Source organism: Prunus avium, chromosome 1 (genome assembly GCF_965620075.1).
Source record: "Prunus avium chromosome 1, drPruAviu1.hap1.1, whole genome shotgun sequence".
Classification (NCBI taxonomy): domain Eukaryota; kingdom Viridiplantae; phylum Streptophyta; class Magnoliopsida; order Rosales; family Rosaceae; genus Prunus; species Prunus avium.
The window spans coordinates 20,907,282-20,971,747 of record NC_142284.1 but is presented as its reverse complement, the minus strand read 5'-3'; the positions used below and the strand labels follow the sequence as shown (position 1 = coordinate 20,971,747).

Here is a 64,466-nt window from a genome sequence, read left to right as displayed (position 1 = left end):
CATGATTGGATCGGTTAATTAATTTGTTTATGAGAATTCAATTAATTCTAGTTAATTTCAAGGTTTTTTTTTGGCTCATGTAGATATTTATAATTGAAAATGAGAAAGTTATAAACATTTTTAGTCGTGAAGTTATGTTTAATATATTATAGAATTAAAGTAATTTTTTCTAGCATTTCATTTATATTTTACATTTACGTATATTAAAATGTATGATTAGATTAAATTTGACTAAAAATATTATATATTTTATTATTATCTTAATTCATTATCAAAATCGATCATCTAATTCAATCTGATCCAATTGATGGATTGGATTGAATTTAAACCTTTGATCCCACCTCACCACCACGCTACCACTAACAATCTCACCAGAAAAATGACCACACAAAAAAAAAAACAAAAAACAATCTCACCACAAATATCACATATGATGGCTTGACCACTACCACAAGATAATAAAAGTTAAAGTTTGTGTCTAAATTCATTAGTCAAACAAAAAACTTTACAAACACAAGAACATTAAGTTCTATCATTTATGAATTCCTTGGTACTTTAGGTCAAACACATACTAAGGAGCTTTGGGGTTCGAAAAAATACAAATGAATTAATCACAAATTATATGCGTATTGATGTATTTTTCACAAATAATACACATTTTCCCCAAAATTTGACAACAATACGCATCCTATCTGCATATTTTATTTGTATTTTTCATACATTATTGAAAAAAGAACTACAAATAACAGAATTTATTTTTTATTTTTTATAATGGCCTAATTTTTCGCCGTACATTTTAAAGAAAGTTACCGAATAATACACGTACGTATTTTATAAATATTACGCCCCTTCCGTATTTCAGGGGATTGAAACCCAAGGTAGTCACTATCGCACATTCTTCACTCTCTGGTCATCAGCACAGAATCACATACCGTTTCAATTATCTTATTTCAGTCACAATCCATGGAACTTTAAGATGCACCACTATCTCACTATTCATATGTGCACAAAAGCTCTAACTGAGGAAAGTGAAGATTCCCTACCTGGTCTACAAAGCTATGCCAGTGCCTTAAACCGATCAAGTCAGCAAAAACCCATAGGGTGGTTTCAAACCACTTCTCAAGAGTATATATAACTGAAATACTTCAGTCTCAATCCAACTACATAATGATGTCAACCTTATATCAATATACTTCCAGCTCGTTCCTAAATGCTTGGATAGGGAAACAGTAAGTAGTGATGTTCACATACATGGATAATAAGGTCAAGCGCTTACAATCCCACGACGAACGATTGCTCGTAATCGAAAGATATTACAAAGATACACATACTATCCACCATGCAAGGTTGAAATGAAAACAACCACATCCTTCTCCTCTAGTGTTGTGTCAAGTTGGCCACTCAGCTCCCAATCGCAATCGTTCACAAGGGCCAGAACACCAGGTCTGCTGCAAAACAGAACAAAATTCATGATCTAACAAGAAGATAATGGTCATGTTTCACAGAAGTACTTAAAATGATTTTGTAGCAAATTTGTTTCATTTGAAAGAGTCCTCTCTCCTTTTCGTGTAGTCTTACTATGTTTTACCTTTAATAAATGTTTTCCATCAAACCCATTAACCGCATACTTAATATAAAATTATCATTCCATGTCTGACTTGAAGCAGAATTTAGCTTACACGGTATCTCCTTTCATAAACATTTCAGGCCTCTCCTTGATCAAATTGGTACGAATCCAAGAGAGCAAATCCTTCATTGTTAACTGACAAGAACCAAATGAAAATCAGTTGACTTATAGAAATAAAAGCACCAAAAAGACAAAATCAGCTGCATATTTCATTATTCTTTTTGGCCTTAACAAAAGCTGGAACTTACCTTTTCTGCTCCGTTTTGCAGTTCTACATTGACATTATGAATCTTTACAGAGTTGCAAAGAAGCTCTAATCCTCCGCTACATAAAGAAAATATGATTTCAGGCCAAAAACAAAAATGCAAACATGATTTGACTCAAGCTCACAAGGCACAAAGTAGAAATGGATCACCATAAAAGCACAAAATAAAATGTCCAAAACTCAAACTATGAATACCTTATAAAAGCATCAAGAGTACCAAAAAAGAATAATATATGACCCTGAACCAACTTAGGCATACAAGAACTCATGTAATTTTAAAAGAGCTTTCCCATAGTAAAAAATAGAGAATAAAAAAAGAAACCACATCAACCAAGCATAATACAATGGCAATCTCAGTCAATTTTAAGAATAGCCCATAGAAGAGCCATATCTATAATGTTGCATATTGTCATACTGTCCTTTTTCTTTTTATCTTTTTATCTTTTTGTACTTTGCAAGAACAAAGAACCATTCGAAAATTTTGTGAAATAGTAGAGGGAAAAGAAATTAAGTACCCGAATTCGACGGTCAGCTTCATATCGGAAAATCTGCAGAGTTTCGAAACCTAAAGAAGAAAAGAATGGGAAAGGAATGAGAGCTCAATCAAACTAAAATATCAGTCTCATGTATTTTATTCCAGAAGAAACACAAAATTACTACATAAAGAAATATATGCAAACGCAACCCATTAAACAGATTACCAAGATTTCTAAGTATTACAATAAAAGGAATGCAATTTTGTTGTTTTCTCATTGTTCTATTATAAATCGTTAGGGTTAAAAATGATTCAAATTGGGAACAGTTCGATATCAAATAGATAAAAGCCTCATTTGGGTTTCCTTGTTTGATACATGAACAAACACGACCTTAATCTTTAAGTTCATTTAATAAAATTCACACCAGAAGAAACAGAAGCATGCTGTTTATAGATTGCTGCCAGGACCAGAAGCAAGAGCAGCAAATTTTCAGTGAGTTAAGCTAAAGCGTTAAAAAAATATATGTCTAAAACCTTGTTGTTGTTAAGCAGCAGATGCAGTAGATAGAAGACAGTGGGTACCTTCTTTATTCTTCCTCCTTCTTCTTTCTTTTTCCTTCTTTTCTTTCTTCTTCTTCCTTCTTCCTTCTGCTACCGCTGTTTCTTTTACAGAGGCAAAACCTAACCTCTGCGAGAAGAAGAGGCTGGGTGTGATTAAATCAACTTTTACAATTTACATTTTGACCTCAAGGTTTCTATAATTTTAAAATAACCCCTAGCCGTATCTTGACCGTAGTGGGACCGTATGCTTCGCGTATCGGAGCCGTACCCGGTGGTTGACAAAACAGAAAAGTCAACGATAGTCGTTTTCCCTTTTCGATATGTATCGGGCCATATTGAACCTGAATGGCACCCGTATCGATATTAAATCGAATCACCTAATTAGACTATAGGTGCAACATAGACAATAATGACATTTTTACACATTTCCATTTGGCAAATGTTCATGTGATATAACTCTTTTATATCACACATCCAATTGGCCACTCAATAAAATCTGAAACATAGCTCTACAAATAACCCTGATTGCTAGTAATGACCCCATTATCTCGCAGGTCTCATCCTTCATCGCCACCATTTAAATAGTTTGATTGCCGGATCATGTCGATTGCCGGAACATGTCGAGACCACAAACAAACTCGCTTTATCGGATTTGCTATAATTTCAACCTAAACCGGATAGGTTGAACCAGAGTGGAACATGTTTAGCATCTACTTTTTTATTTAAAAAAAATTTATTTAAGTAAAAGTAATATATTGTACATTAAAATTAAATAAAATGATGATATATTGATTTTTAAAGGGAAATAGCGGTATATGCCACCAATTTTATAATCTTAACTAAAAATACCACCCCCCCCCCCAAATTTTTTTTACAACACCTATAAATATAAAATTATTGTACACTTATTGCTCACCTAACACTTTTTCTGAAAATCACCTCTCGCGAATCAGCTCTCTTTTTGGCTCCGTCTCTCACAGTCTCCACTCTCTGGTCACTCAGCTCTCACTCTGTCGTCGCTCGTGGCTGAGTTCTCACGCTCTCAGTCTCTGGTCGCTCAGGTCTCACTCTCTCTTCTCTCTTCCTCTCCCAGCGGAATCCGTTAATTGAAGATCAATGCCATCGATTACATGAACCAGGTACTGTTCATCGACATTTTCTTACGGCTTAGGGTTTATGGGTTTGTTTGAAATTGGTTTAGGGTTTAGGGTTTAGGGCTTTCTCTGAAATTGGTTTAGTGAGTTCTCTGAAATGGGTATAGGGTTTAGGGGTTTTTCAGAAATTGGTTTAGGGGTTTCACTGAAATTGGTTTAGGTCTGAAATGTTGTGATTCCGATGATTCATTGTTTGAAACAGTGAATGGGTTTGTTGTTTGTGGAATGATGCTTGCACTGGTGTTGTTTTGCTGTTGGTATTGATGTTGTATTGCTCTTTTGTTGCCGGGTTTTGTTGATGTAGTGACGTTGTATATTCATTTTAGTGCTGTTGTATTGCTAGTTTGTTATGGTTGTAATGGTTTATTATGGTTTTATTCATGTTCCACAACAACAAATGTAGTTCAATGACACACCTTTATGACTTGTTTTAAATGTACGTCTTTGAAAGTAATTTGGGCTATACATTGTACGGCAGTGAAACAAACACGTCATTGATAAGTTTAGGGCTTGCATATTGGATATGGATAAGTTATCTTTGTTTTTCATATTCTGTTGTGATTATTTGGAATTTCAGTTTGGGGATGAATATTGAATGTGTAAACAAAGGGCAAAGAACCATATGCGGGGATGTATATTAGTTTTTGGTGCACAATGGGCTAGTTTAGAAGTTATAGTACCTGCAGATGTGTTGCTTGTGCTATCTTTTAAATGGATTTGAAGAGCCTATACTGAAATAGCTTCTCCCTCCCATTTCCCTTCTCATTCGGGAAGCATTTTCGTGTTAGGCCTTTGGTTTATCAGTCACTTATTTGTTCAAACAATATTGGATATAACTAGTGTTTCGTATCTAATTGTAGAAACTAATTTGCAGGTTTCTAGTGAGCAGAAGTCACCATAACTTTATCTTTTGGAGAATATTGTAAAGAATAGCGGACGGGACTACATAAAATATTTTGTTGTTAGACTCCCTGAGGCTAGATTTCTGTTTTTTGTGATGCCTCTCATTTCTCAGCATACTTTTTGTGGTTACGTAACGCAGCTTCTTGATTTCTTGACATGTAACAATGTCTGAATCAACCTGGAATACACAACATATTTAGTTTGAGGTTTAAATAATGGCAATTGGGATTAAATTATCTTTGATATCCACACTGTTCACTGCTTACGAATTACATTGTTTCTTTCAAATAAAATGATGTTTTTCTGCACAATGTGTCATTATTACCCCCTTGTGTCAAATCCGACAATAGGCTTCACTTCACTTTACTCCGTAGTTACTTTGTAGTCAAAAGTTTTTCCCATTTTTTGCACTTGTAGGTGTATGAAATGGGAAAAACTTTTGTAGGAAGCCTTTTGAAGATAAAATATAAGAGAAGGACGTGGGAAAATATAAGAGCACGGCTTGTGGACAGAAAATATAACATAAGGAAATTGGAAAATATAAGAGAAGGAAATGGGAAAATATAAGAGCAAGACTTGTGGAGAGAAAAGATAAGGGTTGAAGGTACAATGAATTTGTATTTTTTCTGTCATGGGCCATTGGTGAACAAACATGAAATGCATATAAAGTTCTATTGGGGCTGTATTGTAGGTTTATCACTGATATATCTTGTGCATATTGCCATGAGATGCATCTGTATTGTGTGTTTATTGCTTGTAATTTTGTATATTTAAAAGGCTTGAAATTATTTGTATAATGGTGGTGTGTAGGGAAATATGGTCTTGAAAGCAAAGTTGATGATTGCTGCGGATGAAAAAATCCAGGGAAAGGCGTTGACCCTTTCCCATACAAAAACAGCGATCTGTACAATTAAGGACAAATTTAGTGGGCAACAGTTACAAAGGTTCAAGGACAGTTGTTTTGGCCATTTGTTAGTAATTGAGGACCTGAAGTGGACAACACAAATTATCCATGGCTTGTTGTTGAGAAAGGCAGACCCGAGGACAGTTTCTCAAGTCAACGGGATCAAATTCATCGTTGGCAACAAGGTCATACAGTTCACAGCGCAGCAGTTTTGCGTCATCACAGGGCTGCAGTTTGGAAACCTTCCCTTCATTCCGACTGCGACTAATGACAACTGCTCATTGAAGAAGAAGTATTTCTGCAACAATAAAACCGTCAGCCTTTCCAAACTCGAACAAGCCTTCATCGACTGCAGTGATGAGGAGGACGTCTTCAAGTTTGGGCTTTTATATTTCGCTGTTTTTGTGCTGTTGGGCAGTGAAAAGCATGTCAACATTGACATGCGCTACTTGAAATTGGCCGAAGATGTTGAAGACTTCCAGAAGTATCCGTGGGGTGCTGTGTCATATGCCAAGACAAATTCGTCATTGTTGAGGGCACTGTGCGCAGAGTACCAGCGAGTCAAAGTGCCCCAGAAAGCCTTAAAAACCAAAAAATCAGCAAAGCAATCCAAGACAATGGCAAGTGGTAGACCAAGGGAGTACCACATTAAAGGATTTGGCTTTGCACTTCAGGTGAGGAAATATCCGTTTATGTATAAGTTCCATTTACTTTGTTTACAGTGATTGATATATTTTTCTTGAAAACAGATATGGGCTTTTGAGGTGTTTCCAGCATTCGCTGCATTGCATATCGTTGTGCGCGAACAGAATGCCCAAGTCCCTCGTATACTACAATGGAGAATCAATAGTTTGCCTCGTTTTCACGAAGTAATGAGCCAAGTCTTTGAAAATGCAGAGGTTAGTTCTATTTATAATACTAATGTTATGCTTCTGATTCAAATTATAGGTTTAATAATATGTTTTTTGTCTCTGTAAATTGCAGGTTGATGTGCAACCTCTCCGCCCATCTGTAATTGAGAAGCAGCAGCCGTATTGGAGTTGGGGTGACGATGTTGACGACACTGAAGAAGTTGTTGAGTTGTTTGGCGATGACGAAGAACCAAAAACCAGCACTTCTGCCTCTGTGCAAGAAAAAGATGAGGACATTGCTGAAACTGCTAGACTTCCATCGTCTTCTAAGGCAAGCATTACCTTTTTTCCAATATATACGTCATAATACCATAGGAAAAAAACTGATGTTGATGGGAAATATTTTCGAAATATTGTAACATTTGCATTATAACTTAATGCAGGGTAAAGTCGCGTCCACTCATTTACGCACTTTGAAGCGTGACTTTGAAAGGACAAAGGATGAATTGGCCAAAGTAGCCGCTTCGAATCGAGGACTTCGCAAGAGAGTGCATCAATTGGAAGAAATTGTACGGACGGAGTCCTTGAAACGTGAAACAGAGTCTGCAAAATATAAAAAGTCAGTGGAGAATTTTGCCAAGACCCTAGCTTCCATGGAACAGTATTTCAAGGAGGAGATAGAGCAGCTGAAAAAAATAAATAGTGGGTTGAATGAGGGTGGGGAAGGACATGAGGACCTCCGTAGTCCTCATATGAACGAAGGACCATTACATGACTATGGTAGTCCGCATATAGAACCGGCAGCAATGGAAACAAAAAGCCCCGGTGATGGAGCCGAACCATCCGCAGCCTTGGTAGTCGAAGAGGCAGAAATGGTCACTTCCATTCCTCACTTAGAAGTGCATGAAGCAGCTGAGCATGCACAAGTCGAGAAGCTGCCTACCCCGGAATATGTGGCCGGGTGTGACGAAATCTGCAAAAGACTGATGTTTTTGTTAGAAGATTGGAAAATAAGTGATAGTATGGCATCGGGAGGTCCGATCAATCCTCCAAGTATACCCAAAGTGAGTATGGCTGGTGATGGAGAAGGGTCTAAAAGTGTTGAAACAAAAGAAGAGAAAGGTAAAGGCTGTAGACAGAAGCGTCCGTCCCACACTTTGTGTAGTCCATTTACTGATCCGTTGAGGAAGAAGAGGACGATGAGTGTGTCGGATGCGACTGAAACCCCGCCATGTTTTGATCCATCAAAACCCCTTCCCATTGAAGATGTGAAGGCAGTAATGGAGTTTTGCATTGGCTGGAAAAACGAGATCAGGTTAGGATTCTTTACCTTCAAAATCCAATCTTCATGTTATGCTAGTATGTGCTGATATAGAAATGAGAGAATTACCAAGTTCGCTTTAATATACATGTGTATATTTGTGATGAACAAAATTCAGACTTTGTTAAAGCAAAAAAATATTGACTGCTGCTGTTAAATGTATTTTGTTAAATATAGGTACTAAGAAATTTTGAATTGTAGTTTATTATTATAACATTTAGACTCAAAAGAAGACAATAAAAGAGATTTAGAAGGGGTTGTAATAGTGGCTCCTTCCGCCCATGGCATCTGGTCTTCTCCTCCATATTATGTTCCTCATGTTCCTCGACTCTGCTAGTGTCTTTCCTCAGTGATATTAATGCAGTCAAGGATCTGGAACATTTGGATGGAGCGCAATCGAAGATTTTGTCAGGGTCAGTTAGGAGTAAGGGCTGAGGAGTTATGGGATAGAGTTAAATTCCGGGCTTCTCTTTGGGCATCGGGTTCTAGGCAGTTGAAGGATTATCATTACTCTATAATCTTGAGAGACATGGCTGCTGTCTTAAGATGATGTTACCTAAAGTCTTGTTTTCTTCCTATAGTTTTATCTTCAGTCATAGCTGCCTAGATTTTCTTTAGTTGTTCTGGAGTTTTCCTTTTCATTGTTTAATCGATGTTTTTTCCTCTTGATTATCAATAAAATGTTTCTATTCATAACAAAAAATATTAATGTAGTCGAGGATGTTTTTAAAGTGTATATGGCAGTTACCTCTTGGATTATGGTTATGTGTTCAAAGAGTTTCTTAATCTAAAACAAATTATTACTCGAACAAAGAATTGAACTTATGGTCACATTTGAAGTGAAGAAAAACAGAGTTGAAATAGAAGACAAATACAATTGCTTGGTTGTCGTTACAATTTCAAGTGGAGAAACAAATAGAGATAAGTAGTTTACCTAAGAATTCTCAATTATTGGTGCTCAAGGGGACAAAAATGGAGACAAATAAAGTCAAGATGATTGGCCACTAAAACATGGAGATAAAATCTAACAAGTTTTTTGTTTCCTGTTTTATCATGTTTCTTCATATTTATATATAGAATTTGAAAGTTTTGTTACAATTGAGGCAAAATTATTCCACTCCCCAGTGAAGTAGCTTCCTACTTAGCAAGAATTCTATATTTGTCTCACCTAATTGCTACATATAAGTCAATTCTATATTTGTCTGATGTAAGGGCCATATATAACTCCCTCATTGTAGCCGGACTGTAGCCGGATTTCAACTTATGCCCGTAGGGCCTCCGCATGACGGCCACGTTATTGATTGCTCACGGCCCAATGTGCTTATAGTATAATTTGACAGCATGTATACGACTATTATTTTACAATATAAACAATTTTAAATGGGAATTTACGTTTTTGCCTAAGTTCTGAAAACTGTTATTTTAAATGGGACAATATTATTTTATATATGTTGTGAAAACTGTTACCACCTAAGTTGTGATCGGGAATTTACGTTTTTGCCTCTTGTAGTGCAGAGGTGCAGCTGGAATCATGTTCGGTGGGCGCTGATTTTTTCTACAAACTGATCGATAATACGGAATGGATTAGCTTAAGGGTAAGAATACACAATTCTCTACTTTATTACGATACTTCAATTGTTTTCTAACCTTTATTAAGTGTACAGTTGTATGAAATTGTGCTGATATTATATACGTGAACTTTCAGCACTTGGACATGGCAACCTTTCTCATCCGGAAAAGGCAACTCGTGCATCCGTTGGTATTTGGAACTCAGTGGACAACGACAGATTGTTGCTTGCAGGTAAACATGTTACCTTTTAACATTCACTGCTTCATTTGCTTTTGGTTGTCATTATGTAATATGGCTTCATTTCAATGTGTGCAGCAATTTCTAGAGCCGGTCAAAGCGACTGGCAAGACACGTGGAGCGAAGAAGGCAGCTGCTTCAAACATCAGTGACCTTACACCCAGCAAGCTGAACAATATAAATCACTATGCGCGAGGTACGTGGGAACACGGGTATGGCCAAGCTTGGACAAAAGTTAGGAAGGTCTATTTTCCATATAATCTGAAATTGTCCCACTGGGTTGCAATCGAACTTGATTTCGTCAATCATACTACAACTATGTGTGACTCGTACTCTGATTTTACCGCCACAAAGAAGCCGGTTGGACTGCTTCGCCCTATTTTCGAGATGCTGGCACAAGTGCTGTACAATATGCACTTTTATGAAGCTTTTGAGCTTGAAGAGGTTAAGCAAAGGGGGCTGCAGATGTCAAGCTTTATAGCATTCTCAGTTTGCACCATTGGAGATGTGCCACAACAACGAGATGGGTAAGGTTTGTGAATTTAGTGGAGTTTAGAAACTATTTTACATAAATGCAGTTCTAATTTCCCAACTTATTGGCTTGACAGTGCGTCTTGCGGAATCACGACCGTAAAATTCTTGGAGCATCTCAGTGCTGGGATTTCGTTGCATACAATTGACCCTTTGAAGAGCAAATATTACAGACTGAAGCTTGCAATAGAGGGTTTAAGGGGGGAGGCATATGTATGAGGTATATGTCTTCATGTCTTCATGTATGTGGACTTAGGACTTGGGAATTCACTTTGCTCATTAATTATGTCAGGAACTCGTTTATATGAAGATGCAGACGTGGATGCTTTGCTGGAAATTCCTGCCTTTTTGCTAGAGCTACTAGGTTTAGTTATTATGTGTAGCAACCCGGGTCTTTGGCCCTGCTGTATATTGTGAGGTGTAATATTGTACAGTCTAGAAGCAGTGGCTAATTGCCTTACATGGCACACACTGTTTCGATTTTGAAGGTTACCTATTTTGTACACCTCCATATATAAATATTGTTGCTCTTTATGGATGCTTTTGTAGCCATTGTTCACATTTTCTGTCTGTGGTTTTGTTTGCAATTTATGTGATATAGGTAAATTTCATTTCCTGCACTGGGAATCTGTTAGTGGACTTACTGAAGCATACAGCTTTCTTAAGATCTCTCAATTTCGTTTTGACTTAGTTCGTTTTAAATAATGTCGGCCGCAATTCTACTTTTCTGCGTAGCATTATGTTGTTATTGGAATTTGGAACCGAGTACTGTGTTTGCTGATGTTAGCTGGAGCAGGATGAATGTCACAGGTGGTTTGGTATATTTGGGAATTGCTACAGTTTTACATTACATGCACTCTCTCAGTTTTTTACGTTCCCCTTATGTACTAATTTTCCTTTACATCACTCTCTGTGAGACAAATTTTGCTTTCAATTTGTAGAAACTTATGTTACTTTTCCCTTTGGCACGATTACAAGCTAGGTTCCATTTCAGAAAAGCAGGTAAAACAGCTTTATTTTTAGACTAGTTTAGACTCTCGCGTGTATCCAAAAATTCAATTTCAGTCCTGCCACTTTCTTGCAGGGTCTAAAAGAAATTGCAGAGTGTTTGTGTGGAACTTTGACGAAGTGAACTGATGCTATTGTGCAAGACGATATTGAAGGTCCAGCAATGAACCCAAGAAACCTGCTGAGGTTTGAATAAGAACTCTTTTATCTAGTATTTACATCAATCTTGAACATTGTAATGGAGCCAATCTGCTTCTATGCTTATGTGATGCTTTCTGCTGAGGTTCCCATTTATGCCATGCCTCTTTTTTCTTGTTTACTTTGCTTTTTTTCTTGGGATCTTTTGGCTTGGCACTATGAACTGACTCGGTGGCAGTTACAAATTGACATAGGTCTTAGTTATGGAACTACCATTCATAAACTCTATCTCTGTACTTAACCCAGTTGTTTTTGCAGGTCAGTCTCACCCAAGTGTTGATTGCAATATTCTAAAGAAGATGACCATACACTGTTATTTTCTGTAGGCATACGTATGAGATGCCTTAGCTTTAATTGGTTAGGTTGTTCCAAGTTTTATGTACACAATCTCACAGTCACGGCCGAGTTGTTTTTCATTTCAAGTATTTGTCCGTGCTTTTTTTTTCCCCCATTATTCTGATTATGGAGATGAAGTAAATACTACTGTGGAGCTTATAGCATGTTTACTTTATTTTGTGGGCTTTAATTGTGTGAGAGATGCCCTTATAATGTCAAACAAACAGTATTGACATCAATCTTTTGAAATAATTGAAATCACACCGTTTATTATTATGATTATTTTTGTTTCTTCCTCCGAGAACAAGCAAAGTGGTTACAAATATGAAAGATTTTGAATAAGTTTTCTTCTATCAAATTCCGCATGGACCTAGAGTTCTACGGTACCATCCTAGGATACTTCACACTGGTCTTGGAAGGACATCCTAGGATACTTCACACTGGTCTTGGAAGGACATGTAAAACGGTTATTGTGCGTTCCATTGTACAAGGTTGAATGGATTTTCTTTTGTGTTGTATTTGGCCCAAGCATGCCAAAAATCATCCTCGTTTTCAACCAAGTGGAGACTTATTACACCAAATGCCATTGACATACGATATAATAGCAATATCAGGCCAATATACATACACTATAGAGGCAATATTAGGACAATAGAAGGCTAATACGATAGCAATAGTATGACAATATACATCCAATAGGGTGGCAATATGCATACACTATCTATACAATACAAAGGCAATATTAAGCAATATACATGCAATCTAACAGCAATATTAAGTGAATCTACATACGATACACACACATCCATTACAGACTACATTTTACACATGCAAAACAAATCGCCACCGAAGCTTAATAATACTATCCCGCGAAGGGAAAACGAAGAAGCAGTAGAGCATTACATTAACAACAATAAATTTGGCTTACAAACGAAAAAAGCAAACCTTAATGGGAAATTGGAAATTGTGGATTTCAACCCAAAATAAGACTATGTAACTAAGCATTTATTGCGAATTTCAGACAAGAAAATTGGGAATTAGGAAAATAGGAAAATAGCAAAACTGCAAACTTGGAAAATGGGAAATAAGGAAACTTGGAAAATTCAAAAATTGGAAATATAGAAGAAAAGGAAAATTGGAAAATTGGTAAATTGGAAAATCGGAAATACGGAAAAATGGAAACTTGGAAAATTGGAAATAGGAAAAAAGGAAAATTGGAAAGAGGAAAGTAGGAAATAGGATAAAAGGACACTTGGAAAATTGGAAAATTGGAAAATAGGAAATTGGACAATTGGAAAATTGGGTAATTGGAAAATAAAGCAACTTCAAAAATTGGAAATTGAACAAAAGGAAACTTGGAAAATAGGAAACAGGAAAAAAAAGATACTCAGAAAACATGAAAATTGGAAAATTGGAAAATTGGAAATAGGAAATAGGAAAAAAGGACAGTTGGAAAATAGGCAAATTCGCAAATTGGAAAATTGAAAATTGGATAATTGGATAATTGGAAAATTGGACTATTGGACTATTGGACTATTGGATACCTGGATAATTGAAAAATAGCAAAATTGGAAATAGAACAAAAGGAAAGTTAGCAAATTGGAAAAAGGAAAAAAAGGAAACTTAGAAAATAGGGCAATTGGAAAAAAGAAAATTGGTTAATAGAACAATTGGATAATTGGACAAAAACTGAAAATTGGATAAATGGAAATAGGAAACAGGGACACATGGAAAATAGGAAAATTGGAAACGAATTGAAATTGTGGAAATGGGAAATAAGACAATTACCATATTGGACAATATTAGTTAATTTCTCAATTAGCCAAAGCAGGCAACTTTTTTTCATTACATAATGGGAAAATAGGAACATTGAAAAATTGGAAAACTGGAAATAGAACAAAAGGAAACTTGGGAAATATAAGGATGGATAACAATTGTCGTGTCCGTGATATTTGAAATCAAGATTACTTTTAACGAAGTGGACTGTTATTAGACCAAATGCCATTGACATACGATATAATAGCAATATCAGACCAATATACATTCACTATAGAGCCAATACTGGTACAATATATGGATGATACGATAGCAATAGTTTTACAATATACATCCGATAGGCTGGCAATATTCGTACACTATATATACAATACAAAGGCAATGTTAAGCAATATACATACAATAAAAGAGCAATAGTAAGTTTATCTACATACAATACACACACATCCATTACATAATACATTTCACAGATGCAAAACAAATCGCCCCCGAACCTTAACAATAGTATACCGCGAAGGGAAAACCAAGGCAACAAAAGATCCATGTACTCGGGTCAGATGAACTCAAGCAGCACTCACCCTTACTACAGGTCCATCAAAAGATCCATGTCTTTGTCCTTTGTCCTAGCTGCATGCACGAGACTATGATGAGCCATTCCCTCATCACCCATATTCAGCACCTCCCACACACCAACTACATCAATTTCACTCCAATTGTAGTTTGGTGAGATCACTGAAGCATAATCTCTGAACATTTCGAAGCCGTTGTTGAAACATTCAACCATTTCATGGTTATATTCTTCAGATTTTGTGAAATTTTCGACGGCATCTTTCTTTCGCTCTTCCAATTTCAACTTCAACGACTCTAACTTTTTGCTCCGACTTTTTGCTTTTAGAGTTTGCTTAACTTCTCCAGCAAATGCTTTGTTCAACTTGTTGGCCAAGTTTCCCATAACTTGGCCATGAATATCACATTTGCTCTCCCACCAATCTGTTGCCTTAGACAAATATTGGAGGTCGTGCTTGACGGCAGAGATTTTGTCAAGCGGATCAGTGCTCTCGGCCTCACTTCCAGATGAAGTGGGATCGTGATTGGGAGTTAGCGGTGGAGATGGGAATGGCACATGCCACGGCAGGTCCCCCGGGTAACTGACTTGGTCGTTTGGAGGCCGTACATCCGACATGTTGAAGTATTGAAGTATTGAAGTACTAGAATTCACAGCTGCCGACTGCAACAAAACAAATAAACGTAGATTCTGTGTCAAGTTGTAAACGACAATATGGTTAGCTTTAGTGGACAATGTTTGCCTGTGAGTAAGACAGATATGAAGTACTGATATGAATGTGGAGAATGTTTGCCTTTGAGTAAGACTGATATGAAGTACTGATATGAATGTTTGCCTTTGCCTTTGAGTAAGACTGATATGAATGTTTACCTTTCCCGTTAATTAAGCTGCCTATGTTGCAGTTATATATAGGAAGGTTCATATATTAGGTCTTTAGTTGGTGCATTAAATTGATGGGATTGCAAACTACACCATTAACTCCTTGGCTGTAATTTACAGCAGTAGAGCATTACATTAACAACAATAAAATTGGCTTACAAACGAAAAAAAGCAAACCTTAATGGGAAATTGGAAAATAGCAAAATAGCAAAATAGCAAAAGTGCAAACTTGGAAATTGGGAAATAAGGAAACTTGGAAAATTGGAAAATTGGAAATAGAACAAAAGGAAAATTGGAAAATTGGAAAATCAGAAATACGAAAAAATGGAAACTTGGAAAATTGGAAAATTGGAAATAGGAAAAAACGAAAATTGGAAAGAGGAAAGTAGGAAAGTAGGAAATAGGAGAAAAGGACACTTGGAAAATTGGAAAAAGGAAAAAAGGACACTTGGAAAATAGGAAAATTGGAAAATAAAGCAACTTCGAAAATTGGAAATTGAACAAAAGGAAACTTGGAAAATAGGAAACAGGAAAAAAAAGATACTCTAAAAACATGAAAATTGGAAAATTGGAAAATTGGAAATAGGAAATAGGAAAAAAGGACAGTTGGAAAATAGGCAAATTCGCAAATTGGAAAATTGAAAATTGGACTATTGGACTATTGGACTATTGGATACCTTGATAATTGAAAAATAGCAAATAAGGCAACTTGGAAAATAGCAAAATTGGAAATAGAACAAAAGGAAAGTTAGCAAATTGGAAAAAGGAAAAAAAGGAAACTTAGAAAACAGGGCAATTGGAAAAAAGAAAATTGGTTAATAGAACAATTGGATAATTGGACAAAAGCTGAAAATTGGATAAATGGAAATAGGAAACAGGGACACATGGAAAATAGGAAAATTGGAAACGAATTGAAATTGTGGAAATGGGAAATAAGACAATTACCATATTGGACAATTTCAATTACTTTCTCAATTACGCAAAGTAGGCAACTTTTTATAATTACATAATATGAAAATAGGAACATTGAAAAATTGGAAAACTGGAAATAGAACAAAAGGAAACTTGGGAAATTGCAAAATAGGATAAAATAGGCACAAAAAATGAAAAATTGGATAATTGGATAATTGCATAATTGGATGACAGATGGAAAATAGGAAAATATGAAAAATGGAAAAATGGAAACGAATTGAGATTGCTGAAATGAGAAATAAGACAATAACCATATTGGTCAATTTGAATGAGTTGATCAATTAGGCAAATAGGCAAATCCCTTTTTTGAATTACATAATGGGAAAATGACCAAGTTCGGAACATCCAAAATAGAAATATATGACAAAAAGGCATACAGTCAACTGGGTAATAACTCCCGCCCAATACTATCCCGCCTAAGACTCCCGCCACTAACTCTCTCTGTTACTCCAAGTCATTAAAACCTGCCTATATTAATCAACCCAGCTATTTGAAATGAAAGCTTCCATCACATTAACTCCTGCTTGCAGCCATTACCTTCCCCACTGATTTCACTCACATCGCATTTAGTCCCCCTTTTTTTCCAATGAAGTCATACACCAGCCTACATTAAATATCAAAGACCATGGACCATAACCTCACACCAAACCCAACGCTTTCAATTACTGAAGGAGGGGAGACTGAAATAGAAGCCAAGTCACCCAATTCACTCACTGCAGACTTGGTCCATGGCATGCAACAATGTTGAGGCAATACCATGTTTTGGAAAAATCTCCATGCAGACATAGTATCAAAAATTGTGGAGGGCCAAGCTAGATGGGATGTCATAAGAAAGCGTACAATTCGCTCTCGTTATCATGCCCGCATGCATCTCGTACATATAAAGGCAATCAAACGAAAAATTGAAATTGCCCATACCACTGCAATTATGGTATTCAAGGAATCATAAGAAATGGCCAAGTTGAAGCAACAACAAGTGGAAAGGGGATTTGAACTATTTCGTAAGTTTGCAAAAATAGTGGATCCGGCAGGAAACTGGGCCAACATCACTGTGGCCGGGGTCATGAATTTCATGGGTCGTGGTCGCCGCACTTGAAGAGTATGCAAACTTCGAATTTGTCAACAGCAGGGAAATGGAACTATGAGGTGGCCTCTTTTTGTATTATGTAACCATGGGGTGGCCTGTTGTTGTATTATGTAAGTTTGGAAATAGGATTTTATGCTATGAGGTGGCCTCTTTTTGTATTATGTAACCATGGGGTGGCGTGTTGTTGTATTATGTAAGTTTGGAAATAGGATTTTATGGAATGATCATGCCTCTTTTTGTATTTGTGCGTATACAGTTTATCGGTGTCCAGGTCAGTGGCGATATAGCAGCAATAACTATACAATAAACATGCGTATAATGGCAATATTATGTCAATAAGAGTACAATACAGAGGTGATAGAGTTACAATATGATCGTATTACAGTACGTACTGCATCAGAATGTTTTTCAAATTATTTGGTCCTCAAAAAGTCAAGAAAAAAAAATTAAGTAATTACAACCTGGAAAAAGGATGAAGTATACATCCCTTAAAAGACATATGGCCTACATTACAGACCTTCAAAATGAACTCTATATATATAATGCATGCCTTGTAGCACCATCACATCCCCCCCTAAATTACAGAAACATGACACCCCAAAACCTCATGCTCCTTCCTCTTTCAACCCCTAAATTATCCATTGGATGCCCAATACTAGATCACTGCTTGGGGGGTGGGATACCCTGCAACTCCATAACAGAATTGGTAGGGGAGAGTGGTTCCGGGAAGACGCAGCTTTGTCTCCAACTTACGGTACGAGCTCAGCTCCCACCCTCACATGGCGGACTAGGGGGCTCCTCCGTCTACATATTCACAGAATTTAGCTTCTCATTTCGTCGATTGCAACAACTAGGCAACCTTTATCATGCATCATACCCCAACTTAATAAGGTTGGAGCCATTGGAAGACATATATGTTCGTGGTGTTCATGATGCTCAAGAACTCATCCATGTCCTTGGAGACATAGAAGCATTTATTGCCATTGATCACACCCGCCTACCTGTCAAACTCATTGTCATTGATTCCATTGCTGCATTGTTCCGATCACAGTATTAGACAACACCGGCAGATTTGAAACGGCGGTCTGAAATGTTCTTCAACATATCTGGGACATTGAAGGGTTTAGCAAATAAGTTTGGGTTGGCGGTGGTTGTCACCAACCAAGTGGTGGATTTTATTGGGCCACATGATGGAGTGAATGGGGTGAGGTTGGGAAACTTGGAGTCCCTGGACACATCAGGCATACGGGTGAGTCCAGCTTTGGGACTGGCTTGGGCACATTGCATAAATTCAAGAGTGTTCTTGGCAAGACATGAGCAATCTATTGGGGTTAACATTCGTAATGCTCCTTAAACAACTATATGTAGTCAAACACATAGGACATTTTACCTTGTATTTGCCCCACATTTGGCCTATGCATCCGCCGAATTTGTAATCAGAAAAGAAGGTTTAGTCGAAGTATCAAGGTAACTGTGTAATAAAGGAATTCTAAGAACTTAATGTTTTGGATCCTTTTGGAATTACATTCCAGGCCCTTTAATTTCGCACTCAAATTATAATAGCAATCTGGAAGCAATACCAGTGCAATAAAAGTACAATAAAATAGCAATCTGGAAGCAATACAGCATGCTGTAGCAATGCAACCCAAATTATGCAAATTTAAAACAATTCCCATTCAGCATAACACGAAACCCACCACAAATAAAAGTAAAGTTTACATGACCTACCAAAGCAACACAAATCATATTGTCTAAGATACATTGCGCAATGGAATATTGTTTTTACAGGTGCTTTTATTGTGGCCTCCGGAACCACACCTTGAGCACTTTCTTCTAATGGTGCCCTCTCCGTCCGAGGGAATTCTTAACTTCTTTCGTCTGCCTGTCATGACCCTTGCCATGGGAGGCAGCACAACTTGACTTCGAACATCTTCAGGAATATCCCACCTTCCGTGAGGCTGTACTGGGTAGATGCTATCCGAATAAGCATCCATCCAAGTTTTCCGAGTGTAATACTGAGAAGCCTTTGAGTATACATTTACTTTCAAGAAGCGGCAAACTGCAACTACATGCTTGCAAGGTAGCTGCTTGTTAAGCTCATAATTTCATACATATACATGCCCAATTTACTTACTTCTTTTGCTTAGTTCCTATAATTCTAAGTTATTTCCCTCCCTTTGTATGTTTTGTAGGCCAATAGAGCAAGAGAGCATAATTCATGCAATTCAAGCATGTTAAGGCCTAATTTGGATGAATGGAAGAAGAGCTTAAAAGACAAACTCATTTTGGCTACAGCCCCCTGCCAGTCCAGTTCCGTAGGTCATATTGCAAGCTTTGTTTCAGCAACCTACACAGCTCGGATGAGGCAGCATTCTTCATGAAAGTTGTTCCAATGGGTGTGTACTATAACATATCCAAAAGTCAGCCCCATTGGATAAATATGGAGTCTGTTACCTAGCAAACACAGAGCCATGCTCAGGATGGATTTTATCAGCGCGCAAAATGAGTTAGCAATTTGTTTTGGCCTTAACTTCCTCCTCCGACCTTGGATTGGCCCAAATGACATATGGCTGGAAAGAAGACATTCTGAACTTCAATTTCGAGTGCTTAAAGTCCTAATTTGATTAAGAGAAGCCCAAGTTGTAATCCCTTGAAGTTGCTGGTTATGCTGACCTCAGCATGTGCTGGTTGGATGCTTGGTCATGGTGAGCTAGGTATGAGCTATCATTTCTGGTTGGAAGCTTGGTCATGGTGACATGAAGATGAGCTAGGGCTGCTGGTGGGATCTATTGGTGAAGTGCATCAACCAATTCAGATTTTATAATGCAAGTGTTGTATGCATTAGTGAAGTGCATCAACCAATTCATCTTTTATAATGCAAGTGTTGTATGCATTAGCCATATTGAATTCAGATTTGTCACTCCCCTCTCCCTATAAATACCACATCCATTCCACATTCAAGACACAACAAATCCTGAGATTCACAACCCCCACAATTCACTCCAACCATCCTCAAACACTCTCAAAATCCCAAACACTCCAACAATCACCAAAACAACTCCAGCAAACCTCTCTTCCATTTCCCTACGAATTTCATCTTCCTTAGCCATCACCACTCACTCAAACTCATCCCAAATCACCTCCATATCCTTCATACATCTTTCTAGAAGTGGGGAAGCTCTTGGAGAAGCATTAGAAGTGGAGAAGCACTTGGAGAAGCCTTGGACACCACAAGAACTTCAGAAAAAAGGGTTTTTCTACTCTTATTGTATTCATTATGTTTTCTCATTTCTGTTCAAGTCTCTTTTCCATTATGAGTAGCTAAATCCATAACTAGGGCTTCGATGTAACCTAACATGAATATTCTGGGTTTATAAGTTTGGAGTTTCAAGTTTGATTCATGATTCATGTTCTTATTCATTATGCTTATAAGTTAACATGCTTGTTTGAATGATTGATCACCATTAGAACTTGTTTGTTAACTATCTTGGTTTGAATTAAGAGTATACACCATGCTTTAATTCGAATTGAACTATGAATAGGAAGAGTATGTATGGACATTCGACAACAGGGATTAGATACATACTTGGTTGTTTAAAATGTTCTTCTATGCTTAATGGGTTCCTAATGCTTAATTTTAGGTTAGACAACAAATGATCAAATTAGGGAATTAGGAACACAAGGTTAGGACCAAACACCATGGCCTAATCATACTTTAGCTAGAATCAATCTTTGAATCTGAATTAGACTTGTTACTTGAATCTTTATAACCCAGAATTGAATTGTTATGGTGATTCGAATGCCCTAGTCTCAAAATCTGTTTTCCAACTCTTAAAACCACTCTTTGTTACATTTGTTTACTTGTTTTTGTTTGCAATTTCATTTTGCTTCTTTTGTTCAACAATCACAACCACTCTTGTTTTAAATTCTGTTTTAGACATAACCTCCTACTTTCTTGAATTTGGTAATCTAAGTACATAACTAGTTTTAACTTCTCAGTCTTCGTGGGTACGACCTCGTACTTGTCTTGCTATACTACTAATTGCCCCGTACAATTGCGAGTTAACATAATATTAACAACACTGCTCAAGCTGAAACTTTCTACAACTACAACTGTTGTTCGTCAAATCTACGAGGCCGTCCATATAACCGTCCAAAACATTATACTGTGCATTATTTACTTTAACCACATTCATCCTTGCAGCATCCTCCAACCTGTTCCTCAACTTCTTCTCTCCAAAATTGGGGCACAATGTTGTTGTGCAATTCAAAGCCAAGTCACGACGTTCAGTGAACCATTTCACAAGGAGATTCATAATTTCCCCTATCAAATGAACCACTGGCATCATCCTTGCAAACCTAAGGACTGAGTTGATTGACTCCGCAATATTTGTTGTCATTACATTGTAGCGGCGTCCATCCATGTGAGCTCTAGACCACTTATGTAACCCTGCCTCTTCAAGATATTGAGCAACATGTTCCTTTCGCTTGATCTTGCGAAAATGACAATCAAATTCAGCAATGGAATAAGATTTCGCAGCCTTCTCAAAGTGCATAAGTATGTGATCATGCTTTTTCAACTTGCAAGTGCGTTTCATGTTCCCCTTCATATGATAAAAGCATATGCCATGTTGCGCCGTTGGAAAAACTTTGTTCCACACATTCTCTATGCTAACATTGCGATCAGAAATAATAACAAGATTGGGACACTCACCAATGGCTTCATGAAGTTTAGTGAAAAACCAATGCCATGATGCATCCGTCTCCAAATCCCCGATCCCAAAAGCAAGAGGATATATATTTCGATTACCATCAAATGCATTTGCTTCAAACATAACACCCTTGTACTTGGATTTTAAATGAGTGGCATCCACAGCTATCACTGGGCGCATGGAAGAACGAAACCCTCTAATACATGCGCCAACCGCCATAAATAAATACACAAAGTGATTGTTCTCATCAGTTTGGATGTGTGTTTTTGTGCCGGGATTCATATGCTCCAATTCATAGCAATAAGCTGAAAGGATATAATATGCCTCCTCCGCTGATCCTCTAATGGACAATAGAGCTAACTCCCTTACTTTCCAAGCTTTCGAATAATGGATGCTGAAACCAAAGTTGTGTTTCACATCTCTCATAATGTCACTTGGTGTGTATATTGTCCGAGAATCCTTAAACTTTCTTTTAAATGAAGTGGCTACAAGTGCTGCAGTTGCTTGACGATGGTTGTCACTTACAACCCTCAAATCACATTCATGGACAGTTGTACACCTCACAATCATGAAGCTGTTATCTCCAAATCTCGATGCTCGGACTCGCCATGGGCATGGACGTTGACAACAAACCACAACCAACCTCTTAGTGCAAGACGATTGCACCTTAAATTCAAAGTGGCCTCTTAATGCCATCAACTGTAACTCCGTCAACAATGCTTTCTTAGTAGAGAAAATTTGCCCAACTGTAATTTTCGGATTCCAATCACTTCACGAAAACCCCCCATCCAAATATGCTTCTCCATCATTTACACTGGCTTCATTGTACCGGTTCTGTTCACCTATTTCATTCGAATAATGTTCACGAATGGGTTCAGATTCTCCTCCTAAACGCATTATTGGCAGTTGGGCAGATGTGTTTAAGCAGCCCAAAATAGGAGGGGCAGAGTACACTGACACTTCATTTCTTTCAGTACCATTATCACCACCATGCATCTGATCCACCTCGCTAAAATCAATCATATCCATAAAATCTGTCCCTACTTCACCTCCCACATCAGTGCCATTTGTATTATTCCAAGTTACTTCACTGCTTTCAACAATGGCAACTGAAGAATGACCCATCCGACTACTATCTGTCGTGATATGCATACTATCAACTACATCATTTCTCAGTCCTTTATCTTCTATACTCACGAGTAAGGGAGCTAGTTTTGAAGGTGTTACCTCACAATTTTACTTCATAAAAAATTTGACATCATCATCGTCCTCAATCTTTATGTGCTTCCACTCATTTGAGGCCACCAAAACTGAGAATTTTAAGCTAACCTTGTCTTCCCTGCCGTTTGTATTACGAATCTGATGCACACGGTCCAACAGTTCAGCAAATTTGATGGTCCGTGGAACTATTATGCCTTTTGACTCACCCCCTTCGTATTTGCACATCTTCTTCGAGGTGACCCATTTTCCATTGTAGCACATGAGAATAACAATTATCTCCATTTCTGACCATGACAAAACAACATTTCATTAACACAATATAACCACAATAACCATACAATACAATAGCAATATAACAACAATATAAAAGCAATATAATAGCAATATAACATCAACATAACAGCAATACGACAGTGAAATAAGAGGAACGCAACAGCAGTACACCAGTAACACATCAGCAATCACACTATACATATATACTACATCAAATGGAAAATCCCAAGTTTCAAGATTCACATATCCAGACCAATCTAAGTGCAATTGGTACAAACCCAGATGACTGGGCATGAATATTCAACAAAACCTAACCCAAAGCAATTAAAGCCAAAACGAATTTATCACAAACCCAAACAATCAAAAGATAACCCATTTCACATAATCCCACTAATTTTAAGAAAATAACCATCAACACTACCTTTTCGAGGTCGGCAATCCACTAAAGCTTCAAGGTTGCTAGCAGCTATTCAGAAGACATACCTAAAGGGAGGGGTTCGCGATTCCAAACAGAGAGCAAGAGACCGAATAGAGGGAGAAAGATACATAACAAAGCTAGAGAGAGAAAGAGCTGCGCTATGAGAAAGAGAGCAAAGAGAGAGACACAAAGTTGCGCTAGAGACAGAGAGAGCCAAGAGAGAGAGAGCCAAGAGAGACACAGAGAGCTGCGTTAGACAGAAACCAAACAGAAAGAGAGCTGTGCCAGAGAGAGAGAGAGAGAGCTGAGTGACCTAAGAGAGAACAAAATTTCTGAAGTTGTGAAAATTCAGCAATAAGTGGACAATAATTTTATATTTATAGGTGATAGTTGTACAAATATTGGGGAGGGGTGGTATTTTTAGTTAAGATTATAAAATTGGTGGCATATACCGCTATTTCCCATTTTTAAACTTATTTTTTTGAAACTTCTATATTAAATCCAAGGGTGAGTGACAACTATAGGTCTAGAAGAATGAGACTCTGACTTTTTAAAGGGACAATTGCAACTTATGTTAATGGATGCAATATAATAGTGGCTATTACTCAATATTGTTGTAGTGAAAAGGTTAACATGAATACTTATTCTTTAATTAAGAATTTTTGTATTATATGCTTTCTTCTATTCAACTTTATGCATATTATGAAATCAGTGTAAAGACAAATCTGTGTCTTAGCCTAAATTGTGGTCTTCTAATCATATCTGGTTTGGAGGAGCTTTAATTGATCAGGAAGTATGAATCCTAATACCATTAGAATACTCAATCAAACAATGCGTTTACATTGAGATAGGAGTATCTTAAGAATTCCTAATTCTATATGAATTAAAAATATCTTATTCCTAAGCAAACATGATCTGTTCGAGTACTCCTTGATGGGTAAGGTACTGGAACAAATGCTTATAAATAAGGTCCCTTCCCTATCGGCAAATACTCACTCATAACAGAAAACTCACCCCATCCAAAGATAGAGATAAAGAGTCGAGTAGGAGAAGAAGATCCTTATTCACAATGTCTGATCAAGGTTAGTATTTGAGATTCAAAGACATGATAGAACTTACATGTGGTATCAGAGCAGGAGGTCTTATTCTCTAATCTAACCTACAGATTTATAAAAGACTGCTATTAAAATAAAATTTTGATCATTAGCATGAAGCATGTAGACTTTAACAAATTGCATATCTTATGTGATAAGGTATGATCAAGGGCATCAAGAATATTTGCTCGATCATGCTTGAAAGGCTATTGATCAAAGACTGTGAATTATTATTTCTTAAATTAAGTAAGCCACAACTACTTAATTATTGCAAGAGTAATTTTCAATCGAAAGATTGATCTATACTTGCATCACAACTGGTAGCCTTTTGTGATTACTTCTATCCACAGATAGTAAGTAAACAAACTGATAACAGATTTGTGGTAACATATGGATGAAGGGACTGAACAAACTAATAAGAAGACTTCTCAATGCACAGATGAGAAGTTCTAGGTGTGCAGGAAGTTTGTTCAAACTCAAAATCCAGTATTTAGGAACATGTTCAAATCACAACCCACAAGTGTGAATTGATAACGTTTAAGTAAAGTTTAATGGGGATAGTTATTTATTAATTGTTATATGTTTACAATGAATCCTTCAAACTATCAATCCATTGAAACACTGACTGGATCGAATTACCAAAAATGGAAGCAAGATCTGGAGATTTCTTTAGGTTTTCTTGATTATGATTATGTGCTTAGAGAAGAACCTATTCAAGAACTAGCTGTAGATGCTTCTTCAACAGTGAAAACCAAATATGCCAAGTGGGAAAAGGCTAATCGTATGACTATGCTGATTATGCAAAGGTCAATGGATCATTCGCAAATTTGAGAATGCTAAACAATACTATGAAGCTATTGCACAGAGATTCAAGGAGTCTGAGAAAGTTGTCAAAAGTACCTTACTAAATCAGTTGATTAATATGAGATATGATGGACAAGGATGTGTGAGAGTTCATATCATGAATCTGATTGACATTGGAACTAAGTTCCAGGATTTGGAAATGAATGTAGATGAAGATATGATGGTTCATCTTACTTTGAATTCACTACCTAAGGAGTTTAAGTCTCTCAAAGATACCAACATTGCTCAAAAGGAAAGCTAGACACTGAATGATCTTATCACCATATGTGTTCAACAGGAACGCAATATAATAAGAGAAAGAGGTGCAAAAATGGTGAATCTGGTGCAGTCAAAGCAAAATAAGGAATATAGGAACAAAGGCACTGCTGCTGGAAAAGAGAAAGAAAAGGAAAAGGATAATAACAATCCAAAAGCTCTAAAACTAGTAGGATTGAAATGCTTCTTCTGTAAGAAAACTGGACATATGAAAAAGGGATGCATAAGGTATAAGAAATGGTTGGACAAACAGAAAACTAAAGGGGTTCATAAAGAGGAGGCTGCCAAGCAAGGATGAAGTGAAGGTGTTCGTAGGCAATTGGAGTAGTTAGGATTGAACTAGATTCTGGTTTTGTTTTTGATTTAGAAGATGTGGTTTATGTTCCCTCAATGTGGAAGAATCTCATCTCAGTTACTAGGCTTGTAAAGTCAAAGTTCACTTTGAACTTTGATGATTTTGGTTGTTCTATTTTCAGAAATAAAAGTTTAATTGGAAAAGCAAGTATTGTGGATGGTATGTTTCGATTAAACTGCAAAGAAACTATACAAATCAACTCAGTTCAATCCAAACCATGCAAAGAATTATCATTTAAACTATGGCATAAGAGACTTGGAAATATTTTGAAGGAAAGAATCGGTACACTATGCAAAGAATTAGTTCTACCACCTTTGAATCTTGATAATGCAGATGATATATGTACAAAATGTACAAAGGGAACATTGACCAACCTAAGAAAGAAAGGTGTCGTAGGAAGTCAAAGTGTATTGTAATTAATCCATACAGACATATGTGGACCATTCCCAACTCCAACTTATGAAGGGTTTAACTACTTCATCACTTTTACAATTGACTACTCGAGTTTTGGACATGTTTTTCTGATAAAAGAAAAGTCCAGTGCTTTGGACATGTTCAAATTTTAAAAAGCTGAAGTGGAAAACCAACTAGACCTAAAGATCAAAGTTGTAAGGTCTGATAGAGGAGGGGAGTTCTATGGGAGGTTCGATGAAACTGGGAGGAATCCTGGTCCTTTTGCAAAGGTTTCTACAGCAAGAAGGAATCATTGCTCAATACACTAATCCAAGGACTCCACAGCAAAATGGAATTGCAGAGAGGAGAAATAGAACTCTAAAGGATATGATAAGAAGCATGATGTGTTGCACAAGCTTACCAATTTTTCTGTGGGGAGAAGCTTTGAAAACAACAAATTACATACTCAATCAAGTACCAACCAAGAGTATCAACAATATCCCTTATGAAGTTTGGAATAAGAGAAAACCAAGCTTGAAACATTTGAAAATATGGGGCTACAAGGCAAAGGCAAAGTTGTATAACCCTATGGAAAAAAAGCTGGATTCGAGAATTGTAAGTGGTTATTTCATAGGATATCTAGATAGAACTAAAGGATACAGATTTTATTGTCCTAAAAACACTACTAGATTTGTAGAAACTCAGAGGGCAGTGTTTATAGAATCTGAAAGTGAGACAATCGAAGATGAAAATTTTGAGTTTGATGAAGGTATTGCAGAAATTGGGGAAACAATGCAAATTGACATTTTGGTTTTACCAAGTTTTGACTTGAATGGCAATTAAAACAACCAAGAAGGGCAAACTGGTACAGACACTATGGTAACTAAAGAAGAAACTCACGAAAATCAAGTTTTACTACCTGAAAATCAAGATGCAGTTCAAACACAAGAAGACACTAATAATCAGACAAATGTAGGACTAAGAAGGTCAGAAAGACCAAAGAAACGTGCTTTACATGATGATTATTATGTTTACTTTCAAGACTTAGAGCATGATGTGAATGACATTGAGGATCCTATGAATTTCAAGCAAGCAATGATTAGTGACAAAAATGAAAATTGGTGGCTGCTATGAAATCAGAATTAGGTTCCATGGAAAAGGATGGAGTTTGGGAGTTTGTGCCTTTACCACAAGGGTGCAAACCAATTGGCTGCAAGTGGGTGTTCAAAACCAAGAGAAATTCAAAGGGGCAAATAGATAGATATAAGGCTAGATTGGTGGCTAAGGGGTTCACACAGAAAGAAGGAACTGATTTCAATGAGACCTATTCACCTGTCTCAACAAAAGACTCCTTTCGAGTGATGATGGCTCTAGTAGCTCATTTTGATTTACACTTGCATCAAATGGATGTTAAGACTGCATCCTTGAATGGAAACTTGGAAGAAGAAATTTATATGCAACAACCAGAAGGTTTCATTCAAGAGAAGGGAGAAAATCTGGTTTGCAAGTTGTGTAAATCAATCTATGGTCTCAAACAAGCATCTAGACAGTGGTATATAAGATTCAACGAGGTTGTTGAACTATATGGTTTTACAGAGAATGTTTTAGATGAGTGCATTTACATTAAGATGAGTGGGAGTCACTTCATAATTCTGATTCTTTATATAGATGACATTCTGCTAATTGGCACCAACATGTCCATGTTACATGATTGCAAGGCATTCCTAGCTAAACATTTCGACATGACAGATTTGGGAGTAGCCTCATATATTTTGGGAATCGGAATTAGCATAAATAGAAAGAGAGGTTTGTTGGGACTATCACAAAAGACTTATATAGAAAAGATACTCAAAAGGTTTAACATGCAAAGGCTGTGCAAGGTCAGATGTGCCTATTTTGAAGGGAGATAAATTTAGTACTGATCAAGCACCAAAGACTGATCTAGGAAAGCGTGAGATGGCAGATAAACCTTATGCATCATTAGTGGGGAGTCTCATGTATGCACAAGTATGCACCAGACCTGATATTGCCTTTTCAGTAAGTGTATTGGGAAGATTTCAGTCAAATCCTGGACAAGCACATTGGATTGCTGGAAAAAGGGTCATGAGATATTTGCAAAGATTAAAGGACTATAAGTTGGTTTACAAAAGGAGTGACAGACTAGAAGTAGAAGGTTATGCTGATGCAGATTTTGTAGGTTGCAAAGATGACTTGAAATCTACATCAGGATATGTTTTCCTATTTGCTGAAGTGGCAATATCATGGAAAAGTAACAAGCAGCCACTCACAGTTGCATCGACTATGTTGGCAGAATTTCTGGCTTGTTATGAAGCAACCACTCAAGCTATGTGGTTAAAGAACTTTATCACTAGTTTGGGTGTAGTTGAATCAATTCAATGACCTATACAGCTTTGGAATGATAACAGTGCAACAATACTTTTTGCAATAGGGAATAAAAGAACCAAGGCATCAAGAATTTTGGAAGTTAAATTCTTTGCTGTCAAAGAAAAGATTAAAGATGGGCATACTGTGTTGGAGCACATTGGCACAAATGAAATAGTTGCAGATCCACTTACTAAGGGGTTACCAAATGCTGTTTTTCACAGACATGTGATTAGCATGGGATTGACAGTTCATTTGGATGACTAAAACAATGGGAGTTTTTATCAAGTTTTGGTAGTTTTAACTAGTTTTGCTATTTTCTATTAAAATTCATACAGTGGTGTTTTAATTTGGATGATTTTCAGTTTAAGGATTCAAATATAGTATATTTATGCAATCTAGTTTATATGCACATGTGATTACTTGAATATATGTGGGTGGCATAGCATGCATTTAAGGTAGCCATGAGAGGATTGCATTCATGACAATTTGCTATTTTGGTTATGCAATTTGAGACCTTGGTAGTCATTTACAGGGACAAAGGAATTAGATGACCTTTGTTTAAAGCATTTTCAATAAGGTCATCTACATTCTACAGTTTTAATCTTGATCCCTTATGTGGTGTTGAAGAGTTTTATGTGTGATTATAAAGACTTTGATAACTATATGATCAATAAGTTTCAATAGTCTGTTATAATGTTTCTTCATTGACAGTGGCTTAGTGGGAATTTTATTTGGATATACTTTCACAAGGCCTTAAAGTGATCAATATGAGTTTTCCTTAGTGATTATTTGACCAAGTGGGAGACTGTAAGACATATCCGTGTCTTAGTCTAAATTGTGGTCTTCTAATCATATATGGTTTGGAGGAGCTTTAATTGATCAGGAAGTATGAATCCTAATACAAGTAGGATACTCAATCAAATAGTGCATTTACATTGAGATAGGAGTTGTTGAGGTTTTTTTCCGTTGGACGGGTCGTCTGAGTTTGTTGATTCTTGGACTACCATAGAGTGATGAATCAAGCCTTCATTGCCCCTTTTTCTGAGTTAGAAAGAACTAAGTCCAAAGCATCCCGAGGGAGAAGCAAGTCTCAGGGGAGTACTTCGTTCTTCTTCCAGTAGCTGCATGTTTTGTGTTGATGTTTCCGACAGCTAGACGAAGAATTGGAGATGGTGCATTGATGTTGCACAGGCTTGGCATGAGAGTTTGCTTTAGTGAATTAAGATACTACTAGGCTTGGCATGAAAGGCTTGTGGCATAGGAGCTAAGAGAAAATGAGTATAAAGAAAGGATTAAGACTTGAGATTTTGGGTGTTTTCGGTGACTAGACGAAGAGTTTGCGATGTCTGCGTTTTCTTACCAAAAGAGTAATGACTATGGTTTCAACTTTGCCTGAGAGGATGTGTGTTTCAGATTTGGGATGGAGCTTTTTGATTGAGAGAGAGAGAGAGAGAGAGAGAGAGAGAGAGAGAGAGATAAAGGATGGGTGGCTTGAGTAGATTTCTAGCAGCTTAACCATTGCTTGGTCATGCTTTGGATGGTTGAAGATGACTTGCTGATGTTGAACTGAGATTATGTGAGCTTGGCATGAGAGCTAAAGACCCACACGTTTAGCAAATGAGAATGCTTGTGTTTGGCTTGGTGTTGGATATGCTTGAGGTTGGGTGTTGATAATTTGTTGTTTGTGGCTATGGCTATGGGGATTTAAGAGTTTCAAGAGAATGAGGATGGGAGGAAAAGTTTGAGGTTTGAAGGCTGTGGTGTTTACAGCTTGGAAAGAAGGAAAAGCTTGGAGTTATGTTTGGTGAGGCTTTATGGATTTAAGAGTTTCAAGAGAAGGAGGATGGGAGGAAAAGTTTGAGGCTTGAAGGCTATGGTGTTTTTTAGCTTGGAAGGGTATGAGGAGGAAGAAAAAGCTTGGAGTTATGCTTGGTGAGGCTTTATAGGGAAGATGAAGGATTTCAAAGATGAGAAAGTAGAAGAAATGGTTGTGGTAGCTAAGGAATGGCTGGGATGGCAGCTGGAATGCTTGCAGCAGCCGAAGAAAGGTGGTTTGATGGTTACTGGGGTGCTTGAGCAACCAAGAGATGTTAGTCGATGGTTTTTGGGATGCTTGCAGCAGCCAAATGATGGAGGTTGATGGCTTAGGAATGACTGTGATGGTTGCTGGAATGCTTGCAGCAACTGAAGAAAAGTGAGTTCTCATGGTTGCTGAGAGGCTTGCAGCAACCAAGATGGGTTGGTTTTGTTTGGGCAATGCCTCCCAATTTATAGAAGGTGAAGGCTCTCTTTAATTTCCAATAGATAAAAGGAAGTATTGGAGCTAGTCTATTTCCAATAGGTAAAAGGGAACATTGGGACATTTTTATTTCCAACAGATAAAGCTAGGCATTGGAAAATGACTATTTCCTATGGGTAAAAGGAAGTGTCGGAATTGGCTTGTTTCCAATGGGTAATAGGGAGTGCTTGAAGAATATCTCATTTTCTCACCCACATTGGAGAACTCCAAGTAATGGGCTTGGACTTTGGTGCTCCCAAGTAGCTAGCCCAAAGTCTCCATTATCCAAGAGCTTACGTGGGCCTTGTGGACCTCCGTAACCTTCCACACCACAATCCCTCGTGCAAGCCCCGTAAACCACATGACTTGGGTTCATGTGAGCTTGGTAAGTGATTGGCATAGGAAAAATGTATTATTGGTTTAGCATGGCATGTACACTATTTCTATATTTATTTAATAAATTAATTCCTAAAATATAGATTGGATTGATGCATGACCAACATTATATGTTATATAGGGCTTTAGGCTTCCTGTGACTTTTTTGGGCCTCAACAGGAGTTTCTTAAGAATTCCTAATTCTATAAGGATTAAAACATCCTATTCCTAAGCAAAAAAGATTTGTTCGAGTACTCCTTGATGGGTAAGGTATTGGAACAAATGCTTATAAATAAGGTCCCTTCCCTATCGGCAAATACTCACTCATAATAGAAAACTCACCCCAGAGATAGAGATAAAGAACCTAGTAGGAGAAGAAGATCCTTATTCACAATGTTTGATCAAGGTTAGTATTTGAGATTGAAAGACATGATAGAATTTACAATTAGTCCAGCTGATCACTGTCCTCATGATTAAGTTCCTGAAGTAAGCACCCTCTCACTAATTAGCACAAAAATATAATTTCACATGCAATTGGTTTTGAGGAGGTCTCAAAGAATTTTCCATCATCTTTTATAAATTCTTATCATTTGAGCTTAATGTAATTTTTGGCACTTTAGTCAAACATTTTTAAATATTCTAAATATATGATAGGGTCATTTACTTTTTTTATGTTTGTAGTAAAGATTAGTCTCATTAATTTTTTATTTTTTATTTTATAAAAAATATGTGGGAGAGAAAAGTAGTTACAATCATAAAACAAACCAAATAAGAACTATTTAATTTGTGCATAATATTAAGGGAAATTGGCGGCTTTACCCCTGGCTCACCTAATTTATTCACTAATATCCTTATTATGAAACCCAATCACAAATGCCCCTATAAAAACTCTCTATTGACAGCCTATTACCCATCTTTCACTTTTGTTTAGCCGTTCTGAGCTCTCTGAAATCCTCTTTCACAATTTCTCAATCTCACTCACTCAGACCTCCTCTCCTCTCTTCTCTCTCTCTCTCTCGCACCCACATCGGCGACAATCACTATCACCTCCTCAGAAACCCTAACCCACATCAGCGACAACGACCTTTCCACCTCCATCTCTCACTCTTTGTCACCTCTTTCGACCTCTATACCTAGAGATGGCGTCTCAGGTAGCCAATTTTCTCCTACACATTTGGGTTTTCTTCTCCTTATTTCAATTTCATATATGGGTTTGGATTTTTGGTGCTTGATGTGAGTTCAAGTCCCTCCAAGTCAAATTTGGGTGAGATTGTACATAAATTTGTTGAAACATAATTGTGGGTTGAATTTAAAATTTTACTCTCTCTGTTTACAATTAATATTTTCAGCTTGTGTAGAGAATGTTATTTCAGTGGGATTATACAAGAACTTTTTGAACCAAAATTTTGGGATTGTGCAACAAATATTTCTCAGTTTGTCTTAAGGAATATTATGCTTGAAACTTGTCCAATCTACAATGATTTTGAAGATTTTATTTTGCTTATTGAATTTGATTACTGAGTTAGGTTTTTATTCTTACAAAAAACAATTGAAGAAACATAGTTATTTGGTTCAATGATCTGAATTTGTTTTGTTCTGTTTTGGGATGTGATTTTTGAATGAACCACATAAATTGATTATGTCTTGAGGTGGAGGGTATCTCCAAAAGTGATTGTGGAGTTTGTAAGTTTTATGAGAATGCCAATATTTTAACATAAGTTTGATATTGTAAAGTTGGCATATGTTGGATCTTGTTTTTCTCTATTTTTCGTACTTCAATCTTAGATCTGTTTTTGGTGCAGTCTACAGTCCTCAAGGTTGGTATCATGCCAAGGTTGTGTTGGTGCTGTGAAAAGGGTTCTTGGAAAACTTAAGGTTTGTTGATAGCTCTTGCATTTATCTAGTTCCATTATCTTGCTTTACTTCTTCTCTGAGACTATGCTTCTTTAACTGTTTGAACAATGCCAAATGCACTATTGATGATTTCCTGATTTGTATTTTTATTCGCCTGCCAAGACACATATTCACTTCACCCATGTTTATAATAACTTATATTGCAATTTAGTAGTACGAAATCATGTGCATGAATGTGAACTTTAATTTTACAATGGTACTATCTTGTGAAAGTTTGCTATATGAAGAATTGGGTCATTTAGAAAAGCCAACAATCTGTATGAAGATAGGATTCTTGAAGGTAGTCCTTCACTGGAGAAACTACAGATAGATTTCTCAAACGTATATATAACTCAACAAACTTCAAGCTCAGCTCTTAAATGATGTATATCATAATTTTTTTTTTCTTTCTTCTATTAAAAAATGTATATCATACTATAGTTTTACATTTATCCACTCTATTTGTTGTAGTGCTTGTAAATGTATGTGTATGAGACTTGTAGTGCCTGTAAATATGTCTGAACTTGTTTTGGTATTGGTTTTTGAATCTGTTTTGGTATTGGTTTTTGAATCTGTTTTGGTATTGGTTTCTGTTATGAATTTTGGAATTGGTTTTTATTTTGAAATTGGTTTTAGTTGTGATTGAATGTTTATGTTTTTGTTTCCATTGTGATTGAATGATTTGCTTCTAATATGCATTTTTGATCCGTTTTATACAGATGGAAGATTGTCTTGATTCAAGTGGCAGCATCCTCTTGGGGAGGAAATTACTATAACTTTCAGCTTAAATTCGGTACCAAGAGGAGATGTCGTCGAATTTTGTTGATAGATATAAAATGTGTTAAAATTCCCGACTAAGAGGAGATGTAAATTTTTTGTTTTTTTGCCACTTTCTTATGTATATCTTAAGATGTAATGAGATAACATAGTTAGTTCATCAATTTATGAAAGTCAAGTTAGAAGGAAATTTGTCAATCTCTAGTTTCCATGGTTTTATCTTTCCCCTTGCAAAGAAGAAAAATACAAATGTAACCAAATCAGTGATTTCATTGGCAAATGCCATGACAGATATGTATTGCATATGTATTGCACATGTATAGCCCTTTATTGCTTGTGTATTGCCTCAGTATATCCTTTTTTTTTTTAAAGTCTGTTGGAATAAATTTATAGGGGGAGTATGAAGTTTGTGTATTGCCATTATATAGTCTTTTATTGCTTGTGTATTGCCATTGTATAACCTTTTATTGCTCGTGTATTGCTACTGTATTGCCCCTCATATCTTTCTTTTTTTCAAGTCAGTGTTGGAATAAATTTATAGGGGAAGTATGGAGTTTGTGTATTGCCATTGTATAGCCCTTTATTGCATGTGTATTGCTACTGTATTGCCCTCGTATATCCTTTTTTTTTCAAGTCTGTATTGAGGGTGTTTATTGCTACTATATTGCCCTCGTATATCCTATTTTTTTCAAGTCTGTATTGAGGGTATAAAGGTGGGGATGGGGGAAAAAAGCTTCACAGGGGTGGGGATGGTGAAAAAAAGCTTCACAGGGATAGGGATGGGAAGGGCATACCCACCCCCGATTCGACCCATTGCCATCCACAAAGGCAAGAAGAATGAGTTATATATACACATAAGGTATATAATGTGCTCTCTTCAATGTATAATTGAATAAAAGTATTTTTCCATTGCATACACTTGTGAATATATAAAAACAAAAGATTCAAGATTGAAATTTCTCAAGTAAATTGAACTCAATTTCATTCCATGAGGACTAAATAATTAAATGGTCTGTCAGATACACAAGTAGTCCCTCAATTACATGTTTTTTTTTTCCTTATAACTACAATACACTTCTTGCAACTAAATGGAATGTTTTCCCAAATCCAAATTGATGAAGGTTCTCAATGACAACAATCTTCTAGAAGCCAAAAATCTAGGTCTAACTGTCATGAAAAAAAAAAGTCAATTATCTCAAGACTTAAGAGTTAGGATTTTGAATCACTAGAGACCAATCTTGTGGGACAAATTTCCTTCTAACTTGACTTTCATAAATTGATGAACAAACAATGTTATCTCATTACATCTTAAGATATACATAAGAAAGTGGCAAAAAATAAAAAATTTACATCTCCTCTTGGTCTGGAATTTTAACACATTAGCAAAATTCAACGACATCTCCTCTTAGAACCGAATTTAAGCTGAAAGTTAGCAATTTCCTCCCCAAGAGAACGCTGCCATATGTATAAAATGGATCAAAAATGCATATTAGAAGCAAATCATTCAATCAAAATGGAAGCAAAAACATAACATTCAATCACAACTGAAACCAATTTCAAAACAGAAACCAATTCCAAAATTTATAACAAAAACCAATACCAAAACAAATTCAAAAACCAATACCAAAACAAGTTCAGACATATTTACAGGCACTACAAGTATCATAAACATACACTTACATGAACTACAACAAATAGAGTGGATAAATGTAAAACTACAGTATGACATACATTTTTTAATAGAAGAAAGAAATAAAAAATTATGATATACATCATTTAAGAGCTGAGCTTGGAGTTATATGTACTTATGAGAAATCTATCTATGGTTTCTCCAGTGAAGGACTACCTTCAAGAATCCTATCTTCATACAGATTGTTGACTTTTCCAAATGACCCAATTCTTCATATAGCAAACTTTCACAAGATAGTACCATTGCAAAATTAAAGTTCACATTCATGCACACGATTTCGTACTACTAAATTGCAATATAAGTTATTATAAACATGGGTGAAGTGAATATGTGTCTTGGCAGGCGAATAAAATACAAATCAGGAAATCATCAATAGTGCACTTTGCATTGTTCAAACAGTTAAAGAAGCACAGTCTCAAAGAAGAAGAAGAGCAAGACAATGGAACTGGATAAATGCAAGAGCTGTCAACAAACCTTCAAGTTTTCCAAGAACCCTTTTCACGGACCAACACAACCTTGGCATGATTCCAACCTTGAGGACTATAAACTGCACCAAAAACATCCAAGATTGAATTACAAAAAATAGAGAAAACCAAGATCCAACATATGCCAACTTTACAGTATCAAACTTATGTTAAAATATTGGCACTCTTATAAAACTTACAAACTCCACAGTCACTTTTGGAGATATCCTCCACCTCAAGACATAATCAATCTATGTAGTTCATTCAAAAATCACATCCCAAAATAGAACAAACAAATTCATATCATTGAACCAAGAGACCATTGAACCAAATAACTGTGTTTCTTCAATTGTTTTTTGTCAAAATAAAAACCTAACTTAGTAATCAAATTCAATAAGCAAAATAAAATCTTCAAAATCATTGTAGATTGGACAAGCTTCAAGCATAATATTCCTTAAGAAAAATTGAGAAATATTTGTTGCACAATCCCAAAATTTTGGTTCAAAAAGTTCTTGTATAATCCCACTGAAATAACATTCTCTACACAAGCTGAAAATATTAATTGTAAACAGAGAGAGTAAAATTTTAAATTCAACCCACAATTATGTTTCAACAAATTGCTGTACAATCTCACCCAAATTTGACTTGGAGGGACTTGAACTCACATCAAGCACCAAAAATCCAAACCCATATATGAAATTGAAATAAGGAGAAGAAAACCCAAATGTGTAGGAGAAAATTGGCTACCTGAGACACCATCTCTAGGTATAGAGGTCGAAAGAGGTGACAGAGAGTGAGAGATGGAGGTGGAAAGGTCGTTGTCGCCGATGTGGGTTAGGGTTTCTGAGGAGGTGACAGTGATTGTCGCCGATGTGGGTGCGAGTGAGAGAGAGAGAGGAGAGGAGATGAGGGTTGAGTGAGTGAGATCGAGAAATTATGAAAGAGGATTTCAGAGAGCTCAGAATGACTAAACAAAAGTGAAAGATGGGTAATAGGCTGTCAATAGGGAGTTTTTATAAGGGGCATTTGTGATTGAGTTTCAAAATAAGGATATTAGTGAATAAATTAGGTGAGCCAGGGGTAAAGCCGCCAATTTCCCTAATATTAAGTTGCGGTAACCATTTTATTGATGATTCTAAAATAAAAAATAAAAAAAAAGACCTAAACTAAACTATAGGAAATTTTTTCTTCTAGCTGGTGGCTATCTAAAGGCTTTTGAATTTTCATATTTTCACATTTCCTAATACAAGAACGAGGTGCAGACTTGCCCATAATTGCTGGAGGCTATTCCTTCAAGCTATCTGAAAGCTTTTTTAGACAAATTCTCATATGACTAGTTTCTTCTTGTTTTGGATGATTCATACTAGTCACACTCTTACATCTTCTATAGGTTCATAATCTCTGCACTCAGGCGTGAAGCAAAAAACAAGATTGAACCATTCAGAGTTCTTAATATCCACAGAATGAATAGAAGAATGTATGGTCTTGATCATAGCTCTTCCTCCTTCTCCAGCAACAATTTGAAACATGGTGATACAAAGATATTGAACCTCGAGAATTGCATTGCTATGAGCGGCCTTGACATGGAAAAATTCTTGATTTCCCAAATGAACCAAATAGTATGTTTGAAATTCATAAAACTGCAATGATGTACGAGCAATCTCCAAGCCTTGCAATATAAACAGTTAACTTAGGGAATATGCAATACCACCGTTGTCACATTTGTCCATCCTAAAGGAGAATGTTATAAGTTCCAAGCATAGATAGTTTTGCCTACAACCGCGGCCCTCCCTAGGAAATGAGCATAATCAACAGAAACTTGACTATGGTTTCTACTCTCTGGGAAAGGATCATAATAATGAGAAGCATAAAATTTCACTTGATGCCATTGGTTTCTACTCTCATGAAAGCAACGACATCGACATCACTTCCATCACGACATAACAACTAAAAAAAATAACCCCATAAGAAACGGCATAATCAGTTATCTCCATAGAGGTGTGATAGTTATTATAAAATAGAAAAGAAGACATTTACTCCTAGACGTTCTCATCAGGATCGTACCTCTTGAAGGAGGGCTCTAGAATTGGTTTGTTGGACCATGGGTAGGACCATGAAATTGCAAGATAGTAAAGTTTGCCAGACGCAGACACGAGAGTTGATGTTGGTTTAGAGGCTAGGTGTAACATCCCGATCTAAAATAATTATAAATTAAAATAATAATAATAATACTGAGAAATTACATTTTTACCCTTAAGGGTAAGGGTAAATTGGTCACTTTTAATTTGGAAAGGATTGTGGGGAATTGAGTTGTGCCATTGCGTAGAGCTCGCTCTCATGAGTTCGTAGACACGTAGTGGGCCTAAATCGGAGTTTTAATGAAGAAGTTATGGTCAACTGAAGTGCAGTAGCACACCATAAATTTGTTGAAGTTGGGTTTTAAAAATCTGGTTTCTCTCTCTCTTCCTCACGCACTCTCTCTCTCTCTCTCTCTCTCCCTCCCAACTCTCTCTCCTCTCTCTTTCTCTCCGGCACGGCACCGCCGGTTTCGACGGCAATTCCGACACAATCCGGCCACTAAACTTGACGTTGTAACTTGCAAAACACTCCTCTCCACCTCCTCTACACCGACCCACTTAATTTCCAGACCCCATTTCGAGCCGTGAAGCGACTAGAACTAGAGGAAATATCTCTGTTTTTTGATCGCCGTTTCTGGCGATTTCGGCAACGGAATCCGACGAGTGAGGTATGCTTCTTCAAAACACAGAAATTTCTCATAAATACCACAATCAGCAGCTAAAACACATTGAAAGGATGAGAAAAGATACCAAGTTCGCAAAATTTGGTCGTCGGAATCACCCGAACGAGCTCCCAAAAAATTAGGCCTGTTTTTGACATTTTTGGGCAACATCGCTGGCGGATCAGGGCGGCAGAAGGGTTGGGTAGGACGGCAGAGTTTGGCCGGTCGTTTTGGGACTGGTCCTAGCTCCGGTGGTGGACTGTGGCAGTGGCTGCGTCTGAAAGAGCCGTACGGCTGAACAGAAAAATCAAGGGGAGGAGAGGGGGGGGGGGGGGGGGGTTCTAAGTGCGGGAGGGGAGAGAGAGAGAGAGAGAGAGAGAGAGATGTAGGTTTTCTGAATTTTATTAAAACCATTTCGAGAAAATTACGATTATGCCACTGAGTGTATTTTGATCATTTTTTTTTGTTACAACTCCGATTCGAGTAAACTACGTGTCTACAAACTCATCCTAGTATGATCTACGTAAAAATACCAGTCACTTCTATAAAATCCTTCCGAATTAAAAAGCGACCAAATTACCCCTACCCTGAGGGCAAAATTGTAAATTCATATTTAAATTTAATTAAATAGATGAATGGATAATTAAATTAGGGTCGGGGTGTTACAATTGGATTGTTCATTTCTTAGCCACATGCAAATTGAGGATTTTGTCATGTGGTCTAGTAAAACAATCCCCTTAGGGGTCGTTTGGTACGGCGCACCGTCATGGATTGGACTAAGTCCTGGGACTGTCTTGGATTAGCTCGGATTGGCCTAAGTTGGATTAAGTACTGACCTACGTTTGGTATTTTGTCGGACTAAGAAGCTGAATTGTAAAAATAGTGAAGACCTATGTTTGGTGTTGTGTCGGACTAAAAAATAATTCTTGTAATATTTAAATTTAATTGGGGATTTTGACTTGAAAAATATTTATATTTAATTAGGGATATTTAATTGGGGCTGATGTGTAAAAAAAAAGAGTGCTGCTAAATGAACCCTAAAATTAACTAAGTACACCCTACTATCAAAGTATTTTTTGGATTACTAATTTACCATAATATAAAATGACTAAAAAGGATATCTTGAATTGTGAAACATGACACCACATATTTTTAGGGTGTACTTAGATCATAGGGTGTACTCAGTTAATTTTAGGGTTCGTTTAGCAGCACTTTTTAAAAACCATCTAAAACATGACACCACATATTTTTCCCTACACTTCTCTTCTTCTCCATCTTAGCATTTGGACAGCCGAACTCTTTTATCTCTCAAAACCAAGCCTAGCAGAGCCTCTTCTCCTTTCAATCACTCTTCTTCTCCAAACTTATAATTTTTTCATTTTTCTCATCTTTCAATTCAGAAAATTCCCTAAAATATTTGAAGCTCCTTGTAAAAACTTGTTTTCTCCAATTTCCCTCCTCAAAAGTAGCCACACCAATCATATTGGGGCTTATATCAGCAAGCAAGGCAATCAGTTTTTTTTTTTTTTGGGTGGTCATGAATCAAAGATTTCATTGAAAAAAAGACAGAGACTACAGATAGCCTAACCTTGTCAACCCCTGACTAAGAAGGCAATCAGAGTTGTTTTTTGGTTTTAGATATTGGATTCATTAAATAAATAAAAAATTATGAGAACGTTTTTGTATCATTAGTTAGATTTAGGATATATCAAAAGGAACAATATTGTCCAGATTGTACAGTTAAAATTTTTGAGAATCAAAGCATGGAGAAAAAGGGCTCATAGGGAGATCGATGAATGTTGTTGGTTTTTTTTTTTTTTGGCAAGATAGAGTGTATTAGGGTGTACTATGGGTATTTTTGGTAGTTAAATAGAGTGTACTTAGTTAATTTTACATTTTAATTTAAATATTAGGGTGCACTTAGATCATAGGGTGTACTCAGTTAATTTTAGGGTTCATTTAGCAGCACTCAAAAAAAATTATATAAATTATTAAATTAAAAAAAAAATACAAAAGAAAAAAAAAAACCCATTCTCTCTTCTTTCCTCTTCCTTCCTCTCTCTCTCTCTCTCTCTCTCTCTCTCGCTCTGCCTTTCTTTCCCATCTCTGCCTTGCTCTCTCTCTCGCTCTGTCTTTCTTTCCAAATTTCCAAAGAGAAAAACAGAATAAACCCAATTAGCCCCACACCACAACTTTTCACAAACCAATTACCACACCACAAAATTAAAATTAAAAAACACCAAAATGCCCAGAACACAATTGGGATCTTATTGATCCCTTTCTTCTTCTTTGCCCATTACCAGAATGATGGCCGCGCTCGGCTCCGATCAACGAAAGCAGCTGAAAGACATCTTCTAAGGCCCACTGCTGCAGTAAAATGGATAACAAGCGTTGTTCTTGTTGGAGACTGCCTTGAGAAGAAGACCCACTGCTGCTATCGAACTACGCATCTTCTAAAGCATCTCCGTTTTCATTTTCTAAGTTAAAGACGAAAGGGAATTGGAAGAGAATGAGAGTGGAGAGCTACAGGGTTTTGCAGACAGAGTGAAGGGAGATATGTGAAGGAAGAGATAAAAAAAACTTGCCTGAGCACAACTTCGAAGAAGAGCAGATTCGATGTTGAAGGAAACGAGAGAGAGAGAGAGAGGCGTTGGCTCGGACTCGCGTGTTATGTTTAGCGAGCTCGCTATTTTGAGAACCAAGTTTCAGGCTCGCTAGATTGCACGAGCGAGTGAGGCATTTTTTGTACTGTTGGGCTATTTAGTCTCATTTAAGTTAGTCCCTCCTTTCACCAAACATGGGTTTTAAGTGCTAATTAACATAGTCCAGTCCAGTGAGGCCTATCAAACATGTCCTTATTGGATTGTTTTCCCTGGTACATAGCTATGAATGTGCGTGCATTATTTGTATAAAAGGGGTTTTTGAGATCAAACAGGTTTTTAAATCAGCCATGCGTTAAAAAGGGTTTTACATGCATGGCTCGGGCTATTGTTTTTATATTAAAAAAAAGGGCGGGGGTTAGTTTGTTGTTTTATTTATGTTTAAATCTAATTTTTTTTGTCCACTCACATATTTTATGGTTTTGCCCCCCCTCCCCCTAGGCTGTGACTTGAAGAGACTTACAGGCAAGACCAGAATCTCCTTCTCCACACAACTGTCGTCACAGTAGGATTTTTGTTTCGTGACTTTTCGTATGTTTTTTACTTGCAAACTAACTAAATTCGTAGTATGCTCCGAATACACCCATGTAGGGTTTGTTTTGTGGCCAGAGGCTATTTGTAAACTGTGTACGCTTTAAATTGTGTGTGTTGGCACTTGGGAACTTTATTTGTGCTTTTATTGCAGGTGTAAATTTTGGTAATGTTCGTTTTTTAGGGGAGACTTTGCTGAAATTTCGGTAGAAGTCTTGACCCTTATGCTTCTCTACCTTTTGTTTTAGTAAATGGGCCCGGCATCCTATGGGTGTCGGAAGGGTAGCAGGATTTGGCAAGGATTCCAAGGGGAGTTCGGGTTAGGTCTTGTCACTAAGGTAGGAGGAAGAGAGGAAGATATTGCCCTAGTGCTGGTGTCGATAATATATCCACCATCCCGTTTACAGTAGTATAATTTGGAGCGGTTGAAAATTCATACAACCTCAAAGCAATAATCCCTACCCTCATAGAACTTGGCAACAAGTTCAACAACTACTGGCGCTTCGTGTTTGAATTTCACCTCATAGATTGCATTAGTGTATGCACCCTCATCACCAGAAACATAAATATACACATCTAGCTTCCTCCTGATTTGCCGCCATTAATGCTGGCTCCCTGTCCATGGTCAAGTTTGGGTAAATAATAATGGCCTCATGGTTGGGGCTGTTGTCAAACGCTGTTGTTTCGGGTCGATTGCGGCGTAGTAAGCGAAGCTCTCCATCATTGATTTCTTCAAATCGACCACTTGGGTTTGCTGAGTAGAAAGTGCGGTTACAGATTTCTTGATTTCCAATAGCTGGCCCAGAGAGTTCTCCATCTCCGATAACTTGTGCAGGAGTTCATCTTGGCATGAAGCCATCGTCGTCAAGGTATGGTCCTGATGAATGTCTTGACCTGAGGTGAGCTCAATGGCTGTGGTGGCGAAAGGTTGAGATATATTCCAATTCCCCATGATACCAAATGATCCTAAACTTTAGGATTTGATAGGTATGATATGAAAGTTTGGAACCCGTGGGAAATTCTAGAAATATATCAAGATAGAAGACTGTTGACGTCCAAAATTGGATTCAACTTAGATAGGAGAAGTGCGGAGTCTTCAATAAGGGGTTGGAAGGAGTGAACCTTCGATAAGGGAACCTTCGGCAGGGAGGAGACCTGCAGAGGTGGGATAGAAGAAACAATCGTCAAGCTTCGGGCACATGTGTAGTGCTAGCCGAAGGCTCTCTGATGCTTAAGTCAGCAAGAATGGGGAAATCGGTAATTTTGGCATAGTAACAGTAAGGATGAAAAATAGTTACCTTTTTACTTGGGTATTATTCCTCTTCTATAGAGAAATGAAAGTGGGAGAATGTGAGACTTTGTACAAATCATTGTGGTGGAGACACATGTCGAAGGCTTAGGTTATATAGTTGAGAGCTTCGGCAACCGCTTTTGGTAGGCAATTGCCGCATTTGAGGTAGGTATCTCTTCGGCAGGTTGGGATCATGATGATGTCATCAGTGTTTTGGGGATTGCCCTGGAAGTGTTTTTCCTTTGGCAGGCGGTGGGTTTGTCTATGCGTTAGTCCCCCAATAACGAATGTGCTCGGTTGATTATGGTACAAGCAAAGCGCAGATACTTGCTCTCATTAATCTATGAAGTCTGAATTACAAAGCGTGTATTTACATAATGAGCTACTTAATCTTGCTAGAAACAAGAAACCTTATTATTAATTTTTTTATAGGAAGAAACAGGAAACTTATGACGCTGCTGTTCTTCATACCTGTGAAAAGGCTCTATTTCATAAGTTCATTTGTATAATTAGTCTCAAGTGTACTTTTTAATATTCTAGTTGCAAAATTTATTAGGCGATCTGCTGAAAAAGTTGATCTTCAAAGAAACTGGTTCATTTTGGCCCTGAGCATCAGCATAGTCGTTATAAGGGCCAACAGTGAAATTTTACCGAAACTTCAAGAATACAAAGTGTAATTAATCCCAGAAAAATGTCACAATTATGATTAAAAATAAGCTCTGGAAAGGAGAAAAAATGGTACTAGCTTCTTCAAATTTACGAGACATGGCTTATAGCTTAACATGATTTGGAAATTAAGATTTCAAAAGGTACACATTGTTCAACCGCACATTTTCTTTGGCAAAAAAAAAATTGTCATCAATCACGTGCTCTCTAAATTATAAACAATACTTTCTCCCAAGAATGTACTGAATTCAAAGATAAACAATTTGAAGTCGTAAATCTATTGTTTTCAAGTTGATATATTTATAGACTATACAGACTGGGGATTAAGGCACCCCCTCTAACCTTTCTATGACTACATCCACTATGACATATACACAGCTTATTGTAACATGCATGGGTTTTATATTATATAGGTCATATCTTCTCTTCGCCTACTTCGGAACTTTTACAATGGCCACCATGCACACCAGAAAGCTGTACTTCTTAAAGGACTACCGAAGCAGCCTAGCCAGAAGACAGTGATTTCCATTGTGTGTGTTGAAGTGAACTAATATTGGAAAGGAAATAGGCAATAGAAGTACATGACCTCATTGAAGTAAAACCCATAAAGCTAGTGAAAGAAAGCCTATGATACTATAAAAGCAGACTCAAAATTTACCCTAGAGTTGAGTAACCTCCATCTGTTATATGCCCCCTGCCAAGAAACAATTGCTACTGCCAGAACTACCAACACCAAAAGGTGTATCACGGACCATGAACTTCACACTACGTGTCCCAATGTCATCCAATATTTCAAGGCACTCCCGCAAATCTGCATCGCTCACTAGCATCACCCATTCCTCTTCATCGTCCAAATACTTGAGCTGGAATGTCCCATTTTGCAACTTCAGCCTCTTCGCAACCTCTTCATATAGTTGAAAGCACCCAACAGAAGGGTCAAACTTGAACCTGATCGTATCTTCTTTATAAGTAGCTTTCACAATTATTTTTGACCCATTCTCAACACTGCTTGCGTTCATGTTTGGTTGCTTTTGCTCCTCAAAGCTCTGAGAACTTGATGAGCGCAGAGTTGAACCAGAGCAATTCGATGAATCTGTCAAGCTCGAAGAAGTATGCTGGTTATATTCAACAATCCCATCATCCCCATCGACTCCCGTGTCCATATCATCAGCAGCAGCCAAGGAGCTTGAGCTTTGAGACACAAAGTGACAGTCAGAATTCTCTAATTTTAGACTGTTCTTGCTGTGACCCCATTTATTTCCTTCTATTGCAATTGGCTTGGAGTCCCTTTGAGGCATAAGAGGGATATTCTGTTTCTTTACCCCTTCCTCGTGAGAAGTTGGAATACAACACCCATCCTCTTCCAACTTAATTGCAAAACTCTCACCATTATTGCAAGACACTGAAGGTACTGGAACTGGATCTTGGGTAACTAGCTCAGAATTTTGAACAGGCAGGCTCTTCTCAGGGAATAAACGACTTTTCTGAGCATCAAATTCTTGGATGATGGACCCTGTTGCCACAAACCCACCAGTAGTTGGGTCATACTTCAATCCTCCCTCAACCCCCTGAACAGAATCAAGCACAGTTTGTATTTTCTTCAATGAACGGTTCACCTTATTTATTTTACGAGATGGCCATCTAGAGATCCCATGTTGTCTGCAGATCCTCTTTAGCGTAGTGGGGCAGACTACCAAAATAAAAAAAATTAATTTTAAAAATCATTTCAAATAGATTTGCAAGAATTATACTTAATAATAAAATGATAATTTGCATGACGACTTGATAGTAAGGTTTTGCAAATGAATATTACTAAATTTCTCTAAGGTACTTGGCATAGATAGATAAGAGAGGTATAACTGTTTCATATCCAAATACATACATCTTTTTTTAATAGGATGGAAATATCAATATTAAATACAGATAACATACACCCTGATCAATAACCAATACTTCATAAACATGAAGATACTTAGAAATTATAATTTTAACACTTGGAACACTATCAGATCAATCTCCAGTTTTCCTATAGAAATTTAAGATATATATATTAAACCAATTTAGTAAGAGAAAAATTTATATCTATATAAGTAAAAAGACATGATAAGTTTATGGCATGCATTTTCACTACTGTTTAACTTAGCATCAAGCAAGGGGCTTGTAGCTGAGGTGATTATGAGCATTTACCCCTGCACCCATGGTCCTGGGTTCGATTCCCCTTCCCCCAATATCACTTGTATACAAAAAAACTTGTTATTAAACTATTGTCACAACTGTCGAGAAAATAATATATATATCTCAGATGAATCTTTTCTAAGAGTGACCTCTCTCTCTCTCTCTCTCTCTCTCTCTCTCTAATGTTTTATTTATCCATCTCTCTACTCTTTATGGCATACATTTCAGTATTGTTTAACCCAATGTTATATCATTAAGTGAAGCACCAGATGAATCTTTTCTATATAGGGTCTGACTAGACATTAGCATATAGGAGATACAAGATTCTAGAAGAAAGCATGAATGAAAGAAACATAGGCTCCATCTGTACCTTATTACAAATAAATTAATAATTATTTAAAAAATTATGTTTTTTAATCAATTCCTAAAGATAAATTCTCAGATGGATTCTAGAACATTTATAATCTGCTTTTATGCTTAGCTATTAAAGTATCAAATCCCACAATAAGTAGATTCATTATACTTATATATGAGACACACAAGAGATGAAGTCTCACCCCCAATGCTCTTAGCAGCATCCTTGAGACTCCCAGAGAAGTATTGCTGTAGAACACTCAAGCTCACATTTTTCTCCGCTGTACTTCGCTTTTTCTCCATCTGCCTTCTTGATCCAGGTGCCTACAATGCATATAAGCAGTCATTCCCCCAACCACATTCCTCAGGTGAAGAGCCAGCAGCAAAAGTTTATAATATTGCAACGAAACTTTCCAGGTAAGCATAGATAACCCTTGGCAGTGCTTCCATATTTAAGGAAGCATTTGCATGGAGATATTTAATTTCAGATTTCTTTAAGGTATGAGCCAGCAGTAAGAGACGTAAGGATAATGTGATCATAAATGACCATGTCTAGAAAGTACTATCAATCTTATATTTGTATACTCTTCACAGCAACAGTAATAATAATTCCTGTCTGAAAGAGAGTGTGATGACAAAGTGTGTCTCAAGGAAGACTTCCACATAAATGTATTACCTATTATCAGAGTGGAGACTAAGCTACACTTACAATGGTCAAGCCAGAATCCCAAACCCTTAAAGGTACCAAAAAGATAATTATCTTCGTATTACACCTTCCAGATTCTCAAGAATTTATTTCAGACAGTAAATTTAAATACAGCAATCTTATTAAAAGGGGGATAACAACCTTATGGTTTCTTGGTTCTACAATGCTTGCATAGTTCAGCCATTGAGAGTTATTTCAAACTACATCCTTATAATTTTTACAATAAAACTCTAAGCATAAATGGACAGTAAACTTCCTCCTTTCTCTCTTTAACCTTCCTTTTTCAAAATCTCAAATCAAGACTAACTAAAACACAATCACACAAGAAACGCAGGCATACAGGACAAAAAAGAAAAAATAGCCATATTAACTATCAAACTACACACCAGAGACAGTAAAAACAAACCAACCTTCCCACCCAAGAAACTTGTGCCAGTAACTAACAAAAACACAATGAGACATACAGATATGCTGTCATTGCTTCACATTACAAAAATTATAAAGTTCTCTGAAGAAACTGAGACAGGTGTATTATCTAATAATGTTCTTTTATGAAAGCAATACCTGTTCACGGGGATTCTCTGCTTCGATTCCCCCATTTCTTCTATTTAATACATCGGACGGCATATTCTCCATTGAATTAAATTCACTATCTGATGATGTTGTCTGAGAATTTCTCTGTTGTGGGATATTGGGGATTGGCCCTTTCTGAACCCCAGTGTTGCAGCCTTGTACCCCAGCTAATTCTGCATCTGAAACTGTCCTTAAACTCTTACACATTTTCTGCATGGTACCTGAAAGGTTGTTTAACAACAGTTGCTGTTCTGAGCTCCCCTTCACATTGACAGGGAGAAAAAACTCTAATATATAGTCATCATCACCAGTGTAGGTGCTCCTTAGTCTGATTGCAACAGCGGCATTCAAACCATATTTGCGTGCATGATGAACAAGTGGATATTCATAAATATCATACACCTTAACATCATGAAGAAAGAAGGGATGATTTGATTGAAGTGCTTTCCCAGCAATTCCTTCCCCTTCCTCAAGATGATGTTCTACACATGCATGCACAAAGCCTTGCATCGTTCTATCATTTACATAACAAGCTGTTTCCTCAATGCATAGAATGGATTTCTCATTTGAATTTGTAATACCCCCTCTTACACGTACTCTTCTAATTTCATCACCATCACCCTCAGAGTAGCAACAAGGAATCCAGGTTAGAGCCAATGGCAATATATGTGCATGGCAAACAGCTCGTAAGACATCAGTTATTTCAGCTAAAGCAGCTCTTTGGTTCATTGAAAGGCACTGCAAGCGATAGATTACCTTGTAAGAAGTGCAGAAAATTTTAACAAGGAAAACAATACTACAAATTTTGCTTCCTCAAAAAAAATTTATTTTTCTTTGGGTTGTAATGGAGATAAGATTTTGACAAATGGGCAAGAAACAATACTCTGCTTGTACCTGGGGAAGAAGTCGAGGAGGCACCGTGGTCCTTAAATTCACAGCCTGCAAAAAATTGTCATCAAAATAGATTCCATTGTCATACTTAATATTCACAATAACAATAATACATGTAAAGCATATAGGTAGTGCAATTTGTACAGGATCTTGGGAAGCACCCTCACAAGAATTAGTAATGGTGCTGCATCATAAGCATTGAGACACCTGTGCAGAAATCTGGAGGTGTCTTAGGTAGTCTAACAACAATTGACGCAGTTCCAATGGAAAATGAAGTGAAACAAATTCTGCACATTCCTACTCTAGTATTTATTGTTTTGATTAATATAAATACCCACACCAGCATGACGATTAAAATTGAGAGGTATAGCAACTTTCCGACTATTTAATAATATTTGGCATCTAAAAATGAAATATGACGTAAAAACAACATACAGATCCTAAAAACACATTTAGACTCTTATCTAATGCTTGATATCTTTTCCTGAGAACCTAACACCATGCATGCAATAGAAAGTAAAAAAGGGGGACAACTTTTAACCAGAAATTTTTCCTTCACTCCCCTTAGTGGGTTGAACGGTTTCTATGAACCTTTAGGGAACTTGTGGGAAGATCTTATACCAGAAATTTTTTTTCCAACATCTACTAATTTTACAAATTTGAACCTACAAAGTTTGGATAAAGAGGCACATAAACACACACACACACAAAAAACAGGATTCGGATTTACCATTACTAAAGAAGAAGGGAGGCAGAGAGAGAGAAGATTTCTTGTTACATACACATAGAGAGAGAAACTGACCTGTAGTGCATTGCAAACTATTTCCATCTCTGTATCAAAATTGGGTTTCTCTTTTGTACTGACAAGCTCCAACACAGCACAGCATGACATTTCAGAGTCAAAATTGAAAACTGGTAAGGCAATTGATCCACGGACTTGATGATTAACTGCATGATCCACCCGCAGGTACTCAGCCTTATTGTAATAACTAACATTTGAAGTCCACTCTGGAACTTTGGAGACAAATACACGCCCAGGAAGCCCCAGGACAGAACCCTGTTTTTCTTCTGCAGAGAATGTAAACGTCCTTGACACTTCACGATACCCTGCGAGAATATGGTCAAGCAAATAGGGTTGCTCACAAGTGCTTAACAAGTAGTGATCACCATACTTCATGGGAACCCATAATTGCGCCAAAATACCCCCACCAGAAGACTCTTTAAACAACGACAGTGCCTTAAGCATTTTCTCATTAAGTGACAATCCAGGTGGCCTAGAGATCATATATTTCCCCACTTCCATGACATTATTCTGTTGAAAAGAACCATTATTTAGCTTGGCAGCCAAGTCATTAGCATCGTGGGAATCAGTTGAAACCCCGAATTGGGGGGTGTCCATTTGCTGAAACACAATTTTGTCTTCACCACTGAAAGAACTTTCCCCCACATTAAAATTTTCGCCACCTTCTGTCCCAGGCAATGCCCCACCATTCTGTTCTGCAAAGTTCAAGGCGTCCAAAGGCACATAGGTCACTGATGGACATGATGGCACACCAAAAGAGGCTGAAATCTGATCCATTGCTGCTGGACTGCACCATCCAGCATAAGTATCAAAATTCATAAGCTCAGAAATGTTATTAAACATATCCTCTGAAATCGAGTTCCTTGTTCCAACATCAAGTGATCCCAAATTCTCCACCTGAGCTCTGGAAGATGCCCAATGATCACTCCCTTTCTCTTTAGGTGAAAAGGGGTATTCCATATTCAGGTTAAAATCCACTTCCAGATAAAATATACCACTGTTATTGCTCCACCAAATAACTGCTGCTCAAAACAATCCTTCTTTCCCAATCATCTTCCTCTACAGGCAGACCACTTTCAGCGTTCATCATTTAACTGGCCTTCCACTTTCGACAAGCAAATCCAAGAGCTCTAGAACCAAAATAAAAACCCCAATTCAACAACATAACACTAAAACTCTGTCCACTCAATCAGCAAAGAAAACCTGCACTCCCCACAACACAAAATTACATTTCTCACTTTATCCCCATATGGAAAAATACAATATTATTCAACATTCAATCACTCCCCAACCACAACCACGTGAAATTCAGCTGTAACAATTACTTCTCTCAGCTTTCTATAAATAGCAATAAAAGAAATCACAGAAACTGACCTCAAAGCGATAATATCAACTCCGCCGACACTGAAACCGCCGAAAAATTGCTGAAGCAAAACGCCAAAGCTTTCAATCAGCAACAACACAGAAACCCCTTCAGATTCGGCTTTTCTGGTGCTCACAAATATGTGAGGCTCTGTCTCTATGTGTGTATTTATATCTGTATATGCCAAAAACTGCCGAAATAAAACCAAATTGCACTGAAATTCATGAGCAAATCCAGAGCTCCTACTTCAAGACCCAAAATTGTAACTTTCCGAGCATCCCCCCAAATTAAATATCCAAAGAAACCTCACGAACGCCCTAGAGAAACTCGGCCAGTCCGTGTTAAATTCCAAGGACTCGAGAGTAAGAGAAAGCGAGTGACTCAGAGAGAGAGACAGAAAGGGGAAGAGGCCTGAAATACTAAAAAAGGAAACCCTAGGTGGTGTTAGAGGGTGGAGTGAACGGCTTTGAACGGTTGCATCATAGAATTGTCGTTGTTTAGTTACTTAAGATAGAAAGCCTGTGCTTGTTGCATAAAAAGTACAGAGAGATTGTAATTGGAAAAGATAGAAGAAAGAACAAAAGCTTTTTGGAAGCTTTAGCATAGTAAAGTGCAGCGTTCACCGGTCGTTCTTATGCCTAATAAATTACTCTTCTTCTGACTTCGACAACTGAAGTTTCAAAATCAAGAATCTAATAACTCACCATTTACTAATAATTTTACAAGATACTTTCATTAATTAATTACATTTACAAGTTGACAATTCATTAAGAATGACGATCCTAGAATTGTATTTAGAGTTTTTATCACAAACGGTCATGAGGTTCGCAAAATTATCAACTTTAGTCCTTTATGTTTTTTTTCTTCTGATATTATTGGTTCTTTATGTTACACACCACACATCAATTTTCTGTTAAGTTGCTAACGTGATATATATGTGGAGCCCACACATCCAATAATATAGAGCCACATATTTTTAAATAAAATATAATCATTTAAAACATAAAATCCATTTAAAAAAATAAGATTAAAACATCAAATTTTAAATTTATTAAATATAAAAGAGATATTTAGTGATATACCCATTCTTAGCACTAATAATATAAATAAACCCTATCATTGAATTTCTATAAACAAACCTAAAAAACACCCAAAAAATGACAGCTGACCCTATTAAATTTAAGTTTGATTATTAAATTACTTTGATATCCTATTGAGTATTTTGGGTTTTTTTTATGAGGTTTTGGAATTGGGCTTGTTTTAAGAAATTGATGGCAATTTTGTAATTTATAAGAAGTTAAAAGCCTCTTTGTTATGTTGTAAATGAGTTTTGAGTGTGTTTCTAAAGTCCATTTCATATAAGGTATTTTTATAATTTGGGCCCCTATATTGGGTATAATAGTTAATCTCCCAACATAAAATAAATAGGGTTAATGACCGAAATGGTCCCCCAACTATTGCTCCAGTATCGTTTTGGTCCACCAACTAAATTTTTCATTTCAATGGTACTTCAACTCTTCATTTGGTATCAAATTAGTCCTACCGTCAACGTTTGTCAATTTTGCCGTTAAATTCAGGGGCGATATCATCTTTTTAGGGCAGTACCCTCAAAACCAAACGAATTCCATATTAGTCTTCGTCTTCTTCTCTTTTTAGGGCAGTACCCTCAAAAACAAAACCAAACTATCTTAGACTGATGGGCTGTAGATTTCAACTGTCCCACTTGAGAGAAGACATGTTTAACGTCCAGATGGTTCAAAAATATTCCCAAAAAAACAAAAACAAAAACGCTTAGAATCTCTTGGAAACCTTTAAACAGATTGAACTTGTGAGGGTTTAGAGAGCGGTTTCCGGTTGTGTTATTCATTCCTTTCACCATCTGATTCAACAGATGAATCTCCAAGCAAGTTCCTTGAATTGGAAATCCCCGTTGATAGCGAAAACAAAGACAAAAAAAATGTGACAATTGAAACAGAAGTTGAAATTGAAAGAAAGAAAAAAAAATACCAAGTGTTGACGCTAAAAAATGGTTTGGTCCTTTCGGGCGCAACTTAGTAATTTTGGGACTTCGGTATCTTTAAGCCCTCGGTAGGGAGTGTTATCTGCAATACGAGAAAACACTCAGTAAGACCTTGGGCACCGGTGTGGTACAGGCCGAAGGCTCTCCGATGCTTCAGTAAGTTCGGATTTAGTAAATTAAACTGACAGATCAATAGGCTTGTATGCCGTTAGTTCTGATTACCTCCATTTTGGGATAGTTGGCCTCCTTTATAGGCCTTGGGAGGTGTGCACTATGTTGAGAATTTTGATGTGGGACTGTGGACGTCGATTGTGAGCATGCCACGTGTCCCAGAAGAGGGCGTTGCCCTAACGAATGGATCGGTAGGCCGGGTGCCGAAGGCAACTTTGACCGTGTGTTGGGTACCGAAGGCAACTTTGACCAGACTCGATTTTGTCCATGTGTTCCATTCTTATTGGCTGTTCATTTCGGTATAAACACCAAGTCTTAAAATTGTAAAGTATTGTGATTACCAAACGCTGAAAGCAGTGATAAAGAGGGGTTGCAATGATTTGAGGAGATGGTCTCCATAGTCTTTGAAAATGAGAAGAAGAAGAAAAGTTTGCATCAGATACTCTTTTACCAATATGACTGATTAGGGACAGTAGATTCCTCTGCCAACCCACCATGGCACCATTGCTTCAGCCCTTCAACCAAAAATAAGAATTCCCCAGCTGCAGCTACCAATATAAAAAACCCCAAATATAAATGAATAAATCAATAAATTACACGGATTAAAAAGGAAATAAAATGTGCCCAACATTGTATTTAGGTGAGACAATCGAAAACCATAGGCTTATTATCACAAAACGTCCTTGATGTTTGCGAAACTATCAGATTGCATCCTTAAAGTTTTTTTGTATCACTCGTGGTCCCTAACGTTAATATGAGTGCTCTTAAATAGTCCCTTTGTTAGAAAACTGTTAAATCTAGGGATATAATCGTCAAATCAATCATTTTGACCTCTTCAATGACTCATATCCGTTTGCCACCAATTTGGAACCATTTCCCTCCATTTCTTGTTGGAATTGCTAAAGGTAAGGGGTGAAAATGGAAGGGAATAACATAAACAAATTGAACTGTAAACAACACATGTTGAACAAATTGAATAAACTAACACATTCAACTACATTCAATTATATCATCAACCACGTTTAGTTCCATCACATTAACCCCTACATGACTTCCACGAAAAATCACTTCCAGACACTTTTGCCGAGAAGCTTTGCCGCAACAGTCATCGCTCCAAGCCTAAATCAATGGTTGCGATCTGCCCAATGGAGGCCGACGACGAATCTTCTGCGATCTGCCGGCATGCCGTCGTCGTGGCTAGAAGCATACTACGATCACACTTGCCGACGACTTGTCGTTTCAGTCTGAGCTCTGAAGCTTCTTTGCTACTCTGATTTGTACTCTGCAACACCAAAAAACAACAAAAAAGAAACAAAAATTAACTAAGAATTAATGCATTAGACGTTGGCAGTAAAACCCAATTCCCAGACCTACTAGTGCCACAAAATCCCTGTGTTATTTTATTACACTTGACGAATAAAGCCCAAAAGCAAAAAACAGAGAAAAAAGAAGAATTTGAGGACTCTGAAGCTTTTCAGGTGCTCTAGTGATTAGGACAAGCTTCTCCAAGTGATAGCAGAGCAAGTCACCTCCATGGTTGAGATCCATCTAGAAAAGATTGAGGTCAGTGACGTAGGCCTCGCTGCCATCTCCAATTGCTTGGATCTGGAGATTCTACACTTGGTCAAGACCCCTGAGTGCACAAATGTAGGTTTGGTCTCGATCTCCCAACGCTCATTTGCCTCATCCATCATCTCTTAGACACTTTTGCAGAAGCTTTACCGCCCAATTTCCCACGACTGAAAAACCCTATTTCTCAGAAAAAGCGTAGAAATGGGTCTGATGATGTTGATGATGACCACGAGGAAATATATTTGAAGCGTGAGAGGTAAAAGGGAGTTGACGATTATATCCCTCATAAAATTAGGGATTTAATGATTTTTTTAACAGAGGGACTATTTAAGAGCACTTATATTAACGTTAGGGACCATGAGTGATACAAAAAAAACTTTAAGGATGCAATCTGATAGTTTCGCAAACGTCATGGACGTTTTGTGATAATAAGCCAAAACCATATATATTACTCACCCTGGCTCGCTCAACTGCTCCTTTTCCAATAGTAGCAAGGGCCTCAATTACCTGGGTGTTGAAATCTAGCATACCATACAAGATTTGATTCAATAACAGAGCCAATTCTACAGGAACTTCAGTCGAAAGCTGAGGGGGAAGAGATAGAGAGAGGGGGAGGAGACAAAGAGAAAGGATGCTGGGGTGGGCTGTGATAGGTTGGGGTTGGTGGCTGTCGAATCATCAAAGAGGGAGAGGTTGGAATGCCCTGAAAAGACGGTTTTGCCCTTCAATTTCACAGAATAGTTGACAGACTTTGACTGTAGGAAGATTTTGATACCAAATTAAGAGTTGAAGGACCATTGAAATGAAAATTTTAATTGGCGGACCAAAATGATACTGGAGCAATAGTTGGGGGACCATTTTGGTCATTAAACCAAATAAATAATAATAATAAAACCTACATCCATCCCTCCACCCACACCCCCATCCCCATCCCCAACCGCAACCAACCCTTCCCCACCCTTATTCCCGAGCCTTACCCTCAACCCAACCGCAGTCCCACCTCCCCAACCCACTCTCTGCATCTCTCTCCCTCCTCTTCCTCCCTCTCCCTCTCTCTCTCTCTTCCCATCCCATTTTCGACATTCTTCAGCTTTCAGTACTCAACCCAACACATTGCGTTCCAATATTTTGTGAACAAAACCATGCTTGAAGGCTTTAACAACCCAAACTTTGAGTTACCCAATGAGTCTTTGCCCCTTAACAACAAAACCCAATTTTTTGAGAAATTTAATAAACTCATATTAGTAAATACAAAATAATTTCTTACCCAAAACCCAAGTTCATCGTTTTGTAAGTTCACTTGAACTAGAGGGAGAGGGTGGGGTTGGGCGGTGGAGATGGGGGTGATCGAGTTGTGGGCAAGGAAAAAAATAGAGAGAGAGGGCAGCGGGGGAGAGAGATGGAGCGGAATGAGTTGGATGAGAAGTTGCAGAGGGACCTGCAACTTTTTTTTTATAAAAAAACTATTTTTTAAAAACATTTTGTTTAGATTTTAAATATGAAACTATTTTTTAAATAAATTTTTTATTTAGATCCATGTGTCATTATCTCATTAGATATGTGGGCACCACATACATGCCACGTCATTATTTTAACAGAATTTTTGACAAAACCTAACGGCAAGACCAAATTGATGTGTCGAGGAGTAACATAAAGGACCAATAATGTCACAAAAAACATAAAGGACCAAAGCTGATAATTTCACGAACCTCAGGGAACATTTGTGATATAAAAAAAACATTTCATTTATTTAGTAACATTATGTGTTTTCACAATTCGAATAACCAAATAGTATGTTAATACGATGCTAATCACTTGTTTTGGCATATTACACCTTTTAATTTCATTTTTTGTATCACTCATTATTTTAGGTTTTTATTTAAAGATCATCTTTCCATAAGTTCATCTAAGTGCCCGTTTGGCATTGCTTATATTGGGTGATAAGTGATTTTAAAAAAAATTTGGGAAACCCAGCCTGTTTGGTAAACTATGAGAAAATCACTTATTGTTAAAAATTACTGTGAGAGAAAGCTATAAGAGAAAGCAGCTAATGAGGTGCTTTCATTTTCTGATTATGCAGGAATCAGTTTCGAAGATGCACTGGGTTTAATGATTATGCATGAATCATATTTTTTATTATGCGAGAATCAATACCAACAATACTTTTAGCAAAAAGTTTACCAAACGCAAAACAGCTTTCTCTCACAGCTGATTTCTCTCACAACAAATCTGACAGCGATTATTTTCACAGCACAGCAATGCCAAACTGGCCCTAAATCGGACTTGCTATAATCATTTCATTATTTGCCAACAATATTGTGTTCATCTATTTATTTGGTCTAAGTTTTATGACCTTTGGGTGCTCATTTATTTCCCTTGCGTGCTCATTGTTGTTGCAAGGCTATGACTTGTTCCCAAGTTTTGCTTTTATGCGAGTGCTTTTTATTATTAAACTTTCAAAACTTTGGTGGTTAATTTAATGTTTTTGTTGTTTCATTTCTAGCCACTCATTATTGAGAATAATCGTCCTTCTAGGAATCCAACTTGAATGCATCAAAAGAGCATATTTACGAGCAATGCCAAGCAACGTTGTAGTTCTACTATTAGGATCAATAGCCCCATATATGATATGTCCATGCATCTGTGTGTTTGTCAAGCAGTACATAAGGGTCAAGCTCCTCTGAACCGCTTATGACAACATCAAAATTATGAGTCACCACCACCTTTTTCTCCCCCATATATGATAATATCCTTCCACACATGAGGAGAGGGAGTGTGGAAGGATATTATCGAGGGAACATGTTTTTATTAGCAAGTTTATTAATTTAGCATGGTTCAGAGTCTATGTTGCATCGATATGGTTACTTGTAAGTTGATACGATATAGTACAATACGTCGACATGTCAAATTTCTAAAAACTAGAATACGAGTACGACAAGGATTCAACAGTTAAAATAATATATTTTATTAATTTATATGAACTATTATTAAATTAACATATTAGTTCTATTAGTTAAATATATATGTATTAGGTATGGGCTAAAGGGTCAAAAGAGTTTTTTTATTTTTTATTTTTAAAGGAAGATAAATTCCATGAATATCTCAAGAACAATACATAAGAACCAGCATGTTAACAGTGGCCTCATTAAAACCTTATCATGAAAACCACATGGGAAAAATCCCGAGCGAGGAAAGAGTACCACACATGCAACAAACTAACAAAAGAATATAGACAAAAGCAGAAACACATAACAGTCACCTCTAAAACAAATCTCCCCCACCAACAAACACAAGCTGAGAGAAACCTATCGAAAGAGTACACCAACGCCTCTCAAGTTTTGTCAAAGAAGGCCTCCTATGTAAACATAGTCCTTTGTACAACGCGAGATTTGTTTAGCATGCAATGGGCCAAAACCAAAGGAACAGCCTATGAGAACACAACACCAAAAAAAAAAAAAAAAAAAACTTAAGCAAAAAGAAAACCCATTGAAAGACCACACCAATGCCTCTAAGGTTCAGTCAAAGAAGGCATCCTATGTAAACATAATCCCTTGTACATCGTGAGATTTGTTCAGCATGCAATGGGTCAGAACCAAATGAACACCGACATGAACAACCACATAAACAAAACACAACAAATGTCTTAACAAACAGATCCCAATTAGCCTCTTGGCTAGGCAAAGCCCTAGCCATTGGATTATAGGATAAGCCCGCAAGACGATTAGAGCGTGCGGAATCGCTGATCACCACCCCCACCCAGTCTCGATTAGGAAGAAACAGTTGTTTGCCACACAATTGCTCGATGTCATTGACCTCCATGCTCCAAAATAGAGATCTAAAACGAAAGAAAACTACCAGCCCTATGCCACACCAAAAGAGCCCACCCGCTAAAACAACACAGAGAAAGGCAAGGAAAGGATGCACGAGATCTATGTTCCACTAAGAAGACAACAACAAGCCACCCAAGACGCCCTAGTGCCCAACAGCCACAACCCACAAAACCCTAGTTTTGGCTCTCCAATGTTAAAAGAGTTGTATTCGTTGTATATATATATGTATAAGGGCATTTATTTGTTTGATTTGTCATTTGTGAGGTATTACATGGAGCCAAGTGAGATTGTTTGTATCATCCAATTAGTGGAACGCACCGTTTCACTAAAAGAAGGCATAGGACGTCATCTCAGCATCATCTTCTCCGCATAATCATCATGCCACCGCCTCTACAACTCCAAAAAATTTCAAGATTGTCCAACTTCGCATCATCATCTTCTTGCTCATATCTTGACCGTATCTGGGACGTATCGTAGCAGTATTGAGTGGTCAACATATTAGGAAAGTCAACGATTCGTGGTTTGTTGTTGCGTCAATTGAGTTGCACCAAAATGGATTCAGCTGCATCCTCAACTTGTGATACTCGCAAGTGCACGAGCCGTTCGGTAGTATAGCACATGTAAGTGCGAGGTCGATTCCACAGGGATTGGTGATTGAATAATCCAATTCAGTTTTCCTACACAAAACAGAAAAACAAGAAAGAAAGAAAAGAAAATAACTCAAGCAATAAGTTCCCAAGTTCAATTAGATTAACGGATTGATTCTAGCTAAAGTATGATTAAGCCATGGTGTTTGGTCCTAACCTTGTATTTCTAATTCCCTAATTTGATCATCTGTTGTCTAACCTAAACTAAGCATTAGGAATCCATTAAGCATAGAAGAACATTTTAAACAACCAAGTATGTATCTAATCCCTGTTGTCGAATGTCCATACATACTCTTCCTATTCATAGTTCAATTCGAATTAAAGCATGGTGTCTACTCTTAATTCAAACCAAGATAGCTAACATGCAAGCCTAAATGGTGATCAATCATTCAAACTAGCATATTAACTTATAAGCGTAATGAATAAGAACAAAAACCATAATTGAAACTTGGAAACTAATCAAACTTGAAACTAAAGAAAAGAATTTACATAACAATGAAAAGTAAAGTGGAACTAAGAAAAACTTAAGGAGAATTTCAGCACAAAGATTTCATTACAACAATTGAAAACTAGAAAGAGAAACTAAGAGAATTTGAGGGAGAGAAGGGAGGGGAGCTCTAGAGAAGTGTTTGAGAGCTCCCCCCCTTGGGGGTGTGTTTTGAAGCTTGAAGACTTCTCTATTTATAGGGCTAAGAGGGAGGAACATCATGATGAATTCCAACACCACCATTCCTCTTTTAATACAACCCATAACTCTCACTTCATCTTGTCTATGTTAGTGTGGTTGGAATCAATTCCATCCCATACTTCTTTTGCTGCTCTTGAAGCTTTTTTCACATGGGTTTTTAAAGGTGTTCAATTGTGACTGCCTTTTGCTGCCAACCCATGTGGTTTTCTTTTGGTTGCTGAAAAGAAATGATTCTTCTGAACCAGACTTGGTGTAGGAAGGCCTGAGGTTTCAATATGTATCCAATGGGGCTCAAATTTGGATATGTCATAATAGACACCCATTGGAACAACTTTTATCAAGAATGTATTCACATATGAGTAGTACAGGTGTACGTTTTGGGCCTTGCAAGTTGACTGCCGAAAATAGACTGAAATTGACTTCATTGCAGTCAGCTTGTGGGCTTGTTTTGGGCTTGATCTTCCCTCCTACAAAATCTGGAAAAATCTAGATCTTCAAACCCTTTGAATTATCTTTCCAAGCATATGCAGCCCAGCTCAAGGAAAAATCAGAAAGCCCTTCAAATGTGATATTCGGCCCAGTAACGTAGATGCTGCCGAATTTGACCTTAAGTTGCCAAAACTTGTATAGCTTTCTCTAGAAGACTCGGAATCATGAACCGTAAAATTCTCCAGAAACTAGACTTCCGCATCTTTCCAATGATGTATGGCTCATTGTCTGGTTCTTCTTGACCAAGTACAGTCCAATTCGTGAAGTTGACTGATCTGCAGACACCGATGAGCTAACTTGTCTCCAAAATGCATTTAATGAGTCTCAAGCTTATTACACTGAAACAAACACAAAACTTATTAAAAGCACAAGTTTAACTCAAAAACATAACCAAATCATAAGTTAGAAGGATACAAAATGATATGTAATTATGTACCGATCATTTGTCGTATATGATAAGTATGGAGTTGTATCATATGCATATCGTATCCATATCCATATCGGACATGAGCACATCCCCATGCAGCTACGTATCTGTGCAACATAGTCTGCAGTGGATTGCTCCTTGTTGTCAAGTTGGGTCTTAAAGTGCAGGCTATAAACATTTAGCCTATGTGCCATCTTAGTTGTGTGTTGATGGGTCCTACTACTTTTTAGGGATAGTTTATTACATATTCTAAGAAAATTGACATGTAATTGTAAATAAGAGACCAATCATGATATTATTTAGGGTAGAAACTAGAAATCCATGTCGTCTTAATTTGTTACTCCCTGAAATTTGAACTGAATTTAATTAGCCTTTCTATTATATAAGCTTCAAAATATTGGTATTGTAGTCCCATGTTTGAAAAACAACACAAAACAAAAGCTACAAGATTAAATAACAACAAGAAAATTTAGGACCACAATTGACCATAAAGGGTTTAGGCTACAAGATTAAAAAAATAGCGACACAAAACAAAAGCTACAAGATTAAACAACAATAAGAAAATTTAGGACCACCACTGACCATAAAGGTTTAAAAAACAAATCGAATTTATCAATCACTACACAATGACTTATAGTCTAAAAAAAAGTATAAATACCTAATTATTGAAGCTTACCATAATTTGGGGTTCCCATCATATTTGAAGTCATTCTTATTGCCTGCAGTCATATCAATTTGCCCTTCAATTTCGAAAACTCACTCCAACAATTAATTTGTAGTTCTTCCTCTTTTGGGATCTCCTCTACTTTTTGTTCTTGGCCCACCAAATTTTCATTATTGACAATATGTACTTATTTTTCAACAATTGTTGGAATTGGTAGTTCATTTGAACTCAAAATAACAATTTCACCTTTTGGTTGATCAATGAGTAATGAGGTTATCTTGATTTTGCTCACTTTTTGCTTTTAGTAATGTTTACGATGAGCGTTGTCCTTATCTTTGGAACTTTTAAATTATTTGGGAATCATTGTGGGAGCAAATAAATTCGATGCCCAATCAGGAGGCGCCACGTGGAAAAGAAGACAAACCCTAAAATATATTATTTAAATAAATATTATGATTTAATAATATATTTAATACGGGAGTTACCAATTGAGGGAATAAATTTCATAAATTCCCTCAACCCATTTATACTAGGCCTACAGACTAATGTGCATTCAAGGCTGGGGGCACAATCCAATATTCATGCTCGCTTGGGTCCGCAGGGAAGCATCCACTCGAGGTTAGGCCCTCAAGGAGATCAACATCGGAGCCTGCCGCATAGGGATTGTGAAGGAAGACACTCGCCTTCCCGAATAAGAAGAACAAATTCTAAATCACCAATTAAAAAAGGCCCTTCACAAGCCCAATCCTCTAATACGCCGCGTCAGCAAACCAACCGAAGAGAACAAACTCCATCAGCAAATAAGGAAGTTGACCAATGACGCTGACGCCAAAAATGTCCTCAACTAGAACCACAAGCAATAAGATTGAAGGATATTGAGAAGCTCATGAATGAGTGACTTCGAAGCCTTAAGGTCGGAGAAGGTTTAGAAGATGCCAAATACCAAGAAGTAGACCTAGTGAACTCCTCACTATTCGCTGACGAGATCAAGCAAGCAGTTCCACCAAGGCGGTTCACTACGCCCACCTTTACCCAATGCAAAGGAGATTTCGATACCAAGATCCATCTTAAACACTTTAAGAGTGTCATGATACTTCACAACAGTGACAAAGCACTGATGTGTAAGGTATTTGCTATGATTTTGAGACGGGCAGTCCAAGATTGGTTTCATACCTTGGCACCCAAGTCGATCAGTAGCTTTCGAGAAAAATCAAGAAGAACCCTGACCACCTGTTCAACCTGCACAAGAAGCCCAATGAGTTTAACCGAGACTACATCAAGAGGTTAAAGGCAAAGAAGGCAAACATTGTAGGATGCGAAGACCGTATTGCGTCCTTGGCCTTCAAGAAAGGTTTGCCAACTGTGCACGACTTATATCGTGAGCTGATTATCTCTCTCAGCCAGACTCTAGCAGAGGTATTCGCGACTGCGGAATGCTACACGCTCTGAGATGACAATCAAATCGCCGCGAAAAAGTATGCCAAACAAGCGATCAACCTAGCAAGCAGGCAAAATAGAGAAATGATAGGCTCGACAGCCGAAACAATGGCAAACGCAAGCAGCAATCCTAAAAAGGTGCTCTGATAGAGGAGAATTATACCAAGTTTACTATCTCGATACATCAAATCCTGGCCCAGGGGAAAGACAAACCCTGGCAGAGAAGGCCACCACTTCTGAAGCGGGATCCTGATAAGAGAGACACTAACAAGTATTGCGTATTCCATGGGATGCATGGGCATGAGACAGTCAATTGCTGAGCCTGGAAGATGTACCTTGAAGAGCTGGTCAGAGAAGGCCACTGCATAGAGTTAGTGGCAAAGAAGGACCTGTTCAGACTTGATCTGCCACACAATGATGCCATGGTCATAAGCATCCAAGTTGCACAAGATGTAGTCGACCGAATCCATGTAGACGAGGGTAGTGCTACCAATATACTGCAACTTCCAGTTGTCCAATATATGGGCATGGAAAACATGATTAGTAAATCAACCAAATCACTGACCGGCTTTAATGGTGCAACTTCAATTACTGTGGGAACAATAGATCTAGATGTCTATTCTCCTCTAGAGATCAGCTCCCATAACTTTATGATCATCGACGAAACCTCCCCTTACAATGGCATTTTGGGCAGATCATGGATTAGCAAGATCGATGCCATAACATTCGCTGCACATCAGAAGATACATTACCCTATACCTAAAGGCGACATCAGGTAGATCAACAACGATCAAGCAATGTTGAGAAGATGTTCAGCCTAAGGGCTGAAGGAAAGCAAGAAAGCCAGTTCATTCCTTTAAGTCGAGCAGACTAGAAGGGAAAAAAACAGGCTAAGGAGACAGTGGATTTGATTCCCGTAAGTCTAGCCAACCATAAGGGAAAAGAAGCAACTACTTCTCAATAGCAATTAAATAACCAGGATCAAGAAGAAGGAGTTCGCCTGGAAATCTCTCCCGAAGAGGATGTCGAACTTATAGATCTTGATCCTAACAAGCCAGAAAGAAAAGCCCGGATCTACTCGTGCCTTAGCAGAGAAGAAAAA

General features: G+C 37.3%; 5 protein-coding genes and 3 pseudogenes across 8 annotated transcripts; 3 read left to right on the top strand and 5 right to left on the bottom strand.

Annotated features, from left to right (window-relative positions):
* Positions 1–1,083: 1,083 nt before the first annotated feature.
* On the bottom strand, positions 1,084–3,105 carry LOC110755346 (ubiquitin-related modifier 1 homolog 2). 3 transcript variants are annotated; one of them, XM_088252743.1, is made up of 5 exons: positions 2,950–3,105; positions 2,408–2,457; positions 1,876–1,951; positions 1,680–1,762; positions 1,084–1,445 (listed from the first exon to the last, which is right to left on the bottom strand). In XM_088252743.1, exons 2-5 carry the CDS (start codon positions 2,428–2,430, stop codon positions 1,331–1,333), a joined length of 297 nt encoding a protein of 98 aa, XP_088108869.1. In that variant the 5' UTR covers positions 2,431–2,457; positions 2,950–3,105; the 3' UTR covers positions 1,084–1,330. The 3 variants fall into 3 exon arrangements, with proteins under 3 accessions (XP_088108869.1, XP_021812210.1, XP_021812211.1); XM_021956518.2 differs by having other exon boundaries at positions 1,084–1,448; positions 2,950–3,104; XM_021956519.2 differs by having other exon boundaries at positions 1,084–1,448; positions 2,902–3,059.
* A 2,688-nt stretch (positions 3,106–5,793) lies between these two features.
* Positions 5,794–10,824, top strand: LOC148297547 (uncharacterized). The gene is made up of 9 exons (XM_088247459.1): positions 5,794–6,563; positions 6,639–6,788; positions 6,874–7,071; positions 7,184–8,055; positions 9,572–9,656; positions 9,767–9,862; positions 9,947–10,395; positions 10,477–10,619; positions 10,692–10,824. The coding sequence occupies exons 1-8, from the start codon at positions 5,802–5,804 to the stop codon at positions 10,616–10,618; spliced, it is 2,754 nt and encodes a 917-aa protein (XP_088103585.1). The 5' UTR covers positions 5,794–5,801; the 3' UTR covers position 10,619; positions 10,692–10,824.
* A 3,476-nt stretch (positions 10,825–14,300) lies between these two features.
* Positions 14,301–14,900, bottom strand: LOC148297546 (uncharacterized). The gene has a single exon (XM_088255806.1). The coding sequence runs from the start codon at positions 14,898–14,900 to the stop codon at positions 14,301–14,303; it is 600 nt and encodes a 199-aa protein (XP_088111932.1).
* A 2,909-nt stretch (positions 14,901–17,809) lies between these two features.
* LOC148297545 (DNA repair protein XRCC3 homolog pseudogene) lies at positions 17,810–18,691 on the top strand (annotated as a pseudogene).
* Positions 18,692–18,971: 280 nt separating this feature from the next.
* Positions 18,972–22,229, bottom strand: LOC148297544 (uncharacterized). The gene is made up of 2 exons (XM_088247496.1): positions 21,402–22,229; positions 18,972–19,304 (listed from the first exon to the last, which is right to left on the bottom strand). Exons 1-2 carry the CDS (start codon positions 22,212–22,214, stop codon positions 18,972–18,974), a joined length of 1,146 nt encoding a protein of 381 aa, XP_088103622.1. The 5' UTR covers positions 22,215–22,229.
* Positions 22,230–22,703: 474 nt separating this feature from the next.
* On the bottom strand, positions 22,704–23,435 carry LOC148297543 (uncharacterized; annotated as a pseudogene).
* A 2,425-nt stretch (positions 23,436–25,860) lies between these two features.
* LOC148297542 (uncharacterized) lies at positions 25,861–26,355 on the top strand (annotated as a pseudogene).
* Positions 26,356–44,802: 18,447 nt separating this feature from the next.
* Positions 44,803–52,082, bottom strand: LOC110745495 (protein NLP9). 2 transcript variants are annotated; one of them, XM_088246492.1, is made up of 6 exons: positions 51,431–52,082; positions 50,057–51,259; positions 49,258–49,302; positions 48,355–49,101; positions 47,288–47,408; positions 44,803–46,245 (listed from the first exon to the last, which is right to left on the bottom strand). In XM_088246492.1, exons 2-6 carry the CDS (start codon positions 51,014–51,016, stop codon positions 45,239–45,241), a joined length of 2,880 nt encoding a protein of 959 aa, XP_088102618.1. In that variant the 5' UTR covers positions 51,017–51,259; positions 51,431–52,082; the 3' UTR covers positions 44,803–45,238. The 2 variants fall into 2 exon arrangements, with proteins under 2 accessions (XP_088102618.1, XP_088102620.1); XM_088246494.1 differs by having other exon boundaries at positions 50,057–51,186.
* Positions 52,083–64,466: the final 12,384 nt, after the last annotated feature.

Excerpts from the sequence above, each read along its gene's own strand:
- LOC110755346 (XM_021956518.2), bottom strand. The coding sequence starts at position 2,430 with ATGAAGCTGACCGTCGAATTCGG. Across the intron at positions 1,952-2,407 it reads AAGCTGACCGTCGAATTCGG|CGGAGGATTAGAGCTTCTTT; the intron begins GTACTTAATTTC and ends TTCTTTATGTAG. Across the intron at positions 1,763-1,875 it reads TGCAAAACGGAGCAGAAAAG|TTAACAATGAAGGATTTGCT; the intron begins GTAAGTTCCAGC and ends GGTTCTTGTCAG.
- LOC148297547 (XM_088247459.1), top strand. The coding sequence starts at position 5,802 with ATGGTCTTGAAAGCAAAGTTGATGATTGCTGCGGATGAAAAAATCCAG. Across the intron at positions 9,863-9,946 it reads CGACAGATTGTTGCTTGCAG|CAATTTCTAGAGCCGGTCAA; the intron begins GTAAACATGTTA and ends CAATGTGTGCAG. Across the intron at positions 10,396-10,476 it reads GTGCCACAACAACGAGATGG|TGCGTCTTGCGGAATCACGA; the intron begins GTAAGGTTTGTG and ends TTGGCTTGACAG.
- LOC148297546 (XM_088255806.1), bottom strand. The coding sequence starts at position 14,900 with ATGTCGGATGTACGGCCTCCAAACGACCAAGTCAGTTACCCGGGGGAC.
- LOC148297544 (XM_088247496.1), bottom strand. The coding sequence starts at position 22,214 with ATGAATCCCGGCACAAAAACACACATCCAAACTGATGAGAACAATCAC. Across the intron at positions 19,305-21,401 it reads CAAGGATGAATGTGGTTAAA|CTACCTTGCAAGCATGTAGT; the intron begins GTAAATAATGCA and ends CTTAACAAGCAG.
- LOC110745495 (XM_088246492.1), bottom strand. The coding sequence starts at position 51,016 with ATGGAATACCCCTTTTCACCTAAAGAGAAAGGGAGTGATCATTGGGCA. Across the intron at positions 49,303-50,056 it reads TAGTTTGCAATGCACTACAG|GCTGTGAATTTAAGGACCAC; the intron begins GTCAGTTTCTCT and ends AATTTTTTGCAG. Across the intron at positions 47,409-48,354 it reads CAGAGAATCCCCGTGAACAG|GCACCTGGATCAAGAAGGCA; the intron begins GTATTGCTTTCA and ends TATGCATTGTAG.